General features: G+C 48.0%; 2 protein-coding genes and 1 pseudogene across 3 annotated transcripts; 1 reads left to right on the forward strand and 2 right to left on the reverse strand.

Annotated features, from left to right (window-relative positions):
• Window positions 1-47986: 47986 nt before the first annotated feature.
• On the reverse strand, window positions 47987-48428 carry LOC123154936 (uncharacterized; annotated as a pseudogene).
• Window positions 48429-49956: 1528 nt separating this feature from the next.
• LOC123147639 (protein TRACHEARY ELEMENT DIFFERENTIATION-RELATED 7A) lies at window positions 49957-51310 on the forward strand. The gene has a single exon (XM_044566902.1). It carries the CDS (start codon window positions 50084-50086, stop codon window positions 51086-51088), a length of 1005 nt encoding a protein of 334 aa, XP_044422837.1. The 5' UTR covers window positions 49957-50083; the 3' UTR covers window positions 51089-51310.
• Window positions 51311-51443: 133 nt separating this feature from the next.
• LOC123147638 (chromatin assembly factor 1 subunit FAS2 homolog) lies at window positions 51444-56489 on the reverse strand. Of its 2 annotated transcripts, none has more exons than XM_044566900.1 (13): window positions 56227-56489; window positions 55952-56063; window positions 55735-55761; window positions 54921-54993; window positions 54726-54829; window positions 54426-54640; window positions 54251-54350; window positions 54089-54155; window positions 53523-53611; window positions 53293-53431; window positions 53076-53176; window positions 52486-52647; window positions 51444-51861 (listed from the first exon to the last, which is right to left on the reverse strand). In XM_044566900.1, the coding sequence occupies exons 1-13, from the start codon at window positions 56338-56340 to the stop codon at window positions 51665-51667; spliced, it is 1500 nt and encodes a 499-aa protein (XP_044422835.1). In that variant the 5' UTR covers window positions 56341-56489; the 3' UTR covers window positions 51444-51664. The 2 variants fall into 2 exon arrangements, with proteins under 2 accessions (XP_044422835.1, XP_044422834.1); XM_044566899.1 differs by having other exon boundaries at window positions 53293-53428; window positions 56227-56471.
• Window positions 56490-72089: the final 15600 nt, after the last annotated feature.

Genomic DNA, 72089 nt, shown 5'->3' on the forward strand with positions numbered 1-72089 from the left:
GGTGTTTTGTTCCACTCTTGCCGCCCTAGTTTCTGTCATACCGGTGTTATGTTCCTTGATTTTGCGTTCCTTACACGGTTGGGTGTTATGGGAACCCCTTGACAGTTCGCTTTGAATAAAACTCCTCCAGCAAGGCCCAACCTTGGTTTTACCATTTGCCTCACCACCACCTACTTTTCCCTTGGGAGTCGCTCTCTCGAGGGTCATCTTTATTTAAGCCCCCCCCCCCCCGAGCCAGTGCTTGTCTAAGTGTTGGTCCGAACTAGAGTCCTTTGCAGCGCCACCTCGGGGAAACTTGAGGGCTGGTTTTAGTTGTATGGAGTGCTCATCCGGTGTTGCCCTGAGAATGAGATATGTGCAGCTCCTATCGGGATGTCGGCGCATCGGGCGGTCTTGCTGGTCTTGTTTTACCATTGTCGAAATGTCTTGTAACCGGGATTCCGAGACTGATCGGGTCTTCTCAGGAGAAGGAATATCCCTCGTTGACCGTGAGAGCTTGTGATGGGCTAAGTTGGGACACCCCTGCAGGGTTTTGAACTTTCAAAAGTCGTGCCCGCGGTTATGGGCAGATGGGAATTTGTTAATGTCCAGTTGAAGAAAACCTGAAACTTATCTTAACTAAAATGCATCAACCGCGTGTGTACCGTGCTGGTCTCTTTCCGACGGAGTCCGGGAAGTGGACACGGCGTTGGAGTTATGCTTGAACGTAAGTAGTTTCAGGACCACTTCTTGATCACTTCTAGTTCACGACCGTGCTTTGCTTCTCTTCTCGCTCTCATTTGCGTAAGTTAGCCGCCATATATGCTATTGCTTGCTGCAGCTCCACCTCATACCTTTTACCTACCCATAAGCTTAAATAGTCTTGATCGCGAGGGTGTGAGATTGCTGAGTCCTCGTGACTCACAGATTACTTCCAAAACCAGTTTGCAGGTGTCCGATGATACCGTGCAGGTGACTCAACCAAGCTCAAGGAGGAGTTCTATTAAGATCTTGTTCATCGTGTTGTTTCGTTTTAGTTGATCAGTAGTGGAGCCCAGTCGGGGCGATCGGGGATCTTTTGCATTAGGGGTAGTCTTCTTTTATTTTGGTTCCATAGTCGGACCTGGATTGTATCTGGTTGATGTAATGCTATATTTATGTATTGTGTGAAGTGGCGGTTGTAAGGCAACTCTGTACCTCTTTCTTATTCAGTACATGGGATGTGTAAAGATTACCCCTCTTGCGACATGCCTACAATGCAGTTATGCCTCTAAGTCGTGCTCCGGCATGTGGGAGATATAGCCGCATCGTGGGTGTTACACAGAGTTAACATCATGTTGGAAGTTTTATTCATGGTCAAAAATGGAACTACCAGCCAGTTAACATCATGCTGATCAACATTAATGCATAGCACATCTTCATATGATGCACAGTCAAAATGCACACACAATGTCGAGTGTGCGAAATACAGAGAAGACGAGGGACGAAGTTTTGGCAAGTGTTGGACGTGGTTTTGGGCTGCCCCGTCTAGGCTTTCATTTTTGACATGCGCAACCCACGACCTCGGACGGGAGGTCCATAGGCCTGTTTGTATTTTCTTAGGCTCGTCATGTATCGACCGGCCTATGGACCTCCCATCCGAGGTTTTATTTTTGGCTGCCCAATTTATGTATTTTTGTGAAGAAAACAGAGAGGTCTGTTCTATTTTTCTATATAAGAATAGGAACGCCAGGTCCAACTTATGTTTCCCTTCTAACTATATTATGTATATTTAAATTAATTTATATGTTATTATATATTATTTTTATTGTCATCATATATTTAACAGATACTTACATATGTAAGAAAACAATATCCCACATCTTATTAACTTATAAAAATAATTTCTTAACAAATAAAATCCTGGGTTGTTTTGGCACGAAAATCCTAGTGATTGTGTACAAAAGCTTGGTAAGATTTAAGGACGAATGTAATAATATCACTTATTATTTAAATATATTTATAACAAAATGCTCAGCCCCTTTTTATTTTTTGATAACATTGCTGGCCCAACCCAACATTATAATTAGAATTAGCCCAGCAAAATCGTGTATTTCGAGAAAGTGCAAATGGCCTGTAATGTTTTAGGAAATAAAATAAATGGGCCACATAGATGCTACATTATTTGTTCACCCAGCCCAGCTAATGGTGTAATTAAAAAAAAGTCCAAATTGACTGTAAATTCTACCGCTCAAAAAAAAGACTGTGAATTCTGAAAAAATGGGTTGAATACGTGCCACATTTTTGGAGGCTGAAATGTGGGCCAATAGGTCGAAGCCAACGCAAGTCGTTGTCAATTTAGTCAATAAATGATTCTGACATGTTAGCCCTTGGATTTACATCCAATGACCGGCATCCATCTTCAATCTCTCGTCTTCTTCCTCCAGCACCGCCGGGACCACCTCCCGCCTCCTGCTGATAGCAGCTCTGCTTAGCACGCTTCGCTATGAAGCGCTACTCCACCGTTGGCCAGGCCATCCCTCCATCCCTCCACACCTCATGTTCTTCTCCACCGACTGCCGAACCACACCGCACTAGAACCAGTTAACCCTCGTACACCTCTCCGTCTGCGACTCTACTCCCGCATCTTCCCATCTCCGGCTCATTGCTGTCCGGGGCCTCGCAGTCGTCCACCACCTTGGATGCGCTCGGCGCGGTGTGGTCAACATGGTCAACGAACGACACCATCGGAAGTAGACTGTGCGTGGAGAGGCTGACAGCTGGGTCCATGGCTGCACACAAGGAAATGCCTCCTTATTACGCGCAAAATAATGATTCCTCCACCTGACATCTGGGACCCACCGGAAGGGCCTCTGTATCTGCGAAAATAACGTGCCCCCGCTGACATGTCGGACCCACCAGCTATCTTTGCACGCAAGGAAGTGCCTCCTTATTACGCACAAAAAAATGAATATTCCCCCTGCCAGCTAGAACCCAGCATAGTGGGAGGCTGACTTGTGGGCCTACTAAGTTGACGGCGACGGAGGCCTTTGTCAACTTAGTCAATATGAACGATTCTAGCTCCTGTTACTGTATGATGTTCATCCAACGGCCGTAGTGCTTCTTCAACCTCTGGTCTTCTTGCTCCAGCCGCCCAAACCAGCGCTGGTCGTGCCGCGTGCTCCTGCCTCCCGTGGCCGGCTGTGATGCCGCGGAGGCCTCACCGCCCCCTACTACTCCCACCGCTGGCCAGGCCATCGCTCTACTCACCCACACCCCCTGTTATTCTGCGGCGACAACAGCCTCACACCACAGCCGAACCAGTGAACCCTCATACTCCTCTTCGCGTGGGCATCCACTGCTGCGTCTTCCCCGGCTCCGAGTCGTCCCCTTCCTAGTCCACACCGTCGTCCACCGCCGTGGTGCTCTCGGCGCAGCATGGTCAATGTGGTCAAGGAACAACTTCCATCGGACGTGGACTGTACGTGGAGAGGCTGACAGTTGGGTCCACGGCCGCAGCAAGGAAGTGCCTCCTTATTACGCGCAAAATAATGATTCCTCCACCTAATAGCGGGGACCCACCGGGTGGGCCACCGTATTTTGTGAAAAAATGTTCCCCCTGACTGCTGGGACCCACCAGCTACATCTTCGCACGCAAGGAAGTGCGTCCGGGGAAAAAAACGATTCGTCCCCCTAACTGCTGGGACCCACCAGCTACATCTTCGCACGCAAGGAAGTGCGTCTAGGCAAAAAAATGATTCGCCCCCCTGACTGCTGGGACCCACCAGCTACATCTTCGCACGCAAGGAAGTGCCTGATAGTCGGGACCCACCTGGTCGAAGCGTACGTAGCGTTGTCATTCTGGTCAGGAACGTGTACGTACATATATACTGGTGGGTGTAGAGGCACGCACGTGTTGTACTAGAGGCGCGTACGTGTCGTAGTAGAGGCACGCATGTAGCATGTACACGTACGTACAGCGGCCAGGGTGCAAGAAAGAAAATACGGCCACGCATGTGTACATACGAGCGGGGTCTCGAACGCCTACTCGCGTACGTACGGCCAGGGCTCATGTACATGGCTGGGTCGGAAGGGAGAAACAGCGTCGTCGTCATGTTCATGGGGAGGCAACGGAATGGGTCGTGTTCATGGAGAGGCAACGGAATGCGTCATGTTCATCGGGAGGCAATGGAATGTGTCGTGTTCATCGAGAGGCAACAGAACGCGTGGGAGCCAACCGGCTGGGTCGGAACGGAATGCGTGGTTGTGTTCATCGGGAGAGCTTGGACGGAACAGGCGATGGAAACGAGGCTTGGCGTACCACCAAACAGAGGCAACGGACCTCCTATGTTTGGAACGGGGTCCTGTTGATCGGGAGGGGTGTGGCGTACCGCAAAACGGAGGAAACGGACCTCCTACCGTCGAAATGGGGGTCCATTTGATCGGGAGGGGTGTGGCGTACCGCAAAACGGACGAAACGGACCTCCTATGGTCGAAACGGGGGTCCTGTTGATTGGGAGGGGTGTGGCGTACCGCAAAACGGACGAAACTGACCTCTTATGGTCGAAACGGCAGACCTGTTCATCGGGAGGGGTGTGGCGTACCACAAAACGGGACTACACAGGATACTGTTCATCTCCACTGTCGACCTCCTCCAGCCTCCACGGGCTACCGTCGACCTCCTCCAGCCTCCACGGGCTACCGTCGGCCTCCTCCAGCCTCCACGGGCTCCTGTTCATCCAGCCTCCACTGCGCACTACTCCACCAGCTACTATTCAACCACCCCTCCACGGGCACCCCTCCATCGTCTATTGTTCATCCAACCCTCCACACCACGGGGTCTTGTTCAACCACCCCTCCATGAGCACCCCTCCACCGTCTACTGTTCATCCAGCCCTCCACACCACGGGGTCCTGTTCATCCAGAGGCAACGCCACCACTCACTGTTCATCCAACACCCCACCCCCACCCCCACAATGCTCACTGTTCATCCAATCGATCGGCTTCAGTTACCAGCAGTAGCGAAGGAATCACTCGATCGGGTTCAGTTAACAGCCATCGATCGATCGCTCGGGTTCAGTAACGCGTAGCCTGCAGTGCAATCGCTCGGGTTTAGTTAGAGCCCGACGCCTCGCTCGGGTTCAGTTAGAGCCAACGCCTCGCACACACACGCGTACGTGTACGAGAGAAATGCGCATCGCTCGGACCCCGACCTCCCACCGTAACCGGGAACTCCCCGAAATTTTCCTCCTCCTCGCTTCTGCCATGGTTTTTTCCGTCATGGACGGCCCAAAGAATGTCATGCAGCTGCATCTCCGGCCCGCCCAGGACGAAAAGCCCATTTTCTGTCATGATTTTTTGTTATAGAAGTAGGAGCCCACCACATCTATGATGATACCGGGTTTTGTCACAATTATCGTCATAGAAGTGTCATATGTATGACAGAAAAAAAATTCGTTCGGCCCAAAATGTCATGGATGTGTCTTTTTTGTAGTGATCGAAGGTCGGCGAGGAGAGTGTTGATGGTGTCCCGGTCCTGGGGGTGGCTAAGCAGCCGCCAAAGCTGCAAGTGACCACACATTTTAAAGATTGCATCAGTAGCACGTCGAAGAGGCACCTTCTGGATGACAAGCTTATTACGAACGGTCCAAAGCGTCCAGGCAAGGACCCCAACGCATAGTCATCTAATATGGCGGTAGCGGGGAGGGGAGGCGTGGATTTCCGCAAGCAGGTCAGGGAAGTTGGTGTTGCACCACTGGCCACCAACAGTCTCATGGAAACAGGACCATAGAAACTGGGTCGTGGAGCAAGAGAAGAAGATGTGGTTAGCATCCTCCACCGTGCCGCACAGGGGAGCAATCCCATCTCCAGGTCCATTACGCTTAAGGACCTCCACCCCGGACGGGAGGCAGCCGTGGATCCATTGCCATAGGAAGATCCTGATTTTTAGGGGCAAGCGAATATCCCAAATCAAACTAAAGGGCTCAGGGGCCGTCAAGGGGGCGATGGACGCGTAGAGGGATTTGGTGGAGAAGCATCCGGAGGGCTCCAGTCGCCAAGATATGGCGTCAGGGGTGTCGACGACGTTCATCGGGAGGAGGGCGGTGTCCTAGAGGAGGGCATCCCAAGCGGCCACTTCAGGCAGGCCAAAGGGGCGGCGGAAGGCGAGGCGCCCTAAGTCAATAAGGGCTGCCTCGACAGAGACCCGAGGATCCATCGCAATGGCGAAGAGCTCCGGAAATCACGCGGCCAGGGGGAGATCACTGATCCACCGATCAAACTAGAACAGGGTCGAGGATCCGGTACCAACCGAGATGGACGTGCCAATGCGGAGTACATGTGACAGCTGGATGACGACCTGCCAAAACTGGGAGCCACCAGAGCGTTGACGGAATGTGAGTGGCTGGCCCCGAAGGTACTTGTTCCGGATGATGGTGAGCCAAAGGCCTCCATTGCCATTGGCAATGCGCCAGAGCCAATGGGTCAGGAGGGCAATGTTCATGCGCCGGGAGGACAAAATCCCAAGACCGTCCTGGTCCTTGGGTTTGCAAATATCGGGCCAGCTCACCATATGGTACTTCTGCTTATCACCCTAACTAGCCTAGAAGAATTTGGATTGGTACTTGGCGATTTCCTGATGTAGCGTCTCATGCAGGCTATAGAAGCTCATGAGGAACCAAAGAAGGCTGGCAAGCGAGGAGTTGATGAGGATCACACGAGCTGCCTTAGACAACCAGCGCCCTTTCCAGGGCTCAACCCGATGTTGCATCCGGGTCACCGTGGGGCGAAAGTCCGCCATAGTGAGGCGTGAATCACTAATGGGGATCCCCAGGTAGGTCGTGGGGAAAGAACCCAGCCGACAATTTAGTCGGTCCGTAATAGCCTGTGCTTCATCCGAGGAATACCCAAGAACCATCACTTCACTCTTATCGAAGTTGATAGTTAGCCACGACATTTGTTGGAAGCACAGGAGGAAGAACTTCAGGTTAGCAATGTCCTGAACTGTGCCCTCCACCATTATTATGGTATCATCTGCATAATGCAGGAGGGAGACCCCTCCCCCTCCGACTAGATGGGGGACGATGCCGCGAATATGGCCGGAAGCTTTGGCCTTGTCAAGGATGGTGGCAAGGGCATCAACCACCATGTTAAACGGGAACGGCGAGAACGGGTCACCCTGACGGACCCCACAAAGGGTGGGGAAGTAGGGCCCAAAGTCACCGTTAATGTTCACAGCGGTTCGGTCGTAGGAGACGAGCTACATAACTCTAGTCACCCACCGGTCGTCAAAGCCCTTGCGGAGCAGCACTTCCCGCAAGAAGGGCAAGTGGACCGTGTCGAACGCTTTGTGGAAGTCAAGCTTCAGGAAGACTGCACGATGGTGTTTCACCCGGACCTCGTGGAGGACTTCATGGAAGACCAACACCCCATCCAGAATAAATTGGCCTTGGATGAAGGCAGATTGGTTAGGGTGGGTAACCGCGTCAGCGAGAAGGGTCACCCTATTAGCGTACCCTTTATCCAGGATCCGGAATATCACATTGATCACTGTGATGGGACAAAACTGGCGGATGTCGGAGGCGCCCGGGACCTTGGGGATGAGGGTAACGATCCCATAGTTAAGACGCCCAAGATCCATGGATCCCGAGTAGAACTCCTCAAACAGGGCCATGACCTTCAGCTTGATGGTCTGCCAGAACGTTTTCAAGAACGTTACGGGCAGCCATTCGGCCCCGGGGCCGAGGAGGGGTTCATCCGCTTAATAGCGGCGAAGACCTCGTCTTCGGTGAAGGGGGCCACCAATGCCGCATTGGCCTCAACAGAGACCAACTGGTTACCCGAAAAAATGTCGGGGGCGAGGCTAGCCCCACCCCGAGGGGTGGGGGTAAATAGAGCTCTGTAGAAGCCATCAACATGGGCACGGATGGCCGAGGGGCGAACGAGAGGCGTATCTCCATCCCACAGATAGTGGATGGAATTCCAACGCCGCCGCCCGTTAGTGACCGCCTGGAAATAGGCGGTGTTAGCGTCGCCACGAAGCACCCACCGTTGGGTACCGTGCAGCCTCCAGTAGGCCTCCTCATCCATGTAATGGTTGAGAACTGGTCTTTAAGATCATATCTCAGCATCCACTCATCCGGGGAGATCCAGGAGGTGTTGGCACGAGCGTCCAGTGCTTGGATAGCCAGCAGGAGGGCCTTTTTGCGCTCGCGTAGGTCCCGGCCAAGCTTAGCGCCCCATCCCTTCATGAATTGGCGGGTGAGCTTGGCATAGACCTGCCACGAGTCAACTGCAGGCATGGAGCAATGAGGGGAAGAGCGAGCGAAGATCCAGCAAGCGGCGACAGCCTCCCGGAAGTCCGCCTGATTAAGCCAGAAGAGCTCAAACCGGAAACGCGGGGGAGTGGGGGGCGCTCGTCCGCGGTGGAGAGGAGGAGAGGGACGTGGTCAGACCCGATCTGGGTAATCGCACGAAGCAATGCCAAGGGGCAAGATAACTCCCACTCTGGGGAAACTAGGACGCGATCCAAGACGGATTGCGTCGGGTGTCACAGCCCTAGCTTAGACCTTGTCTGTCTTTGCATAAGCATACATGCATCATGTTTAAATTTTATGAAACTTGAAATGGGGGCTGATAAAACCTAGCAGCAAATGAAATTCAACTAGGGTCCAGATAAAATCATTTTCACTGAACCCAAAATGGCCTTCACAAAATGTTCATCATTTTTGGATTGGTCTTGAACCTCTGCCAAAAATATTGCACATTTTTCTAGGACAACTTAGATCCCTGAATTAAATCATATGTATTTGCATTTGGGCATTTTAAATGCTATAAATATTGCTAAATGTCCAAATAATCTTGGAAGTATTTTTGGGCTATTGGAATTAATTTCAGAGGTGCCTATAAATATTTTCAGCATTTTATAAAATGGTTTGGCATCTATGCTAAATCAAAAAAACAACAGCAGAAAAACAAAAACAGAAATAAAAAACAGAAAAGTAGAGAGAGAGAAAAACCTACCTGGCCCGGCTTTCTACACCTGTTCCAGCCCACCTGGCGGCCCAGCTGGATAGCCCAGCCCACCAGCGCCTCCGTGTCGCCTTCCTCCTCGCGCGAGTAGGCGAGGGCGTGTGGCCACCGCGCGCCGGCACGCACCCGAGCCACCTCCTACTTCGCCGCCGCTTCTGGAGCCAGCCCGGAGTGCCACGCACTCCCCCTCGCCCCCCTGCACCTCTCCTCTCTCCCCTGGACCCCTTTCCCCTCCTCTGCTCTCTCTCCCGCGCAGCCCGAGCGGAGCTTGTCGCCACCTCTCATCGTTGCCGCACCCAGAGCCTCCCCCTCGACCCCTCGACGTGCCCAGTAGCTCGGCTACCTCATCCTCGACCTCATCGCCAAGCCAAGCGACGCTGGACACCGCCGAACGCCCTCACCACCGTCTTCTTCAACATCGCGCCACCGAGATCACCGGCGATCGTGCGCCCGCTCCGACGCTTCCCCGAGCTCGCTGAGGCCACCGAACGAACCGTTGTGAGCTCCTGCGTGGATCCCCTCCTTCCTCCCCTTCGATTTCGAGCCGTAGACGTCGCCCCCTTAACGACCGCAGCCGCCGCCGCTTGAGCTCGTCGTCAGCGCAGCTCCAGTGACCAAATGGTCACCCCGGCGAGTCCAACTTGCTCCCCGCAATGCATAGTGCCCCGCTAGACCTTCGCCTCGCTCATTAGCACACCGCAGCGCTAACCTGCACCAGCCCCGAGCTCCGACAGCCACCAACATCGTCGCCGGCAACGATTCCGGCCACCTCCGGACCAACCACCACCACCAATGGAAGCGGCGCACCTCCAGCTCCCCGTAGATGGCCTCCGCTGTCCTTTTGGTCACCGGAGTGCAAATCCCGCGCCCTTCGCCATGTCTGCTGCCGCCGGCGGCTAAATGCCGGCGCGTTAGCCCCAGTTGACCAAGGGGTTTGACCTCCCCTGGCTCAATGATAGGTGGAGCTGCCCTGCCAACTAACCAAGATTAGGATTAACTAAACCTAGCTAATTTAGTTTAGCTACTGACACGCGGGACCCACTGATCAGTTTGACCTGGGCTTCCCCGTTGACCAGCTGACGTCAAAGTGATGCAATGCTGACGCGGTTATCATTTTCTGGATTTAAAATAATTCAGAAAATTGCAGAAAATATCCAAAACTTCAAAAATTCATAGTAATTCAACCGTAACTCCAAATAAAACAAATTGTATATGAAAAATGATCAAAAAAATCTAATCTATCCATCTATACTGGTTTCATGCATGTTTAAACAACTTAACCTCCGGACCAACCCCGAGCTCCGGCAGCCACCAACATCGTCGCCGGCAACGATTCCGGCCACCTCCGGACCAACCACCACCACCAATGGAAGCGGCGCACCTCCAGCTCCCCGTAGATGGCCTCCGCTGTCCTTTTGGTCACCGGAGTGCAAATCCCGCGCCCTTCGCCATGTCTGCTGCCGCCGGCGGCTAAATGCCGGCGCGTTAGCCCCAGTTGACCAAGGGGTTTGACCTCCCCTGGCTCAATGATAGGTGGAGCTGCCCTGCCAACTAACCAAGATTAGGATTAACTAAACCTAGCTAATTTAGTTTAGCTACTGACACGCGGGACCCACTGATCAGTTTGACCTGGGCTTCCCCGTTGACCAGCTGACGTCAAAGTGATGCAATGCTGACGCAGTTATCATTTTCTGGATTTAAAATAATTCAGAAAATTGCAGAAAATATCCAAAACTTCAAAAATTCATAGTAATTCAACCGTAACTCCAAATAAAACAAATTGTATATGAAAAATGATCAAAAAAATCTAATCTATCCATCTATACTGGTTTCATGCATGTTTAAACAACTTAACCTTGTTGTTTAGATCAAACATGATAATGCACTTTATAAGTTCTTAGTTTAAATTTGAATTTGAACCTTTGGTTCAAATAAACTCAAACCCTTATGTTCTTAGCTGCATTAGCTCAAATCACAGCATGTTGACATGTCATGATCATCCATCATATTGTGCATTGCATTGATTGTGTTCTTTCTGTGTTTGTCGGTGATTGTTCCCCCTCGGTAGACGATGTTTCCGACGATGAGTTCGATGACACCGATGAAGAACTATACTATCTTCAGAAGTGCCAGGAAAGCAAAAACCCCTTGTTCATTCCGATACAATCTCACTCTCTCGCTCCTTCTCTCTTTTACTGCATTAGGACGACAACGATTCAACTGTTACATGCTGCGGTAGTTGAACCCCTTTCCTCTGCATGACCTGTCATTGCCACACTAAATAGATGAAACCCACTAGCATGAGTAGGAGTTGTTTGAGCCCTGATGTGCCTACTCATTCATGCTTGTTTGTCATGCCTGTTACTACTAAGAGTTGAGTCAGGTCTGATTCATCGGGAATGAATTGGAATGGTGATGAACATGTCCTACTGTGTGTGAACACGATTTGGTAAAGGTAGCGGTGAGAGGCCATGTAGGAGTACATGGTGGGTTGTCTCATTGAAACCATCCTCAGGAACTGAGTTCTGTGTTTGTGATCCATGAACAGCTACTACCACGCATTGGGCCCGAAACCAATGGACCCTCTCGACTTATTAACTGCCTTGCCCTCTATCCAGGAGTTGCAACTAGTTTCTGGTGTTTGTAGGATATGTGTTGGTGGCCGTGCGTAGCGCTGACCCTAGGGCTGGGCTATGATGCAGTAGATACACCATGGCACGGTGTACCGGGCGCCCGTTTGGTGTCTCGGGAACCCTGCACACATCGTTTGGGGCTGTGAGCGAAACTCCGGCCGGATCTCCTCGCGGATGGAACCCGAATAGGCGATAAACCTGGACTAGAGACTTGTGTGGTTAGTCAAGTCGTGGCCGACTCCCTCGCCAGGCTTCCGCTTGAAGGTTGTCGAGATACACAACGTGTACATGGTGGTAAGTGGCGAGAGCCTGTGTGAAGAAGTACACCCCTGCAGGGTTATAAATGATCTATTCGAATAGCCGTGTCCGCGGTAAAGGACTTCTGGGTTGCCTGTACAGTTAATAGATAACTTGAAGTGGATACTCTAAAACTCGCAAGATAAGTGTGAGTGCTATGGATGGCCTTCTCGTAGGGAGACGGGAGCAGATCCATAGTGGTGTATTGAATGGTGAATATGTGGACTCGTGTGCGCCACCTCAAAAGAGTTGCTTGCAGTCGTAGTTCTGGTTAGCCACTGAGTCCAAGCTGGCTTGCTGCAGTTAAACTCCACCACCCCCCTTGTTGATACCGATGCATATGTAGTTAGTTCTGATGTAAGTCTTGTTGAGTACGTTTGTACTCACGTTTGCTTAATTTATGTTTTGCAGAGAGACGTCAGTCTTGCTAGTAGTTCTGTGTGGACTTCGACGTTTAGCTTGCTACCTCAGCTACGATCTTGTGCCCTCGGCAGGGTCTTGTAGATAGTCAGGCTTCTCGGCCTTCTTCATTTGTAGTTGTTTGTACTCAGACAGGTTAAGTTTTCGCATGTGCTTGTTGATTGTATGCTCTGTATTTTGGGTCATGAGACCCATGCTTGTAATACTTAGCTCCTCGGAGCCTAATGAATAAATACTCTGAGTCGTAGAGTCTTGTTGTGATGCCATGTTGTATTTGCACATATCGAGCATATTGTGTGTATGATTGAAATGCTTGGTATGTGTGGGATCCGACAACCTAGTTGTTTATCCTTGGTAGCCTCTCTTATGGGGAAATGTAGTGTTGTGCTTCCATGAGCCATAGTAGTCCGCTACAGCCCGGTTCACCGGAGTCCTGCTAGCCCAGCACTACTGCTCCGGAACACTTGACTGGCCGGCATGTGATTCACTTAGCTCATGTGTCTGTCCCTTCGGGGAAATGCCACGTGGTGACATTCGGAGTCCTGCCTAGCCTGCTACAGTCTGGGTTCCCGGAGTCCTGTTAGCCCAGTGCTACAGCCCGGATTCGCACGCTGCTAACCAACATGCTCGATGTTGATTCATGTATGCTTGTCCCCATAAGTTAGTGCCACTTTGGGTTCACGACTAGTCATGTCGGCCCGGGTTCTCTGATATATGGATGCTAGCGACACTATCATATACGTGAGCCAAAAAGCGCAAATGGTCCTGGGCCATGGTAAGGCGACACCCGTGGGTATACCATGCGTGAGGCCGCAAAATGATATGAGGTGTTACAAGCTAGATCAGTATGACTTAGAATCAGGGTCCTGACAGCTTTGGTATCAGAGCCTGACTGCCTGTAGGATTACCAAGCCAAACTGGTCAAAGTTTAGTCTAGAAATGCTTTAGTTATATAAGGGAATTGATTGTGGAAGGGAAAGTAAGGCTCTTTTTACTCCTTTACCTTATGCCCTTCTGATCTGAGTCATCCTCTTCTCTTCTACGGGGATTAAGAACTAGGCCTTCTCATCTATCTATCAGGATGACGAGTTACTATGTTAGAGACTTATAGGATTGATGGATTCAAGCCTCAGTTCGGTCTCTACTACTTCCGTGTGATGACAGTTGATCTCAGAATCTTGATATTGTGATGTTGAGTGGTTATGCCACCATTGTGCAGGATGTCTCAAATCTTCTTGAGCATTTACAGCCATTATGATGTCCGAGTCATCCCAGGTTACTAAATAGTCTGATGTATTTGCAAATCCTTTCTTAGCGTTCCCGATGTCCTTTTGGTCAGAATATGCACACTAACCGATGCGTTGAGGTACTCTATTGCCTCGGTATATATGTTGGGGCTATTATTATGACCCTACGTGTTTTAGGGAGTCACCTAGTAATCTAGCCATGTTTTGTGTTCCCGGTGTGATGCTTCTGGCCACCATTCTCGAAAGCATCCCGTGATGCCATTTAGTAGTAGGCATTCTATTCCTGGGTTCTTGAACCCGAGATTCACCCTACTTATTTCATGTTGATAGTGTTTGCTCATTCCTTTAGGTTATTAGTAACCTTGTGATAGTCCTCGAGGTCTGTGGTATTTCCTTCTTCCAAACACCATGAACTTCTTATGGTAGAAGTTCTTTGAACCAAAAGATCACAACAAGAGTGCTCTTGATGAGTTCTCCATTCTGCATTGTGAATCTGCCAATCCTACCTTTCTGCATGGATTATCTGGAAGAAATGTGTTGAGCTTTGTTCAACATACTAATCTATGCATCCACAACTCAGAAAGTGCTATGTTCCTTTGAGTTGTCCCTCTTTGGTTGGATTCCGACCCTCGTGTATCATTTGATAGTCAAGAGTATGTCGTGCATTTGTGCTCATGGATGCCTATTATTCTTGTGGTCCATCAAGCCATTCTATTCCGGAATGACTAGGAGAAACAAACTCCAGTACCTCATCCATCTCTGGGATTGGGTCAAAGCAGTTGTATTCCGCAGATCAGAATGCCAATCCAGCTTTTGTTCTGTTCTACCTTGGAGTGTTGCCTCCTTATGTCAGGATCGTCATGAGAATTGCACCACCTCTTATGAACTCTGGATACAGTGATACTTCTCACCATCATTATTCATTCCTTGGTTCTGTGTTATTGTAACCGAAACGCCGACAAGTGAATCGTGATGTGTGAAATCTATACTCCTAGCAACTCCGTTGCTTGGTAGTTAAATGGACAATAACCTCATTCTTAGTGTGTTGATTATTGAATCATCATTCTAGGATTGATTGTGCTACCCTGTCCTTATTTCTGGTGCACTCTTCAACCAAGAGTTATGGGTTGTTTCAATCCCTTTCTTATTTGATCATATCGTCTTGCCCTGAAAAGCAAGATTTTCCCGAGCTTAGTAACATATCGGTGGTTCGTGATTTCTCGAAAATCTTCTAGGAAGTATTACCAGGTTTCCCCCTGACCGTTATGTTGAGCTCGCGATCAAGTTGGTTTTCTTATAAACCACCCTTCTCCAAGAATCTGTGTTGGATACCCCTGAGCTAGTTGGTTAAGCCCAAAAAACAACTTGGAGAGCTGGAAGACAAAAGCTGGTCTGACTTAGTTCATGTTAAGGGACATCTGTTGTGTGTGTGTGTGTGTGTGTAAGAAAGATGATATCTTCATTTATTGGTCCTCGTGATCAGTTGTTGGATCTATTGTCTTGTCAAAACTTTGACTTGAGTATGGGCTATTGTCAAGTCAAATCAGAACCAACGATGTTCGTAATGTTGTCTTGCTCGTGCTTGATCCCTCAAGCATACACCATTATATCTTTTGGTCTGACCAATGCTGTCACCGTGTTCACATGATGGCAGAAGTCCAGTGATATGGAAATTCTGATGAGTTGCTGTTGACCCCATCAGCGGCATTTTGTCTCCCCCATGATTCATGTTGAACATCAACCTAGTGTTGAAAACTTTGTAAGTAATGCCTTCGTGTTCCGTTCATGAAGCTTATGCTTGAATGAAAGATGTGACTTTCTCCAAGTTCACGTGCATTAGGTGTAAGTTGCCACCATGGATTTGAGAAAGGTTTGTTTTGTTTCCCTTGGAATCATCCCAAATCAGTCATGCATACGTGCGAAATACTCTATGGTTTGGTAGATTAATTACCTCCACTCCATATGTGTTCCTAGCACACCAAGCCACCGATTGATTTGTTCAAGGTGAAGAAGTTCCTTCTTAAGAATCATGACTTATGTTAGGACTTCGCTACCCTCATTGATGGTTCCCAATCAGAACTCGGTAGTATTTTATTGCAAGACTACCATGTGATCATGCTTGTCTGGGATAGCGTGTCCACATGTGTGTAGCAGAACCGGCTCATGTTTTGGAGCATACCATCGTAGTTCATTTCCTGAGAATCTCGCAATGTCATCTCGTCGATTTGTGTTGCAAACTTTCCTTTTAGACATGCTGAGTCTGAAGTATCCTATCACCAATCGGATCTGAATCTCAGGCAGATATGATGGTCGGAACATTCCCAACAGTTGCATTTTGTTCCCAGCTTGCACCGCCATTGTGCCAATTTCCCATGGGCTGCCCTTCTCAGCAATTGTTGTTCAGGATCATCTTCAAAAGTGGTCCTACCATGGGTCCCATCCATTTCCGATGATAAGCAAAAGCCATCCATTGCGTTGTCTTCAACAAGGTAGTCCACGTCGTCCATTCTATTATGAGTATGTCGTTCTCTCGAACTCCGTCAAATGATCATTTGTGAATTGCCTTAGGTTGGTATAGAGAGTTTCAATGATCGATGTATCAAAAGTAATTATTTTTGCCACTTAAGGGAATAATTCTACCAGTCATCTTCCCAAAGGTGCCCCGTTTGTTCCGAAGGGCAACCAACTCCTTACTACTTTGACACCGTTCACCACCCTCCTAAGTGTGAAATTGTTGCCTACCTAGTGAACCTTCGTCATTTGTTACACTCCATCCCTCTAGATATATGTCTCGTGTCTCAGCTCGGGAGATGTTTCAATGTCTCACTCCATGAGTTGATCCTGAGTTGTTCGATCTTCGAGAAAATCGATCCTTCTGGAACTTTCCCTTTCCTCTTACTGTCATGTTAGTTGGAGTTCTCAGAGCAAGACATCGAGACAAAGATGGTGATCGTGTCAATGTTCTTTGAAGTGCAACTTGGATCATGAAGATTGTGTTAGTTTGTGTTTCCCCTTCATCTTACCTCACGTCTTGAATCTCGGCACGAGATTCTTGTTTAGTAGGGGTGAGTTGTCACACCCTAGCTTAGACCTTGTCTGTCTTTGCATAAGCATCCATGCATCATGTTTAAATTTTATGAAACTTGAAATGGGGGCTGATAAACCTAGCAGGAAATGAAATTCAACTAGGGTCCAGATAAAATCATTTTCACTGAACCCAAAATGGCCTTCACAAAATGTTCATCATTTTTGGATTGCTCTTGAACCTTTGCCAAAAATATTGCACATTTTTCTAGGACAACTTGGATCCCTGAATTAAATCATATGTATTTGCATTTGGGCATTTTAAATGCTATAAATATTGTTAAATGTCCAAATAATCTTGGAAGTATTTTTGGGCAGTTGGAATTAATTTCAGAGGTGCCTATAAATATTTTCAGCATTTTATAAAATGGTTTGGCATCTATGCTAAATCAAAAAAACAACAATAGAAAAACAAAAACAAAAACAAAAACAAAAAAGCAGAGAGAGAGAGAAAAACCTACCTGGCCTAGCTTTCTGCACCTATTGCAGCCCACCTGGCGGTCCAGCTGGACAGCCCAGCCCACCAGCGCCTCCGTGTCGCCTTCCTCCTCGCGCGAGTCGGCGAGGGCGTGTGGCCACCGCGTGCCGGCACGCGCCCGAGCCACCTCCTGCTTCCGCCGCTTCTGGAGACAGCCCGGAGTGCCACGCACTCCCCCTCGCCCCCCTGCACCTCTCCTCTCTCCCCTGGACCCCTTTCCCCTCCTCTGCTCTCTCTCCCGCGCAGCCCGAGCGGAGCTCGTCGCCACCGCTCACTGTTGTCGCACCCAGAGCCTCCCCCTCGACCCCTCGACATGCCCAGTAGCTCGGCTACCTCATCCTCGACCTCCTCACCAAGCCAAGCCATGCTGGACGCCGCCGAACGCCCTCACCGCCGTCTTCTTCAACCTCGCGCCACCGAGATCACCGGCGACCATGCGCCAGCTCTGACGCTTCCCCGAGCTCGCTGAGGCCACCGAACGAACCACTATGAGCTCCTGCGTGGATCCCCTCCTTCCTCCCCTTCGATTTCGAGCCGTAGATGTCACCCCCTTGACGACCGCAGCTGCCGCTGCTTGAGCTCGTCGGCGGCGCAGCTCCGGTGACCAAAAGGTCACCCCGGCGAGTCCAACTTGCTCCCCGCAACGCGTAGTGCCCCGCTAGACCTTCACCTCGCTCGTTAGCACACCGCAGCGCTAACCCGCACCAGCCCCGTGCTCCGGAAACCACCAACGTCGACGGCGGCAACGATTTCGGCCACCTCCGGACCAACCACCACCACCAATGGAAGCGGCGCACCTCCAGCTCCCCGAAGATGGCCTCTGTCGTCCTTTTGGTCGCCGGAGTGCAAATCCCGCGCCCTTCGCCGCATCTACTGCCACCGGCGGCTAAACGCCGGTGCGTTAGCCCCAGTTGACCAAGGGGTTGACCTCCCCTGGCTCAATGACAGGTGGGGCTGCCCTGCCAACTAACCTAGATTAGGATTAACTAAACCTAGCTAATTTAGTTTAGCTACTGACAAGCGGGACCCACTGGTCAGTTTGACCTAGGCTTCCCCGTTAACCAGCTGACGTCACAGTGACGCAATGCTGACGCAGTTATCATTTTCTGGATTTAAAATAATTCAGAAAATTGCAGAAAATATCCAAAACTTCAAAAATTCATAGTAATTCAACCATAACTCCAAATCAAACAAATTATATATGAAAAATGATCAGAAAAATCTAATCTATCCATCTATACTGGTTTCATGAATGTTTAAACAACTTAACCTTGCTGTTTAGATCAAACATGATAATGCACTTTATAAGTTCTTAGTTTGAATTTGAATTTGAACCTTTGGTTCAAATCAACTCAAACCCTTATGTTCTTAGCTACATTAGCTCAAATCACAGCATGTTGACATGTCATGATCATGCATCATATTGTGCATTGCATTGATTGTGTTCTTTCTGTGTTTACCGGTGATTGTTCCCCCTCGGTAGACGATGCTTCCGACGATGAGTTCGATGACACCGACGAAGAACTATACTATCTTCAGAAGTGCCAGGCAAGCAAAACCCCCTTGTTCATTCCGATACAATCCCACTGTCTCGCTCCTGCTCTCTTTTACTGCATTAGGACAACAACGATTCAACTGTTACATGCTGCGGTAGTTGAACCCCTTTCCTTTGCATGACCTGTCATTGCCACAGTAAATAGATGAAACCCACTAGCATGAGTAGGAGTTGTTTGAGCCCTGATGTGCCTACTCATTCATGCTTGTTTGTCATGCCTGCTACTGCTTAGAGTTGAGTCAGGTCTGATTCATCGGGAATGAATTGGAATGGTGATGAACATGTCCTACTATGTGTGAACACGATTTGGTAAAGGTAGCGGTGAGAGGCCATGTAGGAGTAGATGGTGGGTTGTCTCATTGAAACCATCCTCAGGAATTGAGTTCTGTGTTTGTGATCCATGAACAGCTACTACCATGCATTGGGCCTGAAACCAATGGACCCTCTCGACTTATTAACTGCCTTGCTCTCTGTCCAGGAGTTGCAACTAGTTTCTGGTGTTTGTAGGATATGTGTTGGCGACCGTGTGTAGCGCTGACCCTAGGGGTGGGCTATGATGCGGTAGATACACCGTGGCACGGTGTACCTGGCGCCCGTTTGGTGTCTCGGGAACCCTGCACACATCGTTTGGGGCTGTGAGCGAAACTCCGGCCGGATCTCCTCACGGATGGAACCCGAATAGGCGATAAACCTGGACTAGAGACTTGTGTGGTTAGTCAGGTCGTGGTTGACTCCCTTGCCAGGCTTCCACTTGAAGGTTGCCGAGATACACAACGTGTACATGGTGGTAAGTGGCGAGAGCGTGTGTGAAGAAGTACACCCCTGTAGGGTTATAAATGATCTATTCGAATAGCCGTGTCCGCGGTAAAGGACTTCTGGGTTGCCTGTATAGTTCATATATAACTTGAAGTGGATACTCTAAAACTCGCAAGATAAGTGTGAGTGCTATGGATGGCCTCCTCGTAGGGAGACGGGAGCGGATCCATAGTGGTGTATTGAATGGTGAATATGTGGACTCGTGTGCGCCACCTCAAAAGAGTTGCTTGCAGTCGTAGTTCAGGTTAGCCACTGAGTCCAAGCTGGCTTGCTGCAGTTAAACTCCACCATCCCCCTTGTTGATACTTATGCATATGTAGTTAGTTCTGATGTAAGTCTTGCTGAGTACATTTGTACTCACGTTTGCTTAATTTATGTTTTGCAGAGAGACGTCAGTCTCGCTAGTAGTTCCGTGTGGACTTCGACATTTAGCTTGCTACCTCAGCTACGATCTTGTGCCCTCGGCAGGGTCTTGTAGATAGTCAGGCTTCTCAGCCTTCTTCATTTGTAGTTGTCTGTACTCAGACACGTTAAGCTTCCGCATGTGCTTGTTGATTGTATGCTCTATATGTTGGGTCATGAGACCCATGCTTGTAATACTTGGCTCCTCGGAGCCTAATGAATAAATACTCTGAGTCGTAGAGTCTTGTTGTGATGTCATGTTGTATTTGCACATATCGAGCATATTGTGTGTATGATTGAAATGCTTGGTATGTGTGGGATCCGACAACCTAGTTATTTATCCTTGGTAGCCTCTCTTATGGGGAAATGTAGTCTTGTGCTTCCATGAGCCAAAGTAGTCCGCTACAGCCCAGTTCACCGGAGTCCTGCTAGCCCGGCACTACTGCTCCGTAACACTTGACTGGCCGGCATGTGATTCACTTTGTTCCTGTGTCTGTCCCTTCGGGGAAATGTCACGCGGTGACATTCGGAGTCCTGCCTAGCCTGCTACAGCCCGGGTTCCCGGAGTCCTGTTAGCCTAGTGCTACAGCCCGGATTCGCACGCTGCTAACCGACATGCTTGATGTTGATTCATGTGTGCCTTTCCCCGTAAGTTAGTGCCACTTTGGGTTCACGACTAGTCATGTCAGCCCGGGTTCTCTGTCATATGGATGCTAGCGACACTATCATATACGTGAGCCAAAAGGCGCAAACGGTCCCGGGCCATGGTAAGGCGACACCCGTGGGTATACCGTGCGTGAGGCCGCAAAGTGATATGAGGTGTTATAGGCTAGATCGGTGTAACTTAGAATCGGGATCCTGACATTGGGTCTACTTGTTGGTTTATCCAGGTGAACCGGGCACCCGTCCGTTCTAATTCACGGAGACCGAGCTCCGCGATCCAGTCTTTGAACAACTGCATCCGGGGGAGGTTAATCCGGTCATTATTCTTCTCATCCAGGGAACGGATGAGGTTAAAGTCTCCGCCCACAACTACTGGGAGGAGGGAGTTGGAGATCTTTTGATGCAGCTCCGCAAGGAAGGTCGGGAAGCTGCGGTGATCCGCCGGTCCATACACAATCATGACCTCCCATTTGAAGTTAAGTGCACGCTCAAAGATCTCCATACTAACGAAGAATTCTCCCCGGTCCATGCAACCCACCTCAAAGGTGGCATCCTTTACTCCTAAAAGGATGACACCCGAGTGTCCCGTGGTTCCACTAGAAGGGAGCCAATGCCAGGCGAAGAGGTGGGAACTAAGACAGTCGAGCTCGTGGAGGGAGAACTCAGTGCGCATGGTTTCCTGGATGGCAATGATGTCAATATGTTCTGAAGGAAATATGCCCTAGAGGCAATAATAAAGTTATTATTTATTTCCTTATATCATGATAAATGTTTATTATTCATGCTAAAATTGTATTAACCGAAAACATAATACATGTGTGAATACATAGACAAACAGATTGTCACTAGTATGCCTCTACTTGACTAGCTCATTGATCAAACATGGTTATGTTTCATAAACATAGACATGAGTTGTCATTTGATTAACGGGGTCACATCATTAGGAGAATGATGTGATTAACATGACCCATTTCGTTAGCTTAGCACCCGATCGTTTAGTATGTTGCTATTGCTTTCTTCATAACTTATACATGTTCCTATCACTATGAGATTGTGCAACTCCCGTTTACCGGAGGAACACTTTGTATGCTACCAAACGTCACAACGTAACTGGGTGATTATAAAGGTGCTCTACAGGTGTTTCCGAAGGTACTTGTTGGGTTGGCATATTTCGAGATTAGGATTTGTCACTTCGAATATCGGAGAGGCATCTCTGGGCCCTCTCGGTAATGCACATCAATTAAGCCTTGCAAGCATTGCTACTAATGAGTTAGTTGCGGGATGATGTATTATAGAATGAGTAAAGAGACTTGCCAGTAACGAGATTGAACTAGGTATTGAGATACCGACGATCGAATCTCGGGCAAGTAACATACCGATGACAAAGGGAACAACGTATGTTGTTATGCGGTCTGACCGATAAAGATCTTCGTAGAATATGTGGGAGCCAATATGAACATACAGGTTCCGCTATTGGTTATTGACCGGAGACATGTCTCGGTAATGTCTACATAGTTCTCGAACCCGTAGGGTCCGCACGCTTAAAGTTTTGATGACGGTTATATTATGAGTTTATATGTTTTGATGTACCGAAGGTTGTTCGGAGTCCCGGATGTGAACCCGTACATGACGAGGAGTCTCAAAATGGTCGAGACATGAAGATTGATATATTGGAAGCCTATGTTTGGATATCGGAAGTGTTTCGGGTGAAATCGGGATTTTACCGGAGTACCGGGAGGTTACCGAAACCCCCCGGGGACTTAATGGGCCTTAGTGGGCCTAGGTGGAAGAGAGGAGAGGCGGCTAGGGCTGGGCCGCACGCCCCTCCCCCCCCCCCAGTCCGAATAGGACAAGGAGAGGGCGCGGCACCCCCCCCCCTTCCTTCTTCTCCTCCACTCTTTCCCCCCCCCCCTCAAGTCCTAATCCAACTAGGAAAGGGGGGAGTCCTACTCCCGGTAGGAGTAGGACTCCTCCTGGCGCGCCTCCTCCCTGGCCGGCCGCACCCCTCCCCCCTGCTCCTTTATATACGGGGGCAGGGGCACCCCATAGACACAACAATTGATCGTTTGATCTTTTAGTCGTGTGCGGTGCCCCCCGCTCCACCATAGTCCACCTCGATATTACTGTAGCGGTGCTTAGGCGAAGCCCTGCGCCGGTAGAACATCAACATCGTCACCACGCCGCCATGCTGACGAAACTCTCCCTCAACACTCGGCTGGATCGGAGTTCGAGGGACGTCATCGGGCTGAACGTGTGTTGAACTCGGAGGTGTCGTATGTTCGGTACTTGATAGGTCGGATCGTGAAGACGTACGACTACATCAACCGCGTTGTGCTAACGCTTCCACTTCCGTTCTACGAGGGTACGTGGACAACACTCTCCCCTCCATGTACCCTCATAGACTGAAAGCAGAAGCGTTAGCACAACGCGGTTGATGTAGTCGTACGTCTTCACGATATGACCGATCCAAGTACCAAACGCATGGCACCTCCGAGTTCAGCACACATTCAGCTCGATGACGTCCCGCGAACTCTGATCCAGCAGAGCTTCACGGGAGAGTTTTGTCAGCACGACGGCGTGATGACGGTGATGATGTTGCTATCGACGCAGGGATTTGCCTAAGCACCGCTACGATATGACCGAGGTGGAATATGGTGGAGGGGGGCACCGCACACGGCTGGGAGAGATCAACAGATCAACTTATGTGTCTATGGGGTGCCCCCTGGCCACGTATATAAAGGAGTGGAGGAGGAGGGGCGGCCAAGAGGAGGAGGCGCGCCCAAGGGGGGGCAATCCTACTCCAAGTAGGTTTTGCCCCGCTTTCCTATTCCAACTAGGAGAAGGGGGAAGGAGGAGGTGGAGAGAAGGAAGGAGAAGGGGGGCCACGCCCCCTTCCCTTTCCAAATTCGGATTGGGGCAAGGGGGCTGCGCGCCACCTCCTGCTGCCTCTCCTCTTCCACTACTTTGGGGCCATGAGGCCCAATAACCCCCGGGGGCTTCCGGTAACCCCCCGGTACTCCGCTATATATCCGATAACCCCCGGAACCATTCTGGTGTCCGAATATAGTCGTCCAATATATCAATCTTCATGTCTCGACCATTTCGAGACTCCTCGTCATGTCCGTGATCACATCTGGGACTCCGAACAACCTTCGGTACATCAAAACTCATAAACACATAATATAACCGGCATCAAAACGTTAAGCGTGCGGACCCTACGGGTTCGAGAACTATGTAGACATGACCGAGACATGTCTCCGGTCAATAACCAATAGCGGAACCTGGATGCTCATATTGGCTCCCACATATTCTACGAAGATCTTTATCGGTCAGACCGCATAACAACATAGGTTGTTCCCTTTGTCATCGGTATGTTACTTGCCCGAGATTCGATCGCCGGTATCTCAATACCTAGTTCAATCTCGTTACCGGCAAGTCTCTTTACTCGTTCTGTAACACATCATCCCGCAACTAACTCATTAGTTGCAATGCTTGCAAGGCTTATAGTGATGTGCATTACCGAGTGGGCCCAGAGATACCTCTCTGACAATCGGAGTGACAAATCCTAATCTCGAAATACGCCAACCCAACAAGTACCTTCGGAGACACCTATAGAGCAACTTTATAATCACCCAGTTACGTTGTGACATTTGGTAGCACACAAAGTGTTCCTCCGGTAAACGGGAGTTGCATAATCTCATAGTCATAGGAACATGTATAAGTTATGAAGAAAGCAATAGCAACAAACTAAACGATCAAGTGCTATGCTAATGGAATGGGTCAAGTCAATCACATCATTCTCTAATGATGTGATCCCGTTAATCAAATGACAACTCATGTCTATGGCTAGGAAACTTAACCATCTTTGATTCAACGAGCTAGTCAAGTAGAGGCATACTAGTGACATACTGTTTGTCTATGTATTCACACATGTATTATGTTTCCGGTTAATACAATTCTAGCATGAATAATAAACATTTATCATGATATAAGGAAATAAATAATAACTTTATTATTGCCTCCAGGGCATAATTCCTTCAGTCTCCCACTTGCACTAGAGTCAATAATCTAGTTCACATCGCCATGTGATTTAACATCAATAGTTCACATCACCATGTGATTAACACCCATAGTTCACATCGTCATGTGAACAACACTCAAAGGGTTTACTAGAGTCAATAATCTAGTTCACATCGCTATGTGATTAATACCCAAAGAGTACTAAGGTGTGATCATGTTTTGCTTGTGAGGGAAGTTTAGTCAACGGGGCTGCTACATTCAGATCCGTATGTATTTTGCCAATTTCTATGTCAACAATGCTCTGCACGGAGCTACTCTAGCTAATTGCTCTCACTTTCAATATGTATCCAGATTGAGACTTTGAGTCATCTGGATCAGTGTCAAAACTTGCATCGACGTAACCCTTTACGACGAACCTTTTTTCACCTCCATAATCGAGAAACATATCCTTATTCCACTAAGGATAATTTTGACCAATGTCTAGTGATATACTCCTAGATCACTATTGTACTCCCTTGCTAAACTCAGGGCAAGGTATACAATAGGTCTGGTACACAGCATGGCATACTTTATAGAACCTATGGCTAAGGCATAGGGAATGACTTTCATTCTCTCTCTATCTTCTGCCGTGGTCGGGTTTTGAGTCTTACTCAACTTCACACCTTGTAACACAGGCAAGAACTCCTTCTTTGACTGTTCCATTTTGAACTACTTCAAAATCTTGTCAAGGTATGTACTCATTGAAAAACTTATCAAGCATCTTGATCTATCTCTATAGATCTTGATGCTCAATATGTAAGCAGCTTCACCGAGGTCTTTCTTTGAAAAACTCCTTTCAAACATTCCTTTATGCTTTGCAGAATAATTCTACATTATCTCTAATCAATAATATGTCATTCACATATACTTATCAGAAATGTTGTAGTGCTCCCACTCACTTTCTTGTAAGTACAGGCTTCACCGCAAGTCTGTATAAAACTATATGCTTTAATCAACTTATCAAAGCGTATATTCCAACTCCGAGATGCTTGCACCAGTCCATAGATGGATCGCTGGAGCTTGCATATTTTGTTAGTACCTTTAGGATTGACAAAACCTTCTGGTTGCATCATATACAACTCTTCTTTAATAAATCCATTTAGGAATGCAGTTTTGTTTATCCATTTGCCAGATTTCATAAAATGCGGCAATTGCTAACATGATTCGGATAGACTTAAGCATAGATACGAGTGAGAAACTCTCATCGTAGTCAACACCTTGAACTTGTCGAAAACCTTTTTGCGACAATTCTAGCTTTGTAGATAGTAACACTACTATCAGCGTTTGTCTTCCTGTTGACGATCCATTTAATCTCAATGGCTCGCCGATCAATGGGAAAGTCAATTAAAGTCCATACTTTGTTCTCATACATGGATCTCATCTCAGATTTCATGGCCTCAAGCCATTTCGCGGAATCTGGGCTCATCATCGCTTCCTCATAGTTCGTAGGTTCGTCATGGTCAAGTAACATGACCTCCAGAACAGGATTACCGTACCACTCTAGTGCGGATCGCACTCTGGTTTACCTACGAGGTTCGGTAGTAACTTGATCTGAAGTTACATGATCATCATCATTAGCTTACTCGTTGATTGGTGTAGTAGTCACAGGAACAGATTTCTGTGATGAACTACTTTCCAATAAGGGAGCAGGTACAGTTACCTCATCAAGTTCTACTTTCCTCCCACTCACTTCTTTCGAGAGAAACTCCTTCTCTAGAAAGGATCCATTCTCAGCAATGAATATCTTGCCTTCGGATCTGTGATAGAAGGTGTACCCAACATTTTCTTTTGGGTATCCGATGAAGACGCACTTCTCTGATTTGGGTTTGAGCTTATCAGGTTGAAACTTTTTCACATAAGCATTGCAACCTCAAACTTTAAGAAACGATAGCTTAGGTTTCTTGCCAAACCATAGTTCATACGGTGTCGTCTCAACGGATTTAGATGGTGCCCTATTTAACGTGAATGCAGTTGTCTCTAATGCATAACCCCAAAACCATAGTGGTAGATTGGTAAGAGACATCATAGATCGCACCATATCTAATAAAGTACGGTTATGACGGTCGGGCACACCATTACAATGTGGTGTTCCAGGTGGTGTGAATAATGAAACTATTTCACATTGTTTTAACTGAAGGCCAAACTCTTAACTCAAATATTTTACCTCTGCGATCATATCGTAGAAACTTTTATTTTCTTGTTACGATGATTCTCCACTTCACTCTGAAATTCTTTGAACTTTTCAAATGTTTCAGACTTGTGTTTCATTAAGTAGATATACCCATATCTGCTCAAATCATCTGTGAAGGTCAGAAAATAACGATACTTGTCGTGAGCCTTAACACTCATCGGACCGCATACATCAGTATGTATTATTTCCAATAAGTCAGTTGCTCGCTCCATTGTTCTGGAGAACGGTGTCTTAGTCATCTTACCCATGAGGCATGGTTCGCAAGCATCAAGTGATTCATAATCAAGTGATTCCAAAAGTCCATCAGCATGGAGTTTCTTCATGCGCTTTACACCAATATGACCTAAACGGCAGTGCCACAAATAAGTTACACTATCATTATTAACTTTGCATCTTTTGGTTTCAATATTATGAATATGTGTATCACTACGATCGAGATCCAACGAACCATTTTCATTGGGTGTGTAACCATATAAGGTTTTTATTCATGTAAACAGAACAACAATTTATTCTCTTACTTAAATGAATAACTGTATTGCAATAAACATGATCAAATCATATTCATGCTCAACGCAAACACCAAATAACACTTATTTAGGTTCAACACTAATCCCGAAAGTATAGGGAGTGTGCGATGATGATCATATCAATCTTGGAACCACTTCCAACACACATCGTCACTTCACCCTTAACTAGTCTTTGTTCATTCTGCAACTCCCGTTTCGAGTTACTACTCTTAGCAACTGAACCAGTATCAAATACCGAGGGGTTGCTACGAACACTAGTAAAATACACATCAATAATCTGTATATCAAATATACCTTTGTTCACTTTGCCATCCTTCTTATCCGCCAAATACTTGGGGCAGTTCCACTTCCAGTGACCAGTCCCTTTGCAGTAGAAGCACTTAGTCTCGGGCTTAGGACCAGACTTGGGCTTCTTCACTTGAGCAGCAACTTGCTTGCCGTTCTTCTTGAAGTTCCCCTTCTTCCCTTTGCCCTTTTCTTGAAACTAGTGGTCTTGTCTACCATCAACACTTGATATTTTTCTTGATTTCTACCTTCGCTGATTTCAGCATTACGAAGAGCTTGGGAATCGTTTCCGTTATCCCTTGCATATCATAGTTCATCACGAAGTTCTACTAACTTGGTGATGGTGACTAGAGAATTCTATCAATCACTATCTTATCTGGAAGATTAATTCCCACTTGATTCAAGCGATTGTAGTACCCAGACAATCTGAGCACATGCTCACTGCTTGAGCTATTCTCCTCCATCTTTTTAGCTATAGAACTTGTTGGAGACTTCATATCTCTCAACTCGGGTATTTGCTTGAAATATTAACTTCAACTCCTGGAACATCTCATATGGTCCATGACATTCAAAACGTCTTTGAAGTCCCGATTCTAAGCCGTTAAGCATGGTGCACTAAACTATCAAGTAGTCATCATATTGAGCTAGCCAAACGTTCATAACTTCTGCATCTACTCCTGCAATAGGTCTGTCACCTAGCGGTGCATCAAAAAGACATAATTCTTCTGTGCAGCAATGAGGATAATCCTCAGATCACGGATCCAATCCGCATCATTGCTACTAACATTTTTTAACATAATTTTTCTCTAGGAACACAATAAATTGGGAGCAACATCGCGAGCTATTGATCTACAACATAGATATGCTAATACTATCAGGACTAAGTTCATGATAAATTAAAGTTCAATTAATCATATTACTTAAGAACTCCCACTTAGAAAGACATCCCTCTAATCTTCTAAGTGATCACGTGATCCAAGTCAACTAAACCAAAGACATAATTCTTCTGTGCAGCAATGAGGATAATCCTCATATCACGGATCCAATCCGCATCATTGCTACTAACATTTTTTAACATAATTTTTCTCTAGGAACACAATAAACTGGGAGCAACATCGCGAGCTATTGATCTACAACATAGATATGCTAATACTATCAGGACTAAGTTCATGATAAATTAAAGTTCAATTAATCATATTACTTAAGAACTCCCACTTAGAAAGACATCCCTCTAATCTTCTAAGTGATCACGTGATCCAAGTCAACTAAACCATAACCGATCATCACTTGAAATGGAGTAGTTTTCAATGGTGAACATCACTATGTTGATCATATCTACTATATGATTCACGCTCGACCTTTCGGTCTCAGTGTTCCGAGGCCATATCTACATATGTTAGGCTCGTCAAGTTTAACCTGAGTATTCTGTGTGTGCAAAACTGGCTTGCACCCATTGTAGATGGACGTAGAGCTTATCACACCCGATCATCACGTGGTGTCTGGGCACGACGAACTTTGGCAACGGTGCATACTCAGGGAGAACACTTTTATCTTGAAATCTAGTGAGAGATCATCTTATAATGCTACCGTCATAACTTAGCAAAGTAAGATGTATAAAAGATAAACATCTCATGCAATCAAAATATGTGACATGATATGGCCATCATCATCTTGTGCCTTTGATCTCTATCTGCAAAGCATCGTCATGATCTCCATCGTCACCGGCATGACACCATGATCTCCATCATCTTGATCTATATCAATGTGTCGTCACATGGCCGTCTCGCCAACTATTGCTCTTGCAACTATTGCTATCGCATAGCGATAAAGTAAAGCAATTATTTGGCGCTTGCATCTTATGCAATAGAGAGACAACCATAAGGCTTTTGCCAGTTGCTGATAACTTCAACAAAACATGATCATCTCATACAACAACTTACATATCATCATGTCTTGACCATATCACATCACAACATGCCCTGCAAAAACAAGTTAGACGTCCTCTACTTTGTTGTTGCAAGTTTTACGTGGCTGCTACTGGGCTTAGCAAGAACCATTCTTACCTACGCATCAAAACCACAATGATAGTTTGTCAAGTTGGTGTTATTTTAACCTTCGCAAGGACCGGGCGTAGCCACACTCGGTTCAACTAAAGTTGGAGAAACTGACACCCGCCAGCCACCTGTGTGCAAAGCACGTCGGTAGAACCAGTCTCGCGTAAGCGTACGCGTAATGTCGGTCCGGGCCGCTTCATCCAACAATACCGCCGAACCAAAGTATGACATGCTGGTAAGCAGTATGACTTATATCGCCCACAACTCACTTGTGTTCTACTCGTGCATATGACATCTACGCATAAAACCTGGCTCTGATACCACTGTTGGGGAACGTAGTAATTTTTAAAAATTTCCTATGCACACGCAAGATCATGGTGATGCATAGCAACGAGAGGGGAGAGTGTTTGTCCATGTACCCTCGTAGACCGAAAGCGGAAGCGTTAGCACAACGCGGTTGATGTAGTCGTACGTCTTCACGATCCGACCGATCCAAGTACCGAACGCACGGCACCTCCGAGTTCAGCACACGTTCAGCTCGATGATGTCCCGCGAACTCTGATCCAGCAGAGCTTCACGGGAGAGTTCCATCAGCACGATAGCGTGATGATGGTGATTATGTTGCTACCGACGCAGGGCTTCACCTAAGCACCGCTACGATATGACCGAGGTGGAATATGGTGGAGGGGGGCACCGCACACGGCTGGGAGAGATCAATAGATCAACTTATGTCTCTATGGGGTGCCCCCTGGCCACGTATATAAAGGAGTGGAGGAGGAGGGGGCCGGCTAAGAGGAGGAGGCGCGCCCAAGGGGGGGGCAATCCTACTCCAAGTAGGTTTTGCCCCTCTTTCCTATTCCAACTAGGAGAAGGGGGAAGGAGGAGGTGGGGAGAAGGAAGGAGAAGGGGGGTCGCGCCCCCTTCCCTTTCCCAATTTGGATTGGGGCAAGGGGGCTGCGCGCCACCTCCTGCTGCCTCTCCTCTTCCACTACTTTGGGCCCATGAGGCCCAATAACCCCCGGGGGGGTTCCGGTAACCCCCCGGTACTCCGCTATATATCCGATAACCCCCGGAACCATTCCGGTGTCCGAATATAGTCGTCCAATATATCAATCTTCATGTCTTGACCATTTCGGGACTCCTCGTCATGTCCGTGATCACATCCGGGACTCCGAACAACCTTCGGTACATCAAAACTCATAAACTCATAATATAACCGGCATCGAAACGTTAAGCGTGCGGACCCTACGGGTTCGATAACTATGTAGACATGACCGAGACATGTCTCCGATCAATAACCAATAGCGCAACCTGGATGCTCATATTGGCTCCCACATATTCTACGAAGCTCTTTATCGGTCAGACCGCATAACAACATACGTTGTTCCCTTTGTCATCAGTATGTTACTTGCCCGAGATTCGATCGTCGATATCTCAATACCTAGTTCAATCTCGTTACCGACAAGTCTCTTTACTCGTTCTGTAACACATCATCCCACAACTAACTCATTAGTTGCAATGCTTGCAAGGCTTATAGTGATGTGCATTACCGAGTGGGCCCAGAGATACCTCTCCGACAATCGGAGTGACAAATCCTAATCTCGAAATATGCCAACCCAACAAGTACCTTCGGAGACACCTGTAGAGCACCTTTATAATCACCCAGTTACGTTGTGACGTTTGGTAGCACACAAAGTGTTCCTCCGGTAAACGGGAGTTGCATAATCTCATAGTCATAGGAACATGTATAAGTCATGAAGAAAGCAATAGCAACAAACTAAACGATCAAGGCTATGCTAACGGAATGGGTCAAGTCAATCACATCATTCTCTAATGATGTGATCCCGTTAATCAAATGACAACTCATGTCTATGGCTAGGAAACTTAACCATCTTTGATTCAACGAGCTAGTCAAGTAGAGGCATACTAGTGACATACTGTTTGTCTATGTATTCACACATGTATTATGTTTCCGGTTAATACAATTCTAGCATGAATAATAAACATTTATCATGATATAAGGAAATAAATAATAACTTTATTATTGCCTCTAGGGCATATTTCCTTCACTATGATGTCTCTTACAGATTTACCGATATCATTTTGGGGATATGCTTTAGAGACGGCCGCATTCACATTAAATAGGGCACCATCGAAATCCATTGAGACGACGCCTTATGAACTGTGGTTTGGCAAGAAACCAAAGTTGTCGTTTATGAAAGTTTGGGGCTGCGATGCTTATGTGAAAAAGTTTCAACCTGATAAGCTAGAACCCAAATCGGAGAAATGTGTCTTCATAGGATACCCAAAGGAGACTGTTGGGTACACCTTCTATCACAGATCCGAAGGCAAGACATTCGTTGCTAAGAATGGATCCTTTCTAGAGAAGGAGTTTCTCTCGAAAGAAGTGAGTGGGAGGAAAGTAGAACTTAATGAGGTAACTATACCCGCTCCACTATTGGAAAGTAGTTCATCATAGAAACCGGTTTCTGTGACGCCTACACCAATTAGTGAGGAAGTTAATGATGATGATTATGAAACTTCAGATCAAGTTGCTACTGAACCTCGTAGATCAACCAGAGTAAGATCCGCACCAGAGTGGTACGGTAATCCTGTTCTGGAAGTCATGCTACTAGATCATGATGAACCTACGAACTATGAAGAAGCGATGGTGAGCCCAGATTCTGCAAAATGGCTTGAGGCCATGAAATTTGAGATGGGATCCATGTATGAGAACAAAGTGTGGACTTTGGTTGACTTGCCCGATGATCGTCAAGCAATTGAGAATAAATGGATCTTCAAGAAGAAGACTGATGCTGACGGTAATGTTACTGTCTACAAAGCTCGACTTGTTGCGACAGATTTTCGACAAGTTCAAGGGATTGACTACGATGAGACTTTCTCACCCGTAGCGATGCTTAAGTCTGTCCGAATCATGTTAGCAATTGCCGCATTTTATGATTATGAAATTTGGCAGATGTATGTCAAAACTGCATTCCTGAATGGATTTCTGGAAGAAGAGTTGTATATGATGCAACCAGAAGGTTTTGTCGATCCAAAGGGAGCTAACAAAGTGCGCAAGCTCCAACGATCCATTTATGGACTGGTGCAAGCCTCTCGGAGTTGGAATAAACGCTTTGATAGTGTGATCAAAGCATTTGGTTTTATACAAACTTTTGGAGAAGCCTGTATATACAAGAAAGTTAGTGGGAGCTCTGCAGCATTTCTAATATTATATGTGGATGACATATTGTTGATTGGAAATGATATAGAATTTCTTGATAGCATAAAGGGATACTTGAATAAGAGTTTTTCAATGAAAGACCTCGGTGAAGCTGTTTATATATTGGGCATCAAGATCTATAGAGATAGATCAAGACGCTTAATTGGACTTTCACAAAGCACATACCTTGACAAAGTTTTGAAGAAGTTCAAAATGGATCAAGCAAAGAAAGGGTTCTTGCCTATGTTACAAGGTGTGAAGTTGAGTAAGACTCAATGCCCGACCACTACAGAAGATAGAGAGAAAATGAAAGGTGTTCCCTATGCTTCAGCCATAGGCTCTATCATGTATGCAATGCTGTGTACCAGACCTGATGTGTGCCTTGCTATAAGTCTAGCAGGGAGGTACCAAAGTAATCCAGGAGTGGATCACTGGACAGCGGTCAAGAACATCCTTAAAAACCTGAAAAGGACTAAGGATATGTTTCTTGTTTATGGAGGTGACAAAGAGCTCATCGTAAACGATTACGTTGATGCAAGCTTTGACACTGATCCGGACGATTCTAAATCGCAAACCGGATACATGTTTACATTGAACGGTGGAGCTGTCAGTTGGTGCAGTTCTAAACAAAGCGTTGTGGCGGGATCTACATGTGAAGCGGAGTACATAGCTGCTTCGGAAGCAACAAATGAACGAGTCTGGATGAAGGAGTTCATATCCGATCTAGGTGTCATACCTAGTGTATCGGGTCCAATGAAAATCTTTTGTGACAATACTGGTGCTATTGCCTTGGCAAAGGAATCCAGATTTCACAAGAGAGCCAAAGCACATCAAGAGACGCTTCAATTCCATCCGGGGTTTAGTCCAGGTGGGAGACATAGAAATTTGCAAGATACATACGGATCTGAATGTTGCAGACCCATTGACTAAGCCTCTTCCACGAGCAAAACATGATCAGCACCAAGGCTCCATGGGTGTTAGAATCATTACTGTGTAATCTAGATTATTGACTCTAGTGCAAGTGGGAGACTGAAGGAAATATGCCCTAGAGGCAATAACAAAGTTATTATTTATTTCCTTTTATCATGATAAATGTTTATTATTCATACTAGAATTGTATTAACCGGAAACATAATGCATGTGTGAATACATAGACAAACAGATTGTCACTAGTATGCCTCTACTTGACTAGCTCGTTGATCAAAGATGGTTATGTTTCCTAACCATATACATGAGTTGCCATTTGATTAACGGGGTCACATCATTAGGAGAATGATGTGATTGACATGACCCATTCCGTTAGCTTAGCACCCGATCGTTTAGTATGTTGTTATTGCTTTCTTCATAACTTATACATGTTCCTATGACTATGAGATTATGCAACTCCCGTTTACCGGAGGAACACTTTGTGTGCTACCAAACGTCACAACGTAACTGGGTGATTATAAAGGTGCTCTACAGGTGTCTCCAAAGGTACTTGTTGGGTTGGCGTATTTCGAGATTAGGATTTGTCACTCTGATGTCGGAGAGGTATCTCTGGGCCCTCTCGGTAATGCACATCACTTAAGCCTTGCAAGCATTGCTACTAATGAGTTAGTTGCGGATGATGTATTACAGAACGAGTAAAGAGACTTGCCGGTAACGAGATTGAACTAGGTATTGAGATACCGACGATCGAATCTCGGGCAAGTAACATACCGATGACAAAGGGAACAACGTATGTTGTTATGCGGTCTGACCGATAAAGATCTTCGTAGAATATGTGGGAGCCAATATGAGCATCCAGGTTCCGCTATTGGTTATTGACCGGAGACATGTCTCGGTCATGTCTACATAGTTCTCGAACCCGTAGGGTCCGCACGCTTAAAGTTTCGATGACGGTTATATTATGAGTTTATATGTTTTGATGTACCGAAGGTTGTTCGGAGTCCCGGATGTGATCTCGGACATGACGAGGAGTCTCAAAATGGTTGAGACATGAAGATTGATATATTGGAAGCCTATGTTTGGATATCGAAAGTGTTCCGGGTGAAATCGGGATTTTACCGGAGTACCGGGAGGTTACCGAAACCCCCCTGGGACTTAATGGGCCTTAGTGGGCCTAGGTGGAAGAGAGGAGAGGCGGCTAGGGCTGGGCTGCGCGCCCCTCCCCCCAGTCCGAATAGGACAAGGAGAGGGGTGGCACCCCCCCCCCCTTCCTTCTTCTCCTCCACTCTCCCCCCCCCCAAGTCCTAACCCAACTAGGAAAGGAGGGAGTCCTACTCCCGGTAGGAGTAGGACTCCTCCTGGCGCGCCTCCTCCCTAGCCGGCCGCACCCCCCCCCCTTGCTCCTTTATATACGGGGGCAGGGGGCACCCCATAGACACAACAACTGATCGTTTGATCTTTTAGCCGTGTGCGGTGCCCCCCTCCACCATAGTCCACCTCGATATTACTGTAGCGGTGTTTAGGCAAAGCCCTGCGTCGGTAGAACATCAACATCGTCACCACGCCGTCGTGCTGACGAAACTCTCCCTCAACACTCGGCTGGATCGGAGTTTGAGGGACGTCATCGGGCTGAACGTGTGCTGAACTCGGAGGTGTCATACGTTCGGTACTTGATCGGTCGGATCGTGAAGACGTACGACTACATCAACCGCGTTGTGCTAACGCTTCCGCTTTCGGTCTACGAGGGTACGTGGACAACACTCTCCCCTCTCCTTGCTATGCATCACCATGATCTTTCGTGTGCGTAGGAAAAATTTTGAAATTACTATGTTCCCCAACATGTTCATCACGCATGTACTCGATGAGTTGGCGGCATCGACCATCATGGATGAAGTCGTGGATGTTCCATAAAAGGGCCCGCATCTAAACCCCGATCGGGGGGCTACTTGACCCCAGGACACGAAATGCGCTTAGCGCGCGGAGAGCAGCTGTGCGAGAGCGGGTGCGCCCACGGATCACCTCGTCGGCCACTCGAGGAGCCCGAACCGCGGGAGTGGCGGTCGATTCCTCGGGATGGCGAAGGAGGCGAGCCCGGGTTTCATCCAGCTTGCCATCTAAGATCTCGCGGGCCCTAATGGCCGCAATCTGCTCTAAGGGGGGACCAACTTCCCCCTGAAGATGATGGCCGAGTCAGTGGCCACCTTGGCGAGGTGGCCAAGAGGGACGGCCTCAAGCGCGGAAAAGGAACGGCTAGAAGAATTGGGAAGGGCGGGATCCACACCTGGCTCAAGGTTCCGGGCCGCCGCCCAGAGCTCAGTACGCTCGGTGATGGACGGAGCCAGAGAATCCGCCGGACGGACCGCATCAAGGCGGGTGCTCCGGCGGGACGTAGTCACCGGCGTCGAGGAGGAGCGGGGCCGCCTGGCGTATGCCACAATCAGTGGGGGTGCACGGAGACCGCAGTGGTCACGACCACGACCACCGCCACGGACGGAGAGCCTGGAGAGGCGAGGAGGCCATCGGAGGCCACCAGCGGGGGAAGCGGGGCGAGGAGCTCCAGGGTGTCGTCGGACGCGTCCCCCGCGGGTGGGAGGGTTGGAGAAAGCGTGGAGAGGAGAGCACCTCCGTCGCCACCCATGGGGACCGGGGAGGTCGGACCAGGGGGGACGGGGGCTCCAGGCCGACGGCGCGGGGCGAAGGGCGGAGACGGTGGATGGAGAGCGAGGCGACGAAGGCGGCACGACGAGCAGGCCCACATTGGAGATGTCACTGGCCGACTCCGACGGAGGAGGAGAGGGCGCGACCGGGGGGGTGGCCAGACGGAGAGCGACCGCGAGGTCAGCGGCCGACACCCTAGTGCTCCCAGCCCCAAAGCCGCCACGACCCGAAGATGGGTGGACGGGCTTGCGGGACAGGGAGCGGGAGTGCTTCGACAGGTCCTCATCATCCTCAGGGTCGTCGAGGTGGGAGTGGCGGGACCGTCTGTGGTGGGAGTCATCGGCATCAGCTGGGCCGCCCCCTGGTGGCTATCATCGGAGTAGCGGGGACGGCCGATGTGGTTCGGGGGCTCAGGGCAGATCTTGAGGTCGTAATCGTCGTCGTTGAAGAAGACCCGAATCGTCGTGCGGAGCTTGGAGGAGTCCAGGCACTTCACCTTGACCCGGACCTCCTCCTCCTTGCGCAGAGAGAGCTCGTTGACCACCACCACCTTGCCCAGGATCTTGGACATACTACGAATGACACGCTCAGACCAGGCCACATCTGGTAGGCCGGCGATGAGGAGCCAAGCAGTGTCCAGAACCGCCACGGCCTTGGGATCCCACCTCGGCTTGGAGATGTTCACCACTAGCCCGTTGAGGGCCAAGGTGATGTTGCCACTGCGGGTGCAGTATCCCATGCTCAGGGCGTCGGGGAAGATCACCGTGAAGGCGTTGGCAGAGGTGGATGTTACTTGCCAATCCCACTTGCACCTGCACAAGTGGTTGAGCTCGGCCTCGATCATCTCCGGGGTAGCGACGCCCTCGCCCACAACAGACACAAGTGCCAGGAGCGAGGGGGAAGGGGGGACCTCCAGCACCTCGATGCCGTGGCCGTACATCATGATCTCCTCCGGGCGATCCGGGCAGAGAATCGCGGGGTGACCGAAGTCCTTGCAAAGGTAGCACCTTGGTGGGTTGGGGCAGGCCACCTGGAAGTGTCAGGTCAGGCCGCAATTGAAGCACAGCGGACCGTCCGAGGCGGAGTCGGTGACCGGAGGTGGAGCCGACGCGGCGGCGGTGGTGGCGGAGGCCGGGGGGCGAGGGGGACCCTTCTTCTTCTTGGCGCACTGGCACCCCCGGTTCCCATTGCCTCCGTTGGAGGGAGGGAACGCAGCTTGGTTGTGCGGGGGTTGATGGCGGCAAGCAGCCAAGGCGTTGGTGGCGATGGTGAGGGGCTACTAATGGGGAGGGGAGGGGGAACGGTCCCGACGGCGCGACAGGGAGGAGGACCGCCGCCGGGAAGATTGTCGGGCCTCCTTAGCCGGCGACCTGCCGTGGTCCCGCGAGTCCGCCCGAGGGGACGAGCGGCGCGTCGGGGAACGGGAGCGGCGGTCGTCGCGCACAGGAGACCGGCGGGCAAGGCAGGGGAGGAGCGGCGAGAATCGCGGACGGGGGACCGCCGGGCCGGGCGGGAGGAAAGTCGTTGCCGGAGATCGACCTCCCGCCGGGACCGTCAGGGGAGGACCTTGGGGGTCGCGGCGGTCATCCGCGCGGCGTTTGGGGCGGCCCGCGTCATCTTCCCATTCCCGGGGCATGGCCGGCGGGGGAGGAGGGGAGGTCGCAAGGGGACCGGGGGCGCCGGCAAGCAGAGGACAACGAGGTGCGGCGGGAGGCGCGTCGGGGTGGGGAGCAGGAGGCGCGGGGTTGGGAACGGGTTGACGGGGAAACCCTAGAGGAGGCCATATGGAGCGCCGGATCGGGCCAAAGCCCACAGAGGAGCACGGCCCAGCGGCCGCGGGGGGCGAGACCGGCCCAGGGGACCGGCCCACAGAGCGGCCAAGACCCTCACCCCACTGGGCGGCCCGGTGGCCGAAGCACTCGGGATGGGCCCTAAGGCGCGGCCCGCGGGACAGCCCGCGACCAATGCGGCCCGGTACGACAGCCCCGGGGCGACCAAGCGAGGGGCAAGGGTTTCCCCGAGCGCCGCCGCAGTGGCCGCCGGCGGGGCAGGACGGGGGCGGCGAAGCCAGGCCGGGGCACACTGGACTCCAGGAGGCGGAGGGACGGAGGCGCCGAACGCGGAGATGAAGGGACGGAAGGGGCAGCGCCGGAAGAGCACAGTCGAGAGCTCCAACGAAGTTGATGTCGATGGGCAGGCTGGAGCAGAGGAGGACGAAGCCGGGACAGCAGCTCTCTAGCAGGAACTCGCAGGGCCGCGGTCGGCGCGGCCAGCGACGCCTCATCCGCCAGCGCGGCGCCCCCGGCTACGAGACCCCGATCCCAAGGAGGCACCTTGCCCATCCACCGCCTGAGACGAGCTCAAAGGCCGGCGCCGGCGCCGGGTGGACCCGCGGGCGGCCGAACTCCCACCCCTGGGAGTAAGGCTACCGGCGGAGTCGAGTCGTGGCACCCGGGCAGGGGCCTTGGGAGGAACGCGGTCCCGGCAAATCACGGGGAGCCCCGCGGCGATGTCGTCAGCCTCGGCGAGGTCCGCCCAGACCACAGGCGACAGGGCGGCGGGGGGAGTCGGCGACGGGGCATGCGAGGGGGTCATCGGCGGGCGGGCTGCACACGAAGGAGGGGACCGAGGCGGAGGCGGCGGCGGAGCCGCCGGCTCGCCAGCAACGTCGCCAGAGCCTTCGGGCGCCATCTCCCCTTGGTTGTCTGCTTTCACTTCTCAGTTCAATTGTGTGGTTATGTCAGTATTCCTAATGTAGTTTATCTTCTGATGTATCATGTTCAGTTATTGTGTTGTTTCTGCATGCCTGTTTCTAAGACATTCATAAAAATTGTCTATTCACCATCCCCTCTAATTGATAAGTAGCACTTTCAATGTCTGACTAGATCCCTTGTATCTGGTGGTACATTCCTGAGCTCTTCCCATACCGTCGCTCTGTGCTTGTCTTGTGTAGCTCCGTTGTCGGCCATCCAGATTGAAGATGCAGAGGAGCAGGTTCGAGAGGTCACGGCGGTGGCGGAGTAGATGACTACTGCGCTGGGGATTGCTATTGGGACCTTATTTGCTGGTGATCCGCGCCTGTCCTCCGACCTCGAGGTCGTCCTTGAGTTGCTTGGGGATTTCTCCAATCGGCTGGAGGACTGGGTCTACTCGACGGCCTTCGAGGGACCGCGTCAAGCTTTGGCCGGCGTCCGGGCTCACCACCCAAATACCAACCTCTAGTCGATTGTGAGGCCACCGACTGGAAGTATGAATCCACAGTTGTTCCTGCAAGAGGTTGTCAAGGAGGCTGAATAACTGCCGGGGTCTGTCCCCTGCAAGATATTATCAAAAGGCATCCCAAGGTGGGGAGCTCGTAGAGCTGGAAAAAAGCGAGCTCTGGATCGGTTCTCTGCATACATTAAGACATGTCTGGACTCGAGCGACTAGATTAGGCTGTAAGCCTGCTGGCCTTTTGCCTTTGTTTTTGTTGAACGGCTGAAGGTCTATGTAGCACGAATGCAGCCCCCCTTACTTGTACTTTGCTGAGCTGGGGGGTCCGAAATACGATGCAGCCCCTGAGTCGCAAATAAGGAGATCTCTCGTACCATCCGCAAAGAGTTTTAGGGGATGTTCAGTACTTGGCTCATGTTGTATCTTTTGATCTGCTTTATATGAGGGTCCAGTGAGCACATTGGCCATGTACTTTGGTTGTTGCTTTTTATATATAAAAGCAGGGAGAAAGCTTGTTTCGAGAATAGTAGTGTCGTAATAAAAAGACATTATTCACATCCAGATTTGTCTTTTTTTTTGTTTTTATATGTATAGGTTGAGTTTGGATTTGAAAATTTTGAGCATAGTAAAAACATGTGGTGCGAACATCCACACCCAAAAATGGAATTTTTACAAATTTTGAAATTTGATTTTTGTAGCTCTGGATACTCTCACTAGGCTTCAATCTCGATCGCTCTCATAAATGTGCCGGCATCCCCATGGATCGACGACATTGCCATGTGTTCGCTTCCGTTCAGAGATTCAGTAGTCAGAAGCCGTTGCAAATTAAGGAAGGAAAGACATGCCGATAAAGATAAAAAAAATACATACCTTATTGAGCGCAGAAAGGACAGCACACATAGTCAGACCTTCCCTTCCGTTATTGATTGTGAGGCCTTTTGGTGGCATTTAAATTCGGGGACTCCAAATCGCACAGCTCGATCGGGCTAATCAAAAGTAGCAGAGCCTGGCCTGACATCGCCCAAGCAAGCTGAAACGAGGAACGAAAGACGCACCGCACCCAGCGTTACCTGGCTGTACTGAGAGAGTTGCTTTGCTGCATAGACAAACCATCATTTCTCCTTTCCAGGCTCCTGGAATTGGCAACATTGGCACCCGCCTTTCTTTCTTTCTACATATATCGCTAGGTGAAATCCATGGCTGCCTTTTTAATCGTACTACATGTTCCATGGACCATATGCATATGGTACTTGTCTTCTTTGGGGCTGTGTTCATTGAAAACCGGCCGAGGACCACCCTTCAATTCTTTCCATTTTATAGCATTCTTCAGGTTTGTTGGGCTGGAACATATCTTGCAAGTATAGGCCGAATGTTAACAGCTAAACAGCACCTTTTTTTTTGGTACCAAAACTGGCCCATATCAAAACAACAATTATATCATTCCAATGCTAAAATGGAGTTTCACTTTGAAAACTCAAGCAAGCAGTTATTGCCACTTGGCGATTACCATACAACCTAGTGATTCCCTTTGGTGTGCATGGAATAGACAGCACACAAGAAATTCATATTACAGTTTCTGATGGTTCGATTAATTTAGAGAAGACCATGGCACTTCAGAAAATTTCAGCAAATTGGACCCCATGGCACCTCAAAATCGGTGTCTTTCTGCTCTCACGTCTCCTAAGATGCATGGGAAATTTGATCACTACAATTGTTACTGCTATAGATAAACTCACAAATTGAAAACTTTAAATCTATGTATATCTTTTGTTTAACCAATGCAAGTTCTCACTCCAATGATGTCATGGAATATAAACGTAAAGCCAAGCAAAGATGTAAACATAATGCAAGAGAACAAAAACTGAATTAGGACTCTGATTTCCAACTGCACTAGGATGGCTCCTGAGGTCGAATGGTCAGAGCACCTCGGGATGACGATCCATCTCCTTCTCAACCGTTTGGGTTCTAATCGGCATGCCATCAGCACTGATGAACAGAATGTCCGGTAACTGATGTATTCGCTGTATGTACATGTCCCTTTTTCAGAAGGGTCAGCTAGCCTACAATATTATTGGTCTTGCTACTTCTTTCTATCCTATACATTCCTTCAAGAGCATGCCTTCAACATTATATAGTTACAACTCATAAAATATGTAAGTAAAGATTATCCCAGCTTTGCGCACTCAAAGAAAATGATTGTTTACTACAAGAGTGACTTGCAATAACTATGTTAGTAACTTGATATATTCCGATCTTTGCAAACACTCCTAGTCATACTCCCAAAATTTATCAATGTTTCAAATATATCTTGTCTCGATGTCATTTGTCAAGAATAGAAGTGGTAAATGACATTCCTCTGGCTGCACTTCTTTCTCATTGTTATGGCGCTGCTGGAAGGAGGGCGCGAGAGGGCCGGCCGGGGGCCTTTTTGCCCACGGCCGGGCAAGAGAGAAGGGATTTCCTTCTTAATTCTTGCTTGATTAGATTGATACATCTCCTCTCTTTATATAAAGAGGTTTACTTGACTCCCAAGCAAGGCTTACTTGACCCCTAAGCAAGCGACTCTTATCTCTAATTAACCCTAAGACTAACGGGCCCATTAGGCCCATTACGTACTCTAACGCTCATATATTGTCTCAATGTCATTCGTCAATAATAGAAGTTGTCTGAAATCTTTGTCAAAAAAAGAAGTTGTCTGAAATGACATTTCACTGGCTGCACTTCTGTTTTTTCATCTGACCTAATGCGCATTTTTTTCAGTTCTGTTCTACCATATTAATGCCATGCTTTTTTCACACACGAATCAGGAGATCTCATTGAAGCAACCACGCATTAAACCAGGATAATCCGAAGAACCCCAAATAATTAAAAGAAAATTTATCATCAACTAAAGATTTCAGCAAATGTCTAGTTCACAACAAGATGTATGAAACTTATTCACACATTTTTAGTGATGGCCAGCAGTCATGTACATCACTTTTTAAGATGTTTGCATCAAACATCTGACACAAACTATCCAAATTTTACAAGGTAGTCATTCAGATCTAGTGTGCAATGTGTTCTATGTTAACTTCATGAGATTATTTAAGCATAGAACATTTCATATGCCTACGTATAGTAGCCACAAAATTTAGAAAAGAGCCTCTATCAGCCCATCGTATGGAGCAATTAGCTTTGAAAGTTAGTTAGCTTACAAGAGTCTGAGGACGATGATGTGCCCCTAGATATTGCCGCTGTTAGTTCCGTTGAGCCCGGTTATGAGGACCGGGCGACAGAGCCTAGTAAACCAAAGCGTAAGTGGAAACGGAAGATTTATCCCGATTCTGCAGTTCGTAGGAGTGCTAGGATTCGGATTACTAAAAAAATTCATGACGAAATATGAAAGGAATCTTTTGGAATAGCAGAGGTCTGAAAGACTTGGCTAAAAGAAGGTTTCTTGCTGAGACTTTCTGGAACATCGGTTAGATTTTATTGCTCTATCGGAAACCGGTAGAGATAATTTTGCGCCTCAGTTTCTATCCTCTCTTGCAGGTGGTGTTGATTTCGATTGGCATTGCCTCCCTCCGCGAGGAAGATCGGGTGGTATCTTGCTGGGTGTGAGATGCGATTCGCTTGAAGTCCGAAGTGTAGTGATGGGCGACTTCGCGGTAAAGTTTCGAGTTAGGTCTAAAGTTGATGGTTTCAACTGGGCTTTGGTGGCGGTTTATGGTGCCGCACAGCCCGAGCTTAAACCGGAGTTTCTGGCGGACCTTGTTCGAATCTGTGGGTCCGAGCAGCTTCCAATTTTGGTCGGGGGTGATTTCAATATCATTAGGAGGAGAGAGGAGAAAAATAATGAAAACTTTGACGGCAGGTGGTCGTTTATGTTCAATACCATTATTGAAAGCTTGGATCTCAGGGAGATAGAGCTTTCTGGTAGAAAGTTTACCTGGGCTAATGCTTTGCCAAACCCGACATACGAAAAGCTTGATCGAGTTCTCGTGAGCGTGGAGTGGGAACAGAAATTCCCTCTTGTCACGGTGCAAGCTCTCTCGCGGGGAATATCCGATCACACACCCTTGTTCATGGACTCAGGGGAGCCGAACCACGTGGGAAACAAAAACACCTTCTCATTCGAGATGGCCTAGTTTGAACGTGAGGGGTTCTTAGACCTGATTGCCAGGGTGTGATGGTCTGGCTTATTAGGGATGATAGACTACTCATATCAATAAGGAATTCCTTCTTTTCCGGTAGCCCATTCGGACAGAACTCCAAAGTTAAGCGTGCTCAGCTTGGAGTAGTGTCAGGATAGGTGACCGACCGGGAAGTTGCTCCCGGGTGCGCATGAGTGAGGACAAAGTGCGCAGAAAAGACTAGTATTGATCTATGGGGCCAGTTTAGATCCCACCAGGAGTAACGACCACCGGCGGGTGTGTCCGGGGCGTTACAAGTTGGTATCAGAGCCAATCCTCGCGGTTACACGGATGGTTGCAGACAGGTGCGCGGTCATGTTGTTCATGACGTTTGTGACCCGTCGTGGCACACGGCATGGCACATGTACCGGACTGGGTGCACAGACGGTTGTGCCAAGAGGGAACGTTCCTGTGGCCCAACGAGGACGTCGGTTCCTCTGAGTGGGGGTGTATGTGATGGCCTGGCTTATTAGGGATGATAGACTACTCATATCAATAAGGAATTCCTTCTTTTCCGGTAGCCCATTCGGACAGAACTCCAAAGTTAAGCGTGCTCAACTTGGAGTAGTGTCAGGATGGGTGACCGACCGGGAAGTTGCTCCCGGGTGCGCATGAGTGAGGACAAAGTGCGCAGAAAAGACTAGTATTGATCTGTGGGGCCAGTCTAGATCCCACCAGGAGTAACGACCACCGGCGGGTGTGTCCGAGGCGTTACACAGAGAATGGGCTAAGGGTGTAGGAGGTAGGACGGCGGTCGAGCGTTGGCAGAATAAGATTAGGCATTTGAGAAGTTTCTTACGGAGTTGGGCTAAGCACCTCAGTGGGGTGTATAAGATTGAGAAGGAGAGGCTCCTTTCTCTTATACAGGCCTTGGACATAAAAGACGAATCCGCGATTTTGCTGCCAGCTGAGCTCCAGGTTAAAACTGAGGCGGAGAAGAGGTTGAAAGAACTTCTCCGCGAAGAAGAGTTGAAGTGGGCTTTGCGAGCTAAGGTCCGCAAAGTGGTCGAAGGGGACGCGAATACTCAATTCTTTCACTTGATTGCCAATGGTAAGCACAGAAAGAAGCGAATCTTTCAACTTGAACAAGATGAGGGCACTATTTTAGGACAGGATAATCTAAAAACATATATTACCGAGTATTATAGGCAGTTATTTGGACCTCCGGAGGATAATTGTGTCTCCCTCGATGAGTCCAGGACTGGGGATGTGCCTCAATTATCTGCTGCCTGTAATGATATCCTGGTTGCCCCGTTTTCAGAGAAGGAGGCGTTTGATGCTATTGCACAAATGAAAAACAATAAGGCTCCCGGACCGGATGGGTTCCCGGTCGAGTTCTATAAAAAGTGTTGGTACATTATTAAAGGGGATTTGTTACCTATGTTTCATGATCTGTTCTCTGGACAGCTTCAATTATTTCACTTGAATTTTGGAACTATCACATTGCTCCCTAAGAAAACGGATGCTGTGAGAATTGAGCAGTTCAGACCAATCTGCCTCCTCAATGTTAGTTTCAAAATCTGCACCAAGGTCGGGACTAATAGGCTCACACAGATTGCGCATTCTGTGGTGCAACAATCCCAAACTGCTTTCATGCCGGTCCTTCATGAAACGCTCCATGAAATCCACTCCAAAAAATTAGATGGAGTAATTTTTAAGGTGGATTTCGAGAAAGCGTACGATAAGGTCAAATGTCCATTCCTCCAACAGGCATTGCGTATGAAAGGTTTTGATGAAGCCTGGCGCCGACAGGTCGAATCATTTACGCAAAAAGGGAGTGTGGGAATTAAAGTGAATGACGATATAGGTCATTATTTCTAGACACATAAAGGCCTAAGACAAGGAGATCTGATGTCCCCTATCTTGTTTAACATTGTGGTCGATATGTTAGCAATTTTGGTAGGAAGGGCTAAGGAGAATGGTCAAGTGGGTGGCTTGGTACCTCATCTTGTTGATGGAGGTGTATCCATCCTTCAGTACGCAGATGATACAATCGTCTTTATGGAGCATGACTTGGCCAAGGCGAGAAATATGAAGCTGTTGTTATGCCTATTTGAACAATTGACCGGGTTAAAGATTAACTTTCATAAGAGCGAGTTGTTCTGCTTTGGTAGAGCCAAAGACGAATAGGAGTCTTATAGGCAATTGTTTGGGTGCGAGTTGGGGATTTTACCCTTCTCCTACCTAGGTATTCCGATTCACCATCGTAAGCTGACAAACAGAGAATGGAAGTGCATCGAGGACCGATTTGAGAAGAAACTGAGTTGCTGGAAGGGTAAGCTCATGTCATATGGAGGCCGATTAATCTTGATAAATTTGGTGCTCACGAGTATGCCTATGTTCCTCTTATCGTTCTTTGAGGTCCCAGCTGGTGTTAGGAAAAGACTGGACTTCTATCGATCGCGTTTCTTTTGGCATGGTGGTGAACTTAAAAGAAAATACCGGCTTGCTAAATGGGATATCATCTGTCGACCGAAAGACCAAGGGGGTCTTGGTATTGAGAATCTTGAAGTTAAGAACAGATGCCTTCTTAGTAAGTGGCTGTGGAAGCTCTCATCCGGGACTGAGGCCATGTGGGCGCAAATCCTTTGCAGCAAGTACCTCCAGACTAAAACATTGTCCCAGGTCACAGTCAGGCCGACTGACTCACCTTTCTGGAAAGGACTAATGAAAGTCAAACAATCAATGTTCAATAGGACGAGGTTTGTTATTGGAAACGGTGCTAGTACACGTTTCTGGGAGGATACTTGGCTTGGCGACTCACCCTTGGCCATTCAATATCCGTCTTTATATCGGATTGCTCAACGACGTGAGGTGTTCGTTGCAATGGTATTTCAATCTATCCCCCTTAATATTCAGTTTAGACGATCGCTAGCGGGCAATCGTTGGGAAGAATGGCTCCATCTAGTTAGGAGACTCATGGAGGTTCAATTTTCTGACCAACCCGATGAATTACGCTGGAAACTGACTAGGTCTGGAGTATTTACAGTTAAATCAATGTATATTGATGTTATTAATTCGAACTCCATTCCAACTTCCAAGAATGTCTGGGATGTCAAAGTTCCTTTGAAAATAAAAGTGTTTATGTGGTTTGTCCATAAACAAGTTATTTTAACAAAAGACAACTTGATAAAGCGTAATTGGACAGGACCTACTAGGTGTAGTTTTTGTGATCGGGATGAGACGATTAAGCCTCTTTCTTGGTTGCCCGTTTGCCAAAGTCCTTTGGCGGACGGTCCACATTGCTTTGAATATTACTCCACCGAATTCTGTCAACGCATTATTTGAGACATGTCTTAGTGGGATTGAGCCTGACTTAGCAAGACATATTCGGGTTGGAGTTTGCGCTTTGCTGTGGACTATCTGGAATTGCATAAATGATTTGGTTTTTAACAGAACATCACGTATTCATTTTTTGCAGGTTATTTTCCGAGCCACGGCAGCGATCCGTTCGTGGTCGCTACTCACTCCGATGGAGGCCAGGGAGCATTTGGTTACTGGATCTATCCATTGGGAGATGGTAGCTCGGCATATCTTCAACCGGTTTGGATGGCGGTCATGTAATAGGATAGGCAATTAGTTTACCTATCTATTTTTAGCCAGCCGGTTGTGGCGTCTTCTCTTGGCTAGTTTGTGTCTCTAGCCTTTTAGGCTCTGTGTGAGCTGTCTTTTCTTTTTTTAAGTTGGAGACTTTGGAATCTTGTTGGCACATTTTATTTTTTGGTTAATAAGATGGTTGTATGCATCACTCTGATGCAGAGGCCGGGGAGCCCCCCCCCCCCCCCCCCCCCATTCGAAGAAAAAAAAGCTTACAAGTGTATAACCAGAAATAAGATGCATTTAAATCATGTTTAAACTTGCGGCGAAGACTCTGGAATTACATTCTCGTGTTTAAACTCGATTTCAGCAGTTGCATTCTCCAACTTACAGCACTTTTGCATATCATAGTTCATGGCTTCAAGCAATTACACTAAAGAATTCAGAGTTCTATCTTGTAGAGTTTTCACGGCTGTGGGCACACATCAAGTGATTTGCTCCAACAGATGATCAAAGTACCAAACGGTAACACCAAAAACATTAACCATAGTCTCATCGAAGCAGGCCTTTGGGGGAGGCATTGCATCAAACAACGCACGCGCAAGCAGTCAAGACAATCAAGACATTTCTTCTCTTATGGGGAAGACGAGAGAAGAGCGAGAATCCATAGAGGAAGGAGCTTACCAGAATGAGTGGATGAGGCTACTGCGCGGTCGGCATCGGAGGATGGTGCGATACGACGAGCGGCGGCCTGGGCGCGCGGCGCAGCTCGTCGGCGTGCCTCCGCGCGTCGTACATCTCCTGGGTCTCAACGGCGACGAGGCGCTTGAAATGGGTAAGAATGCCGAGGAGGCGAGGAGGGGGCCGCGGTGAGGTGATCGACGGTGCGGTGGCAGCGGCGGAGGCGCATGGCCTCGAGCGTGCGGCGGTGTAGGCGGCGCGTGCCGGGGAGGCCGCGGGCACGCGCGACTTGAACGCGTCGAACGCGCTACCGCTCATCGTTCTGATCTTCCCGAGTCCTCTCAAAGTTCGTGCGGTGGCCGGCGGGAAGGAAGACGATGCTGTTAGCTTTTTTTCCTAGGGGTACGATGTTTTTTCTTTTTTGAAACTCGGGTACGATGCTGTTAGCTGGGCCAAGCAGGCCGAAGACGTAATTAGTGATGTGCCACTGTGATGGGCTTGCCGCTTTGTTTTTCCTTTTTTATGAGCTCTGGCTTTTGCTCAAAAAAATGAGGTGGGGCTTGCCGCTTTTTTTACCTTTTTTGAGCTGGGGCTTGCCTCGTTTTTTAGCAAGCTGTCCGTGATTTTTTTTTAGTTGCTGTTCGCGATTTCGTGTCGAGACAAAACAAGTGATTCACCTAAAAAGATAAAGTGATGCGTACAAACATGACATGAGCCGAGCTGTCAAAAAAACATGACGCCAGCCGATTCTCAACCTGGATTTTGCATGGCCCTGGATTCAGATCGTTTCGTTTGTCTGATCAATTTGTGCCCCTTTTATTGTTCGACTAACTACTTTTTTTCTTCTGCCTCTGCATTATATTACTGCAAGAGATCATGAAACAGGCCAACTCACCGTGATATAGTTGAGCAACTTTACTGAGGATAAGTAAAGTAGAAATGCGGGAGAAAAATGTCAAAGAAATAAAATCTGAGTACATGCCCTGCCCTGAGATACCATTTCTCAAGTAAACTTCAGCAAAACGTTCAGAAATAATTGTCGTGTCAGTTAGACCATCTTCATCCAAACATCAGCGTCACAGTTTCAGCTCGGCATTCACCTATCAGAAATAGGAGCTCCTTGGGGGTGTAGCAAGGGTGCTCGCTGATCGCTTCCTTTCCAAAATCACACGTTTTATAACGGATCTGTTTCAGATCGGGGAAGACTTGTCCCAGCCTCAACATATGAACATACACACGGCCAGAGTCGCTTTGTAACTTCGGACAGGTGAGGAATCGTGCATGAAATCCTGGAGGGCATAGTGCCATTCGTGGCCTTTCGGAAGATGGCCTTGCAACACACTCAAGTATCTGATATGCGGTTTTTGCATGCTTACAAGCTATATCTTTCAGTAGCAGGAGATGATGTTAGGCTGATGGGATGTCATCAGCGCACAACGTCTGGACCTGGACGGAGATCGAATGATCTAGGTGCAACCACTTGGCCGAAATTATCAGAAGAGCTTCAGTCAAGCAATACATTCATCTTTCTTTATTTCTTTTTTGTCATGGACACAAGATGATGATGATCTATATGCTACGCTAATTCGTAATAAAGCCATGAATGATAGATACACATATCGGCGTGTAGTGTGGCTGTGTAGGTAGGATTTCATTAGGATCTACGAATGAGGACCAAAGTGGCAAAAAAAAGAGCAAGGGCCGCCGGCCAGCTACATGGGCTTTGATGCCAAGGAACGGATTGTTTAGAAGCAACGTACCCCAGCTCAAGCCGTAGCATTGCAGCCAAGTCACTCAAATCTTCAAACCACATCACACTCCTCGTCTCTTTCCCTCCCACAACACAAGCACATATATAACCACATGCATGCTCATGCTCACCACCACAACTCACTGCACCATCTCCTCTCACTACACCTACAGCAGCAGCCGCATTGTCCCAGAGCGAGCATCATCAACTAGCTCATCCGGCAATGGCTTTCAACCCAAACCCTCCAGGCCTCGGCTTCCCCTTCCCCTTCTTCCCTCCACCCAACACCTACGCTCCTCCAAACAATTTCGGTCCAAGGCCGCCACCAAGCCCTTTCGGTCCAAGGCCGCCGCCACGCCCTCAAGCGCCGCCACCGCCACGACAGCCTGCGCCACCCGTTCAACCCCCGCCGCGCCCTCAAGCCCCACCACCACCACGGCAGCCTGCGCCACCCATTCGACCCCCGCCGCCTCCACACCGTGCTCCCCCGCCACCAACCCAGCCTCCTCCACGCCGTGCTCCACCTCCGCCAACTCAGCCCCCACCTCCACCCCGGCGTGCGCCACCGCCGCCGCCGCCGCGCCGTGCTCCACCTCCACCCTCACCACCGCCACCTCGTCGTGCTCCACCCCCACCATCACCGCCCATTCGCCCACCTCCACCACGCCCACTAGCCCCACCTCCACCACATATCAGCCCGCCAACACCTCCACCTAGCCCTCCACACCACATGGTCATCATCGTGGTGTTCGTCTCCCTAGGCGGGCTCCTCCTGCTTGCATGCCTAGCTGCCTTCTGCTTGCACAAGAAAAAGAAGAGGAAGACAGAAAGGAGGGCAGAGGTACTGAACTTCAGCGACCATGTCCATGTCCACAAATCGGCCATGTCAGGGCCTGGGGGATCCAAGGCCGTCAGGCTGACAGTTGACGAGGACGTCAAGTTCCAAGAGGTGGTTAAGGAATCAGAGGCCGTCGACAAAGAGTCGGGCACAGCCACAGCAGGAAACCACAACGCTTGGATGTGGAACAAGAAACAGAAGAGCAAAGCAAAGCAGGATTCAGAGGTCATCAACGCCACCGGACACATCCATGTTGATGAGAAGATCGAGTCAGGGCCCCACGGCGAGAAGATTGAGGTCCTTTCAGAAGATGAAGATATCAGGTTTGAAGAGGCAGACAACAAAGAAAAATCATCTGCAAAATCAAAGGCACGCGTTACCAAGTTCTAAGACGATGGCACAATCTGCCCAAGATTGCCTGCACTGATGACACTTCAGCAGCTCGAGGCAATGATCAAATCCACACCCACACTGGTTTCATGCATTTATTATTTTGATAAAGACTGTATCTTCCTTCGTGTGATTGAAATAAGGGCGTCGGAGACCCAATTTGATTGAATTGATATGCAAACTATTGTTGTCAGCAGTTACATATGAGCAATTTATGTCTTATGAATGGATTTCCTTAACACAATATCACAGAACAAACAGTGAAAAGACCCTTAGCAAATAAGTATACATATGAGCAATTTATGTCTATGAATGGATTTCCTTAACAAAATATCACACAACCGTGAAAAGACACTTAGCGAAAATTACTTCTTAACAAAATGTGCTCGCAAATAGACATGATCTTTCTGCCCATAAAATTGATCCATACGTGCCATGAGCAGAGTGGATTTCTGGGACTACAGCAGAAGGTGAAAACAGCAGCAGGCTACATTTCTTTACAGAGTAACCTAATTTGTAGTTTCCAGTACTTGTTGTCAATACAAAGGATATCATGATTCTAACTACTTCTGCTACTTAGTTAATTGCAATAGGAGTAATTCGCTTCTTAGTAGGCTTACTCGATGCACTCTTCTGGGCTGACACTGGTGGCGGTGTCACCTCTACAGACATAGGACTGGCTTCCGTCTTAGCTTTGCTGGCACCAACATCAACGTCCATGCTGTCTGCCTTTGGCTTTGCATGTTCACAGGCCACATTTCCTTCCTTCATTCCTGAAGAGTACAGAAGAATAACCATGAAAGGACAGTCGCCACAGGGAAAGTGCATGCAAGAAGGAACAAAGATAGCCAATGTATGCAGGATGCAGATTCAGACTGAAACTCTATTAGACTATTAAGCAGAGTTACTACCCTGTTTAGAATGATATCCATACCCTTGGACCTTGATGGATATACAATATTCATATGAGCGTATATACTGACATTAACTGAAATAAACACACTGGAAGACTATTTGGTCTATTAAATGTGATTGTTATTGTTGGCATTGTGTATGGCCGACTTATGTGTGTGGTAGGAATTATTTTAACAAAATTAAACATGACCAATGTCAGAACGGCTAGCGGTTGCATGTTACTCATAACTAAATGTGTTCAGAAACAAAACCAGAAACAAAACCATTATTCCATGTGGTTCCTCAGTGTGTACCATGATCAGAAGGGAAATTCTGGGGCTAGAGCTGAAGGAGAAAGCTGAAGGAGAACATGGGCACAAACAAAATTTCTTACACTTTAACGTAAAAGTGATTGTCCAGTACTACACAAGATGTCATAATCTTAACCAATTCAGCCACATAGTTGATTGCAACGCGGGTAAATTGCTTCAAAGTAGGCTTACTCAATGTGCTATTTTCGGCCAACACTGGTGGAGGTGTCACTGTACCCACGGGGCTGCCTGACTTCTTAATTTTGCGGGTACTGACATCAACTTCCATGCTATCTACTGTTGGTGGCTTGGTATTTCTGCATGTGACATTTCCCTCTGTAACTTCCTTTTTTCCTGTGAGATTTTCAGAAAATTGAACTTTTAGAAGAGCATTTTCAAGTAAATGCATGCCATGATGGACAATGCATCTAGCAGCATAAAATTATGCACATTTGTCTTAAACCATGAATCAAAGGGAGTTGCATCCATGGATTACGAGTCCAAGGACTAGTCAAGACTAGTCTATGAGTCTCAACTCCAGGGCCGACTACACTTCAGTGTCGACTAGTCTATGAGTCGGAACTTCAGTGTCGACTAGTGTCGATTAGTCACGCATAGCCTATGAGTCTCAGCCTCGGAACGACTCGCCGACTGGTCAACTCGTCAACCTTTGTTGCATCATAAGGTAAGATGCACCAATGATTGGGGTCATGATAAGAAACTATCTGCAAACCGCCCTCCCAGAAAGAGAGGAGACATAAAAGGGAATATATAGAAAATACCTGAGAGGGCATGTGGCTGCCCTAGTTCCTCATTCTCAAACTCAATAATAGTGCAGTAACCATCTCGTGATGACAATGACAAGTACTTCGCATCAGGAGACCTGGCAGAATAAGGAAAAGATAAATTTCTAGTTCCAGTAGGAATGCCAAATAGACTGAGTTCCTGTTTAACCAATGGAGAAGACTCTAGAAGCAAAAAAACTGTTGTTGTACTCACCATGCAATATCCGTAATGGCGGCATAATGTAGACCAGCATGTATTAGAATTGGAGCAGCACTTTCGGTGTCATAGACATACAGAGAGTTGAAAGTGGCAACGGCAAAAACAGCTCGGTAAGGAAGCTTGAATAAACCTTCTGCAACAGTACAGAAGTAGTTCAATTTCACTGTAACAGATCAGTAACACCGTGAGAACCTCCTAGCGGGGTTGCAAGCCAATGAAGCTACCTGATTGAGAACCACGTAGGGTGAAAACAATAGGGCAAAAACGAACTGCTACTATAGCTTTACTTGCACCAGGGAGTTGTATTGCAGGCCTGCAAGGCCAAACAAATTAGTATCCTAAAGAGCTACAAAACTATGTATACTGGGATAAGTTATACGCTCAAGAAATAAGATATTAAAAATTTGGGTTTTTATCATTTATGCCATAAAAACCCTAAAAATTTAGCGTGTATCCAGAAACCACACAACTATTTATAGCATTCTAAGACAACTAGGGAATCAAAGAGCTCTCAAAGGTTAGAACGTTAGTTCCATCCTATAACTGACTTTTAGATGAAGCAAGTCGATCTAATTTCCAGAAGCGCCTGTGAAATTATGTACAGCCTTCTTCAACTTCACTTCTGATTGGATGTTCGTGTAATGCGAAGGAACAAATCAGTGATATAGCTTATTTAATGCTTTACTCTTTACATTATGTTACTGTAGGCACCGGCTGAACTCAAAGGATGGAGTCATTTATTTTAAAGGTGGGATCATAGAGATGTTATTTCAAGTATTAAATGCGCTACCTTGACAAGTCTCTCCTTGACAAAATATAGGCAGTGTTGATCACTTCAGATGAGTATTTGCACAGGCCTGGTTAAGATAAAGAAGAGAGCAAAACTTGTTAATGGAATAGAGAATGTGGTGAAGGTAAGCTAAATTGTGTGCACGTGGTAAAATAATTATACCTGCTGGCAGTACCAGAAAAGACCCATCCGGTGACCATGCCAGCCTCCGGAAGAAAGATGGTAATGTCTCATCATGAAACAAATGAGTTTTAACTGGTGGCTGCAAGATAAAGGATTATCTTACTTGTTCAATGCACATCAAAAGGATGTGGCAGTTAAAGTACATCAGACGAACCTTAGACTCGTCATGATTTTGAAGTTCTGCCTTCACTAGTGTATGCTGGCAAACAAAGTTCATCTTCTCTGTATTCTTGGATTTGCCTTGAGGCTTGTTTGCATAAATTTTACAAGTTCTGTCAGAGCTCAAAGAGGCAATATATTGACCCAGAGGATCCCATGCCACCCCCTGAACATAATGCAAATGGCCTTCCAACATCTGTTGCACCACACCTGAGAATGATGTTGCATATCAAGCATATGATACAGAAGCCAAGATGGTGCAAACATCGAATCACCTGTTTTTGGTAGGAATTACCTTTATTAGCATCCCATATTATGCAACTGTTGTCAACTGAAGCAGAAACAAGGTATGACCCATCACTCGACCACTGCAGGTCAAGAACATCCTTGCGATGGAACCTACCATACAAACAAGGCCAAAATAATTGAGCATGCATCAAAACAAGAGTGCTGCTTCAAGGAACCATTATTTTCAGATGGTATATCTCACAATAAGGATTTGTGTATTTTCCAAGCCTCGCCATCATCAGTGGAGTGCAATGTCCAAAGGATAATACCACCACCTGTCACACAAAGGCGCAGGAATTATTCTCTCAATGTAACTGTTAATCTCTGGTGTGTGAAGCATTTCATGATCTCAATGAAATATTAGAGTGCCTTGAGTTATAAAGGTTGCAAACCTAGCACCTTGGTGAATACAGATTGTTGGAAATAACATGTTCAACAATTAAGACCTAACTATTGAGAGATGGGAGCGAAATTACAGACATGCCAGGTTAATTTGGTGATTGGCTGAACAGCGTTCAGCAGCTTTCCAGTTTGGTCTTAGTTTTGTAGAACTTTATACCCTAACTTGTACAACCAAACATGTAAATATAATTCAAATGCCGCAGTAGAAATTTTCCTACTTTTCTCGGTCAAATTTAAACCATCAGATGTCAATTACCGAAGAAACCAGTTTACATACCTAGGACACACAAAATTCACCCGATCAATTAGCTACAACAACAATAGCTTCAAGTAGGACAAGTTAAGTTGTACTTCTACAACAGATGTAAATGCTCAACCAAGTGGTGCTTGTACACAAGCATGCCTTTGAGTAGAGCTCGTGACAAACATGCTGACTACAGGACCAAGCAGAGTGGTGGATACTTTTCTGGCTGTTTTCTATTGTGTTGGTTATGTTGTGAACTTCAAACCCTCCGTATGGGAACAACCAATAAATTTCTTCCTCATTGAATTGGGAGAACTGGTGCCTTCCATAACAGCGAAACAAATAGGTGTCAGTGCAAAATTGAACATACCATCAGCACCGGACGCCAGATTTTCACCTGCATGTAACCAGTGCAAAAGATGGGGTTAATTAAGCGTATTCAAACAAAAAATACATTGGGTGTTTATTTTATCTACATTTTTTCCCAGGAAAGAAAACATAAGAAACTTCTCAAATGAAATGAAAATAACAAATAGATACTGCCTACGCTGACATTGAAGATATTATGAAATTACGTTACCACCTACCAGAAGGAGAGAAGCGGAGAACATTGACGGCGGAGCTGTGAGACGAGAGGCTGCTGACGTAGGAAGCGGTGGGGAGCTTCTCCTCCGACTCATCCGACGCTATCGCCCAGATCTGCAAGCCAAACGCCATGAAATCGGAGGGGATAAGTGCGGGCGTGAAGTTCACGGACTATCCTTGCAACCCCAGCTAGAAAATCAGCCACAGGCCGGACCGAGGAGGCACGGCACAGTCACGAGATTCGGATCTCCTGTGCAGAGAAAAGAGAATGGCGGACCTTGATGTCGTGGTCTCCGCCGCCGGTGGCGAGGCGGCGGGATACGGGGTGGAAGTCGAGGGTGAGCACCGGCTGCAGGTCGTGCCAGTTGATCTGCACCGTGCCGCCGCGCATCCTCTCCGTCGTCTTCTTCTCCGGTGGGATGGATCGAAAATCGCCTCGGAGACTAGGGTTTGGGGAAGGCGGGAAAATGGAGGGGACTGGGCGCGCGACTTTACTTCCGCTCCCTCCAAATGCAGACTCTAGTGGGGAGAAGAAGAGAGAGAAGGGCAGTTGATGCTGGGCCGCTTGTGGAAGCGGCGAGTGGGCTAGATTACGGCCCACTACCTGCTTCCGGTTGCCTATTTATTTTCATGGGCTCGGTAGTATTAAGTGTTTAATTTCCTTGATTTCTAGTTTTCTTTTCCTGACTATGTAGTACTCCCTCCGTTTTATCAAAAAAGGCTTTCACCATGCTTTATATATAAAGCAAATCGTCAGAACACAACATCCAACACAAGTTTAATCCACACACACAAAGTAGCACACGACAATAGTACGGGGTTTTACTGGGGGTACAGCTCAACAAGCCCTGAAAAGACACACGCGCAGACCCAACACAGGGTGGAGCAGCCAAATCAGGCTAATTAGGATCGGGAGGAGGCGGCGGAAGCGGGGCCGCCAAACGAAGCGCCATCGAGTGAAGGTCGGCGATGATGGTGTTGATGGCGTCTCAGTCGGAAGAGCGGCTAACCAGCCGCCACAGCTGCAGGGAACCACACATTTTAAAGACAGCGTCAGTGGCACGTTGAAAGGGAATACGCTGAATCACAAGCTTATTGCGGACTGTCCAAAGCGTTCACGCGAGCACCCCAATGGTCAGGCACCTAATGTGGCGGGCCGATGGGCGGAAGGATTGGATTTCCGCGAAGAGGTGGGGGACATTAGTATGGCATCAGTGACCGCCAACGACTTCGCGAAAACAACTCCAAAGGAATTGGGTCGTATCACACGCAAAGAAGATGTGCACTGTTACGCGTCGGTCCTAAACAAATGGTTTTTAATCCTTTTTCGTGATGGCATTCGGAACCGTCGTCAAGTAAGTGTGGGCGATAGGGGGGTTCTTCCCACACGACCCAGAAAACGTTGGGGATATGCCCTCCTGGCACACACGCTCGGCAAAATAAGGTCGTGTGCGACTGGCGAGCACTCAAATACAAAAATACGTACAGTAGTGCTCAAAAAAATACAATTATACAGGCGAAATCATTTCCGGTCGTAAGTACACCCACACAGTCAGTCACCACTAAACGTTTCCGTTCGTATATACATCTCACACAGTTATTACAAGGAAAACGTTTGCGCAAGGTGGCGTAACGCAAACAGTTTTGAAAAGAATGTCGTGTGTGATTGTTCATTGATCCAACACGGTTTATTCCTAAAAACTGTGTGCGTTGCCTGAGGTCATCGCCCATGGTGTTTTCTCATTAACCGTTTGCAATAGGAAAACCCGATTAGCAAGCTAATTGGTCAATTAGCGGGCTAGTTGCCCTATTATTAATAATCCATTTACTAATCTAATTGACATTCATATTAAGCACATAATATATTTCATTTCCATATTAAGGAAGCAGGATTTCATAATTGAAATATATCGGAGTACAACATGATATAGCTTCAGCACTCAGCTACCCCATTACACAGCTGCACCAGCAGCAAGTTTCACATGCAACATCTAGAACCTTTCGAAATTAGCATCATATACGGTACATAAAGAGATGCATCTCATCTGAAAAATTGTTGAAGCAAAAGGCGAATATTGAGCCTTCATTCATGTTGAAGGTCTCTGCAACTTTAGGTCAGTGCATGTGGATGATTGACCATCCATCCTTCGACCTCTTCAGAAACACTTCAATATTGAACCGTGGGTGTTGTATGAAACTGTCCTCGCCTTATGACCATAGAGGTGGTTTGAGAGGTAATCATCAGTGAACCCTGAAAATAAGGGTGTGCATAAATATCTTCTCTATATTGGAAACAGGGCAAAGGAATAAAAAAAGGCAAGTTATAATAGTTAGTACCATCTTGTAAACATCGGTGCTTCCCATTGTTTCCCTGCAACACATATAAGGTAGTTAGTCATCAGGTTAAGTAAGGGTTCGCATGCTATCAGTAAAATATGTTGATAAAAAATAAGCACATTGCAGATTCATCAGATTAATTCAAGCCACATGGAAAAACTCATTTATCCAAACCAAGCATGATTAAGAACAAGGAAATATAGCATTTGTATATGTTTCTCATGTATTAAGTGCGGCCAAACTCGATTTATTCCTCACATGGTATAAAATAACAGAATGCAGCTACAACAATTGAATATCGCATTGCAGAATTGAACCAAACAGTTAACTATACACCACAACAAATGAACCAAACGTTAACTGGGCACCACATTGCACAATATAACATACTCCTAATAGAAGATCAGATAGTTAATCAAACCAAGCATGCTTAACAACTTGGAAATATAGCAATTGTATTTGTTTCTCGTGCATTTAGTACAGCCAAATTCGATTAATTCCTCGCATGGTATACAATAACAGAATGCAGACATGGCAATTGAATATCGCATTGCAGAATTGAACCAAGCAGTTAAAAAAACACCACAACAAATGAATCAAACGTTAACTGAGCAACACATTGCACAATATAACATACTCCTAATAGAATATCAGACAGTTAACCAAACCAAGCATGCTTAACAACTTGGAAGTATAGCAATTGTATTTATTTCTCATGTATTTAGTACAACCAAATTCGATTTATTCCTCACATGGTATACAATAACAGAATGCAGCCACAACAATTAAACATCGCATTGCAGAATTGAACCAAGCAGTTAACTAAACACCATAACAAGTGAACCAAGCCACAACAAATGAACCAAGCAGTTAACTAAACACCAATTGAACAATATAACATACCCCTAATAGAAGATCAGACAGTTAACCAAACCAAGCATGATTAACAACTTGAAAATATTGCACCCTGAAGAATTAAACATCACATTTGTAGAATTGAACCAAGTAGTTAATTGAACACCATATTGCATAACATATAGAACATATACACTATAGCAGAAGATTGCATGGTAAAAGTAGATAACAAAATTCACTAGAATTTGTTAAGGAAAGGCAGTAGCTAGCAAACTGAACATGGGTCCTTATAGTGAGCTAATAAGACAAGCTACTCCTCATTGTCAGAGATATCGATGATGATTGGCTCCTTGGACATGGAAGAGGTCGAGGCCTCCGCATCGTGGGTGCCCTTTGTTGTAGTGGTGAGTTGCCTGGGCCGCTCCGGGCACCAACATGCTGGCTCTCGAGATGAGGTAAGCATGTGCACGCTGAAAAAACACCTTGTAGTCTTCGTCGAAGGCACCGATGATGGCCTCGAGAAAACGCCATGAACTGTCATTTAAAGCAGCCAACCGCGTCACGGCGTCGGCGCGCGAGGCGTCAACGGTGGCCTCGAGGGCGAGGTGCTCCTCCCAGATCTGGGGGTCGGCACGAATGGCAGCCATCGCGACCTCATCCGCGCGTGCGGCCGCGATTTGCTTCTCCGCTGCCAAATGCTCCTTGAGGTCCTGGCTATACTGCGTGCACCATGGCTTAGGCCGGTGCTTATTTGGTGGAGGGGTCGGTGATTTGGGTGGAAGGTGTCGCGCTCGCGCCGGCGGTCGGGGCATGTGGGATTTGGAAGAAGGAGGAGGATGAGGGTCAGGTGTGGATTACCTACCTGGATAGGCGAGGCCGAGCAGCATGAAGGAGGGTCACCGACGAGGAGGCGGCGGTGCTGCAATCAAGGAGTAAAGGTTTCAACTTGGGAAGGAAGGCAGAAACATGGGAAATGTGGCTTTTGGTAAGGGGGGCGGGGAGGTAGATATTTCCGCGGAAGGCGAAAATTTGGAATCGCTTCAGCCAAAAAACTGGCGCGCAAAGTGTCATCAGACATGGTCCCTTATTCGGAGTGGGTTGTGGACTATAGCCATCGCACCTTCTCGTGTAAGTCGTATGTGTACTATACTCCGACGGTGCTCCAAGATATTTTGTGCTGCATCTCACACGGTTGGTTATAATAAACTGTGTGGGATCTACTTGATTTTTCGTCTTGATTTGAATTACATAATGGGGTCACAGCGGCCATGGACGGTGTTTGAATTGCTAGACCTTTTATCTGTAGTGATCATGCAACTATATGTGTGCCATAAAAGAATTGGAATTATTCAAGGTTCGTTTGGACATTTTTATGCATTAGGTGAGTTTTCAATGCATTTATGTGCATAATTCAAATTTGAACTACATGCGCATGCTCCAATGCATATAAATTAGTTAAAAAATCAAATCTTTGTCCCTGGATGCATGCTTAGGTCCCATGCAAGAAATGAGAATGAATTTCAAACACCAAGGCACCATTGATTGTCGGCAAAACATTGAGTTGCCTGATTTTTAAATTCTAGTAAATCAAAAACTCGTCTGAAATTCATGAAACTTGGCATGCTATCATGGAGCGGCATCAACATGTCGTGGTAAATTTTTTGTCCCATTTGGGGCAGGTTTGGGTATATGCTTCTCATAAACAAGAGCTTCTCACAACAAGCATGATGGTTTCGGTAGAGAACGCCCCACCTTTGGGGACGAAATGATATCCATTGCCTCTTATTGCTTTCAAAAAAAATTCTCATGTCAACATAGAGCAACATGAGTGTTGTGTTATTTTTGTGATTTTTCGGGGTTTGTTTGTACATTTTTATGCATTAAGTGAGTTTTCAATGCATCTATGTGCATAATTCAAATTTGAACTACATGCACATGCTCTAGTGCATATAAATTGGTTGAAAAATCAAATATGTGTCCTTAGGTGCATGCTTAGGTCCCATGCAAGAAATGGGAATGAATTTCAAACACCAGGGCACTGTTGATTGTTGGCAAAATATTGAGATGCCTGGTTTTTAAATTCTAGTAAATCCAAAACTCGTCTGAAATTCATGAAACTTGGCATGCTATCATGGAGCGGCATCAACATGCCATGGTAAATTTTTTGTCCCATCTGGGACAAGTTTGGGTATATACTTCTCACAAACCAGAGTTTCTCAGAACAAGCATGATGGTTTCGGTAGGGAACGCTCCACCTTTGGGTACGAAACGATATCCATTGCCTCTTATTACTTTCAAAATTTTACTCGTGTTAATATAGAACAACAAGAGTGTTGTGTTATTTTTGTGATTTTTGGGGGGTTCATTTGGACATTTTTATGCATTAAGTGAGTTTTCAATGCATTTATGTGCATAATTCAAATTTGAACTACATGCACATGCTCTAGTGCATATAAATTGGTTAAAAATCAAATTTGTGTCCTTGGGTGCATGCTTAGGTCCCATGCAAGAAATGGGAATGAATTTCAAACAACAGGGCACCGTTGATTGCCGACAAAACATTGAGATGCCTGGTTTTTAAATTCTAGTAAAACCCAAACTCGTCTGGAATCCATGAAACCTGGCATGCTATCATGGAGCGGCATCAACATGCCGTGGTAAATTTTTTTGTCTCATTTGGGGCAGGTTTGGGTATATACTTCTCACAAACTAGAGCTTCTCACAACAAGCATGATGGTTTTGATAGGGAACATCCCACCTTTGGGGACGAAACGATATACATTGCCTCTTATTGCTTTCATTTTTTTTCTCGTGTCAACATAGAACAACATGAGTGTTGTGTCAATTTTTGTGATTTTTCGGGGTTCGTTTGGACATTTTGATGCATTATCTGAGTTTTTAATGCAATTATGTGCATAATTCAAATTTGAACTACATGCACATGCTCCAGTGCATATAAATTGGTTGAAAAATCAAATTTGTATCCTTGGGTGCATGCAAGAAATGGGAATGAATGTCAAACACCATGGCACCATTGATTGCCGGCAAAATGTTGAGATACTTTGTTTTTAAATTCTAATAAATATAAAACTCGTTTGAAATTCATGAAACTTGGCATGCTATCATGTAAGGGCACCCGACTTGTTGTGGGTTTTTTCGTGTTCATTTTGAGAGAAGGCGCACTCGAATAATGACAGCCAACAAAGGCATTTTGAAAAAATAGTTGCCACTTTAATATCTCAAGCGTTTGTATAATTCAAACCGTGTGCGTTCGGTTAACCATTCACGTGACGCCACGTGTCTTGGCTTTAATGGCTATAGGAGGTGTCGTGTGGACAGCTGCTTGACTGAACGGGAGGCATGCGAGCGCAGTCCGGTGCGCAGGCTCACCGGAAAGCGTACAAGCTGTTCAACACAGGATCTGTGCATCTCTTCAGCGTAAACGGTTTAGATTATGGTATGCAAATTAAAGCCAGACTTCGGCGCTAAGCCAAGAGACACTACGATTTGTCAAAATATGCAGCTAAAAATCAATAGCACCATCTATTTTTGCAACTAAAATTCAGTAATTAAGTATAGATTTCATTCATACTAGAGATTAAGCAGTCGTTCTCACGGGAAGCGAGACAGCCTTGGACCGCCGCCCGCCTCGCTCCCACTGGTCTATATTAATGGCGCCGCCGAGCGGCTGCACCCCCCATCCTCGCCACACACACAATTTCTCTCTCTTCGCCCGCATCCTCGATGCTGCTTTGAGTCCTCAAAGTCAGTGTACGAGGATGCCGCCGAAGGGCCCCATCAGAGGGAGTGCCGACGCCGGGGCTGCTGAAGCACCGGAGCACGGCGTGAATATGGAGATAGAGGTTTCCGTCCCCACCGAGGAGGTGGAGAATGAGGCTGCCAACAAGCGAAGGCAGGTCGAGAAAGAACCGCAAGCGACTTCAGCAGGCCTAGACTTCATCAACAACCTCCCCGATGATATGTTGATAGTCATCATATCCCTCCTCCCAATCAAATATCGGGCGAGGACAGCCGCCCTTTCCCGGCTGCGGCGCACCCTATGGCTCTGCACCCCTGTCGACCTCCTCGATGCCCACAAGCTCTGACATGGCTATCGTCAAAGTTTGGATGCATTCTCCCAGATCCTCGGCGGTCACGATGGCCCAATCAAAGGCCTTATCACGGGCAAGTTCCGTTCCAACGGCAAGGATCGAGCCAAGCTTGACGAGTGGTTCCGATCCCGCGCCATAGATCAGCTCGAGAAGCTAAGTTATAATGATGGGCATACGCGCTTGCTGCCAACGTCCGCACTCTGGTTCGCGCCAATATTGCGCCTCGCCAAGTTCATGAACTGCCATTCCCCCCCCCCTTAATGATGCGCGCACTCTTTTTCTACCACAACTGAATCACCTCGAGCTCGTCACCGTCCGCATCCCAAAGGATGACATGGAGCGCCTACTCCGCGGCTGTACTGCACTCGAGTTCCTTCGTCTTCAGGCGATGAATTGGTCGAGTACCTTGCACATCACCTCCAGGACTCTCCGGACTATTTATGTGTGTTACCGGTGCTGCAACGAGAGATCACAAAAGGTGGACCACAATATGGTCATCCTGGACACACCTTCACTTGAGAGATTACTTGTAGTTGATCAACAAGGTCCAACAAGAATCAATGTCATTTCTGCGCCAAATTGAAAGTGGTGGGCTACTCGTCTGTCAAATACTACAACTTTCAGGTACAACAATCGCCTTATATACCTCTCCTTCTTGATAATAATGTTATTTCTAGTTTTGAAGATGTATGTTCGTCTGTCATCCAGCTTGCAATGTTTGAATTTGGGCGTTGTAATCTTTGAATTTGAACCATGCAATATTTATGGTATTTGTTATATTGAACCGTTTCTGTTCTCTTGTCTCAACGCAAACAGTTCATTCGGGTGAACCGCATGTCGTACATCGCACACACCTTGATCTGGTTGACCATTTCTTTTGTGTTGCCTAATCACAAACAATTCATCTGAGTGAACTGTATGTTGTACATCGCACACACCTTGATCTGGCTGATTGTTTCTTTTGTGTTGCCTAATCACAAACAGTTCATCCGAGTGAACCGTATGTTGTACATCGCACACACCTTCATCTGGCTGCCCGTTTCTTTTGTTCCTCCTCATCAAAAATGGTTAATTGAACTGAATCGTATGCCCTGAATCGCACACGCAACTAAAGTTTGAACTGTGTTTGATGCATCCGTCATCGCAAACATTTTGCGCCTTTTTTGACAGGTTTTTACACCACCGTTTGTGATTATTGTATCGCACACAGTTTCATCGAAGGGTCTCTGATCGCAGTGCCGCGTTAGCAGCATCCTACAGTAGTGGTGGTTTGATTCCTCCACTGTATCAGGGAGGGGGCACATCCCATCCCCAGGACCATTACGTTTGAGCTCCTCCACCCTAGAAGGTACCTGACCCCTAATCCACTGCCACAAGAATATCCTGATCTTGAGCGGCAGTTTGATGGCTCAAACAGCTGTGATAGCATCCGGGGCCATCGACGGGGGCGATGGCCTGGTACAGAGACCTAGTGGAGAAATGGCCCGAGGGCTCCACACGCCAAGATATGCGATCCAAAACACTATCAACATCAGGGGTGTGGAGAGTGATGCACCCAAGCATCTCATCCCATGTTGCAACATCTAGGGGACCGCAGGGGCGGCGGAACACGAGGAGCCCTAGATCCGCAAGGGCAACCTCGACAGAAGTCCTAGGCTCCACCGCGATGGAGAATAAGTCCGGGAAGCGGGCGACAAAGGGGACGTCACCCGCCCACCTATCGTACCAGAACAACATAGTGGAAATGAAACCGATCGAGATGGAAGAGCCAATACAGAGGATCGGGAGTAGCTGAATGACAGACTGCCAGAATTGGGACCCTCCAGACCGCTGGCAAAAGGCGAGCGGCTGGCCCCGAAGGTATTTGTTCCTGATGATGTCAAGCCAAAGACCGCCATCACCATTGGCGATTCTCCACAACCACCTGGTTAGCAAAGCGATGTTCATGCGTTTGGGCGACATGATCCCCAGGCCACCCTCATCGCGAGGCTTGCAGATGTCGGGCCAGCTGACCATAGGTACTTCTGCCCTCGCCAGCCTAGTAGAATCTAGACTGGTACTTGGCAATATCATGATGTAGGGTCTCATGGAGACTATAGAAGCTCACCAGAAACAAGAGGAGGTTGGACAATGAGGAGTTGATGAGCACGGTCCTGGCTGCCTTGGACAACCATCTGCCCTGCCACGGCTCGATCCGGTGTTGGAGCTTAGTCACCGTAGGCCGCAGCTTCGCGACGGGAAGGCACGAATCACTGATGGGAACCCCTAGGTAAGAAGTGGGGAAGGACCCAAGCTGGCAGTTAAGGCGGTTGGCAATGAGCTAGAACTCCTCGGGAGAATATCCAAAGATCATAAATTCACTCTTATCGAAGTTGATTTTAAGCCTAGACATCTGCTGGAAGCACAAGAGGAGGAACTTAAGATTGGCAATGTCACCCTCAGAGCCCTCCACCATGATGATGGTGTCATCGGAGTATTGCAGCAGGGAGACCCCTCCCCCCCACCACCAAATGGGGGAGAATCCCGCGAATATGGCCCGCCACCTTAGCCTTATCGAGGATGGTGGCAAGGGCATCGACCACCATGTTGAACAGAAACGGGGTAAAGGGGCCTCCCTATCTAACCCCACAGAAAGTGGGGAAGTAGGGGCCGATCTCCCCGTTGATGTTAATCGCGGTCTGACTAGATGAGACCATCTGCATAACCCGGGTGACCCACCGGTCATGAAAGCCTTTGCGGAGAAGCACTTCCCGCAAGAAGTCCCAGCAGACGGTGTCATAGGCCTTGTGAAAGTCGATCTTCAAGAAGACCACGTTGTCGCCTAGTGCGCACCTCGTGCAGAACCTCATGGTAGACTAAGACTCCATCTAAGATAAAGCGGTTGTGGATGAAGGCCGATTGGTTAGGATGGGTGATGCGGTCAGCTAAAAGGGTCACCCTATTGGCGTGCCCCTTTGCCAGAATACGGAATATCACGTTGATCACCGTGATCGGCCGAAACTGGCGGATGTCAGAAGCCCCCGCCACCTTGGGGATGAGTGTGATGATCCCGTAGTTGAGGCGCGAGAGGTCAATGGTGCCCACATAGAATTCCTCGAACAGGGCCATCTCCTCCGGCTTAATCACATCCCAGAAGGTCTGGAAGAAGTTCGCGGGGAGGCCATCCGGACCAGGGGCAGAAGCATGGTTCATCCCCTTGATGGTCGCCCACACCTCAGCCTCCAAGAAGGGGGGCGTAAGGGCCGCGTTCTCATTGTCAGTGATGAGTTGGTGAGGGTCCCAAAAGGACGGGGCCAGAGACAACCCTCATCGAGGGGAGGGTGAGAAAAGGGCTTTGTAAAAGCCATCGATGTGGGCGCGAATCTCAGCTGGGCGCTGGAGGAGGGTCTCCCCATCCCAGAGGAGGGGGTGGAGTTGCGCTAGCGGCGACCGTTAGCGATGGCCTAGAAGTATGCCGTGTTGGTGTCCCCATGCAAAACCCAACGTTGGGTGCCATGATGGCGCCAGAAAGACTCGTCATCGGTGTAGATCACCAACAGCTGGTCCTCAAGGTCGTAACGGAGGAGCCACTCATCCGGGGACAGACCAGAGGAGTCTGCCCAGAGGTCTAAGGCCTGGATGGATTCGAGTATTCCCCTTTTCCGCTCACGAAGGTTGCAGCCTAGGATGACTCCCCAGCCTTTCATAAACTGTCGGGGAAGCTTAGCATAGAGCTGCCAGGCGTCAACAGCGGAGAGGGTAGTCACGAGCGGCGATCCAACTGGCACGGACATCGTCGACAAACCCGGTGTCGGTGTCAAAACCGGCGGATCTCGGGTAGGGGGTCCCGAACTGTGCGTCTAGGCGGATGGTAACAGGAGGTAGGGGACACGAAGTTTTACCCAGGTTCGGGTCCTCTTGATGGAGGTAAAACCCTACGTCCTGCTCGATTAATATTGATGATATGGGTAGTACAAGAGTAGATCTACCACGAGATCAGAGAGGCTAAACCCTAGAAGCTAGCCTATGGTATGATTGTATGTTGTCCTACGAACTAAAATCCTCCGGTTTATATAGACACAGGAGAGGGCTAGGGTTACACAAGGTCGGTTACAAAGGAGGAGATATGCATATCCATATTGCCTAGCTTGCCTTCGACGCCAAGTAGAGTCCCATCCGGACACGAGACGAACTCTTCAATCTTGTATCTTCATAGTCTAATAGTCCGACCAAAGAATATAGTTCGGTTGTCCGGAGACTCCCTAATCCAAGACTCCCTCAGTAGCCCCTGAACCAGGCTTCAATGACGATGAGTCCGACGCGCAGTATTGTCTTCGGCATTGCAAAGCGGGTTCCTCCTCCGAATACATCACGGAAGAATTTGAATACAAGGATAGTGTCCGACCCCGCAAAATAAGTTCCACATACCACCGTAGAGAGAATAATACTTCCACAAATCTAATCTACTGACACGTCTTGGCAACACGACATTATGTCATGGCCCGGTGATTATTCAAACTGTTTCCTTTAACTAGCCCCGCACCTAACGCGAGGCAGTTTTTTGACACGTCTTGTCAAAGCAGAGATCGTGTCCCCTTATCACGAGATTCTCATCAATACGGGCGTGGGTAACCCAACCGTATCTTGGACTCCTAGATTATAGGCAAGTCCCAAACGGCTACGGAGAGGACGCTTGATATTCACCCTCTTTATAAAGGGACAAGGCTTTTACTCTTTCCCTCCCGTGCTCAATCGAATCCTTCCCCCGCCTCGAGTTCTAACACCCAAAGCCCAGGTCAGGTGCTATGGACCTTCAATCATGTCCGGATCTAGCCTTCAAGGCCTGTGGATGCCCTCCTCCGTTACGGAAGAAGATATCAAGAAGTTGAGGGAGGCCAGATACCTGACCGCCGAGGTTTCGCATCGGCTGCCTGCCCGAGGGCAGGCCGTCCCTACTCCTGAACCCAACGAAGATGTCGTGTTCATCTCCCACTTCCTTCGAGGTCTAGGCCTCACTCTGGATCCCTTCGTTAGGGGGCTGATGTTTTATTACGGGCTAGATTTCCACGATCTAGCCCCGGACTCCTTTCTCCACATCTCATCATTTATTGTTGTATGTGAGGCCTTCCTTCGCATTACCCCTCACTTCGGCCTATGGCTCAAGACCTTTGACATGAAGCCGAAGATGGTCGAGGGGCAACATGTAGCGTGTGGAGGTGCATTAATAAGCAGGATCGCCGGAGCTCCATGGCCAAAGGGTTCTATTCCAGAGGTGTCCAGATTATGGCAACGGGAGTGGTTTTACATCACAGCTCCTAGAAGTGCCAAGTGGGCGGCTGCCCCTGCTTTCCGCTCAGGCCCTCCACCACAACTGATGTCATGGATTAGCAGAGGGCTGAGCTGGGGTCCTGCCAAGGACGTGCCTGTACTGCAAAGCCGCATTCAAAATATCTTCGAAGGAGATTTCAGTTTGATTATGGTAATGCAAGTCATGCTGGTTCAACGAATCCAGCCATGCTGGTTCAACGAATCCAGCCATGCAAACGCTGACCTCTTCGCATGTGGGAGTTCAACCCAGAAGGACCGCGTGCTATTCAGAATTTCCTCGGCTTGACGCACGAGGGGATGTATAGATCATTCTTCGGACCCCAGATAGAGTGTCCGGATATTACCGAGGACGTGGGCCTAAGCAGCAACCGCACCGCCGACCAAGTAAGCTATCCTCTGGCCGAACACACCGTCTTTCATTTATCATGACGTTATTCTGAGAAATCACTCTTTGACCAGGACTGGATAACAAAGGCGAAGATGATTCGATGTTCGTCCCCCCTTCCTGAGGGTTTGGAAAATCCGGTACTGGAAAAGATGCTCGAGCTAGCACCTTGCCTGGAGCCCTCAAAGGAAGACAAAGGGGGAATAATGAGGGCGAAAGCGGGCCTCCACCGCTACCTATTCTGACCGAGGGAACGAGCGCCTCCATGAGGGAGGATAACCGAGGGGAGGAATCTAACATTCTCTCACCCCGGGGAAGGAAGAGGACTACCTCTGAAGATCCGGAAACCAAGGTTTCCAAGCGGGAGAAGAAATCTCCACCAAACGGTCCTGCCTTGGAGGGTGCTCTTGCCGCACAAAGTCCGCGTGGGGATCAGCCCTCTAACGAGTTGTAAGTAATCAAAAAGTACTTTAATAGTGAAGATATATTACCTTACCCCTGAGGAAAATAACCGAAGTATTTATCTTGCAGTTCGGATCTTAGCCCTTGTCAGCAGAGCTCGTCTTCGGGGGATCTTCTTCTGGAGATGATGGAGAGCGAAATGCCTCCCCCGGACTCCTCCGCTCAAGAAGCGGGCGACCTTGAAGTGTCGTCACGGAGAGCCTCTCCGGATCCGGTGAGGCCAGAAGATAATCCTATAGTCACCCGAAGTCCCCAGCGTCCGGCTCTTGAAGAGAGCAAACGGAAGAGTCCGACACCGACTGGTATGCGGTCGGACGTACTGAGAGAGCTGTTGGAGCGAGCGGCCATCTCACAGGAACACCGCACATTGATGGGTGCGGTGATGGAAAGGATTTCATCCGCCGAAAGCAGGTTGCATGATGCCTTTATGAGTCTACTGACGGGCTTTGAGGTACGTAAAATGATGTACATTTGTGATGGTACCACACATTTTTAGGTGTGCCCTATGTAGATAGTAGCCCCTGAGACTCTGGTTGTCGCCAAGAATGGCGGCAAACAGAGGATCGTAGTCCCAGGCAATAACCATACCGCTTTAATGTGCAGGTAGTGGGAGCTCCGGTGGCTAGCCGGACTCATGAGTTTGCCGAACTGAAGTGGCAAATGGATGCAGCGGATGCTGACATCGAGCTTGTTAACAAGAGGCTTGACGAGGCACAGGGTAAGTGGTATTTTCTGGTGAATGTCACATAGTAAGAGCAGCATGATGCCAATATCTTTAATATGTTGTGACTGCAGATGGAGCTGCCACCGTGGAAACCCTGCGGGCGGAACTTGCCCGAGCCAAAGAACAAGCAAGGATTAGTAATGCGGCTGCTTTGAAGGCGGCCGAAGAGTTGAAAACTGAGAAGGCCGCACATTGCGAGAGCAAAGAGAAGATGGCCAAGATGGCCGTAAAGTTAAAAGACACTGCCGACCGTTGCCAGTTCCTTGAAAAAGAAAACCGAGCGAAGGCAACGGACCTTGAAAAGGCCACGATGGCAAACAAAGACATCCGCTCTGCTATGAGAGCGAAGAAGGAGGAGTTGCGTGAAGCCGGGGATATTGCGGCTGGGAAGCCCTTTATGCTGCGGAGGAAGTCCGGAGATCCGCGGTATGCCCCTCTGGATCGGCTGTGGAGTTCGGCAGACGCATATATGGACTTGGCGGCGAGCGCTGTTGATGCGGCCAAATACTTCCGAGATCAAACAGATCGTGAAGTGGACAAGCTGTTCTGGTCGCAATTTAATGTTCCAGAGCGTCCGCTTCCGTTGACTGATCAGCTAGCCGAATGGGCCGAACTCAATTGGTTGTCCGGACTCACTATGAGGTCTGTCATGGATCAGCTGTGGCCGGAAAAGCCGAAGCCGAACAGCTATTTCAGCTTAGTGCAGCAGTTCCTTGGTGCGGTGTCGCGCATCAATGCGATGAAGAGGTCGGCGTGCATAGAAGGCTCGCGGATGGCCCTTGCCCGTGTTAAAGCATACTAGGCGGAGATGGATGTTACCACTATTGCGGCGCAGGGTTCGGCCATAGGCCGAGTGGCTGCCGAGCACTATTTAGAAGAGGTTCTTGAGGGTGCTCGTTTGATAGAGGCCCAATGCTCGAAGAATATTATGTTTGAGTGACATGTATTCCCATTGTAAACACAATGTTTTCATGAAATTCATTAAGGCTGTGTTTATACTTTTGCCTGAAAGTAATATGATGCCTCCTGTGCGGCCGTTTATGTATACATGTGTATAACCTGAAAGATTGCAGTCGTCGGCTTCAGCCCCCACGCATATAATGCGGAGGTGTTCGTAGAAGACGCGTGTTCACACTTAACCCAATGTCTTGGTCCTATTAAGTAGGTGATAGCGCAACGAATGAGGCAACCGGACTATAATGATTTAACACTTTCACTTAGCCATAGGAGTTTGACGGTGGGGCTACTATATAGCCCCTGGTGGCTCCGCACTCTTCCGAATTCGGGGTGCGTACATGCTTGGCCGGGAAACGGCCCTTTGTTAAGGCGGAGGAATTCTAACATTCCGATAGGTCATCGAGTGGTTGACCAGTCTCACGCTATATCATGACAGCCAGTTTTCGGCTTTCTCTACTGAGGTGCTCGTCCGGATGACCCGGGGCACAATCGTAGTAGTTCTCCTAGTGCTACCTTAACCGATAGAGCGGAACGTAAGGTACCAAAACATAGGAGCCGGGCAAACATTTGACCAAAGACATGATTCAGAGCTGATGCATATAGGGCCAAACTCGTGACGCCGAACACTCCCTAAGGTATTCGGTCTTTATGGTATGAACCGGGCGTAATCAGTGCCCTTTGTAAGAAGCCCCTGGTGTTCAGGTACGTGCATTATTCTGACGTGGCCACATGCCAAGACGCCAACATCCTTCTCAATTGTACTAAGAATCCGAGGGATGTGTATCAACAAGAGACAGTAAAAAAGGTTGACGCAGGGTCTTAATCTAAAAAGAATCCTTGGAACGGGTCCCTACTGCACGTCTGCGCCTGTGTCTCTGTTGTGCCATATCCTAGACGGGTGTAGCACAGTGGTCATCTGTAAAAGAGAGGAACTTAGGTGAAAAGTTGTCGTGCAAAAAGGTAGGTTTTTCGAAAAAACCATGTATAATTCAAGATGAGTA

This window comes from Triticum aestivum, chromosome 7A (assembly GCF_018294505.1).
Source record: "Triticum aestivum cultivar Chinese Spring chromosome 7A, IWGSC CS RefSeq v2.1, whole genome shotgun sequence".
Lineage (NCBI taxonomy): Eukaryota > Viridiplantae > Streptophyta > Magnoliopsida > Poales > Poaceae > Triticum > Triticum aestivum.

Excerpts from the sequence above, each read along its gene's own strand:
- LOC123147639 (XM_044566902.1), top strand. The coding sequence starts at position 50,084 with ATGGCTTTCAACCCAAACCCTCCAGGCCTCGGCTTCCCCTTCCCCTTC.
- LOC123147638 (XM_044566900.1), bottom strand. The coding sequence starts at position 56,340 with ATGCGCGGCGGCACGGTGCAGATCAACTGGCACGACCTGCAGCCGGTG. Across the intron at positions 53,432-53,522 it reads CCTACGTGGTTCTCAATCAG|AAGGTTTATTCAAGCTTCCT; the intron begins GTAGCTTCATTG and ends GTACTGTTGCAG. Across the intron at positions 51,862-52,485 it reads GGCCGAAAATAGCACATTGA|GAATGAAGGAAGGAAATGTG; the intron begins GTAAGCCTACTT and ends TGTACTCTTCAG.